The sequence below is a fragment of the Canis aureus genome, chromosome 8 (genome assembly GCF_053574225.1).
Source record: "Canis aureus isolate CA01 chromosome 8, VMU_Caureus_v.1.0, whole genome shotgun sequence".
In the NCBI taxonomy this organism is placed as follows: domain Eukaryota; kingdom Metazoa; phylum Chordata; class Mammalia; order Carnivora; family Canidae; genus Canis; species Canis aureus.
In genome coordinates, this window is record NC_135618.1 from 51,841,105 (window position 1) to 51,897,006 (window position 55,902).

General features: G+C 46.8%; 1 protein-coding gene and 2 long non-coding RNA genes across 3 annotated transcripts; 1 reads left to right on the forward strand and 2 right to left on the reverse strand.

The window, feature by feature from the left end:
- Nucleotides 1-22,965: 22,965 nt before the first annotated feature.
- Nucleotides 22,966-32,247, reverse strand: LOC144319062 (uncharacterized). The gene is made up of 3 exons (XR_013384982.1): nt 32,030-32,247; nt 29,406-29,533; nt 22,966-23,439 (listed from the first exon to the last, which is right to left on the reverse strand). It is a non-coding gene; the product is annotated as an uncharacterized LOC144319062 (long non-coding RNA).
- On the forward strand, nt 32,050-39,983 carry LOC144319063 (uncharacterized). Its single transcript, XR_013384983.1, has 3 exons — nt 32,050-32,244; nt 32,956-33,030; nt 39,482-39,983. It is a non-coding gene; the product is annotated as an uncharacterized LOC144319063 (long non-coding RNA).
- A 217-nt stretch (nt 39,984-40,200) lies between these two features.
- Nucleotides 40,201-46,459, reverse strand: ITPRIPL2 (ITPRIP like 2). Its single transcript, XM_077906774.1, has one exon. The coding sequence runs from the start codon at nt 46,386-46,388 to the stop codon at nt 44,784-44,786; it is 1,605 nt and encodes a 534-aa protein (XP_077762900.1). The 5' UTR covers nt 46,389-46,459; the 3' UTR covers nt 40,201-44,783.
- Nucleotides 46,460-55,902: the final 9,443 nt, after the last annotated feature.

A 55,902-nucleotide genomic window follows, 5' to 3' on the forward strand; every position in this document is an offset into this window, starting at 1 on the left:
GTGTTGGTAAGGGAGTTCAGACCCTCCTAATGCAGAATGGGGCACAGAGTTGATCAGGAGATAAGGCTTCAGTCACCTCCTAGGCTCACCTCAGTCCACAGCTTCTCGAAGGAACCTGGCCCCTCACCTTCTCCCCTCCAACCCCAGGTGGCAGACACATAATAATGGTTTTCTCTTCGGGATCCTTAAGAAGGTAGTTAGAAGTGGCAAACCACAGACCTCAGGATATCTATTATAATTTAAAAGTGCCAGAAGAGCAAAAAGCTGTCTCTGGCAACCATATGGGCAACACACATTCTGGTTAGGTGACTTTCTATTTCTGCCAAACAGGCTGACGGCACTTGTCTCCTAAGTCAGTTTTAATTATACAGCTTCCCGAACATGCCATTCAGATCCTGTTTTAGCTGTGCCCATAACCCACAGGCAGTGTTTCTGAACTCTGGGGAAGTAAGAAGGCTCTGGGCTAATTAAATAGCTGGTGTGGCAATAAGAAGGGCAGCCACCTGTTAAGTATGATCCCTAGGGCTGATGTGATAAGTAAACCCACATAGGAGTCAGACCCCTTTCTTCTCTGGGCAGTGTGGCTGGATGATAGCAAGAGATCTGGGTTCCAGTCCAGCCTTGCCTACAGAATGGCTTTGTGGCCTCAGGCAGGCTGCTTCATCCCCGGGAGCCTCAGGTTTCCTCACCAGCAGAATGGGTATAATGCTTCCCTCTGAGGGCTGGGGTGAAGTTAGGTAAGTGAGAACAATGCATGTGAAACTCTAGTGGGTGTTCACAATTAGTGGTTCTCTGTTTCTTTCTCCCATAACAGACACGGAATCTGGGGCCGTGGCTCCTCTTATTCTATTCTATAGGTGGAAGGAAATGTGTTAGGGAGGAGGAAGGGACAAAGTAGAGGTTCAAATCCTGGCCTTGGGCATCAGCCAAGCCTGGATCTAAATCCTGCTGCCTGCCACTTAGCAGCTATGTGACTTCAGACACATCTCTCTGCCTCAGTTGCCTCTTCGTTGAATGGGATGCTAGCAGCCACTATTTCATGGAGGTGAGGATTTCATAGGCCAATCATATTCATCCCTTGGCACAGTGCCTGCCACTGAGGAGCTGCTCAAGAAATGCTATCATTATTTTTTATTTTCAAAATGGAAACAGACCAAAGTTGCTTTTATTACTAATACCCATAGTAAGTGCTTTATCTACCCTGACCAGTTTCTCTTTTTTGTGGGTGGCCAACCTTAGGAAGAGAGAGAGCCATATCACACACTAGCACAGTCATTCTCAAACTGGAGTGTGCACAGAAATGAGGGGATGCCATCTTGTTAAAATCCCTATTCTCAGACTCCTCATCCAGAGATTTCGATGCAATAAGTATAAAGGTGGGGTCTGGAGGTCTGCATTTCCTTACAAGCTTCCCAAGAGAGGCTGATGCAGGTGGTCCAAGTTTGACCTTGACCTTGGCATACTAGGACATCATCTTTGTGATGTCCACACACTTCCTACCCAGGAGGATCATCACCACTGGTCTTGATCCATTGGCTGGAATGAGTCAGGGTGGGAGATTGCCCTGGGGCAGGAGTGAACCCGATGGTGCCCATAATCCCTGAAGACGTTTGGCTCACCTGTGACATGTCACCTCCAGCTGATCTCTGCATGACACCAGACATGTCATCTTGTATGCTGTCTGCTGGCATCACTTCTAAGGATCTTGCTGAGATGAAGGAGTCCCATGGTCTAGCTTTTGAAGCCCCCACCCAATCTTATCTCTAGCCTCCCTGCTGGTTTAAGAATTTCCACCACATCTGCCCCTGTCTGAGGCTGGTAGCTACAGTCAGCCAAACCTTCTCCACTCTGTGATTCAGAAAAGGGTAGCTAATTATTTAGTCTTCAAGAAGGAAAATCTGAGGGCGATTTAATAATGGGCTGCACACATCTGAAGAGCTATTAGCGGGGCACTGGTGACCACCTGTTCCCTCTCTCTGCTACAGCTAGGAGAAACAGATGAGATTTAACTGCACAAATAGAACGGAGAGCCAAGGTAGGCACCAGTGTGACCACACAGATGTGGTTTTAAGGGACAGCACAGAAAATCTACCTTCCTAGGACTTATGACAAGGAAAGAGCTTTGGGTCTGATGTGTCATGTTCCCCCAGAGGCCAGAACAGGGTCTGATGCTCTGAACAGCTTCAAGGGAAGGATTTTGTCTTCCTCATCCCTGCACCCTGGCACCAGGCACACTGTAAACCAGTGGTTCTCAAACCATGGTCCCTTGAGCAGCAGCAGCAGCATCTCTGGGACATTGTTAGAAATGCGAATCTCAGTCCTCCCCCTGAACCTACTGAATCAGAAAATTCTGGGGGTTGGGGAATTGCGACTGGCAAACTGGGTCAACAAACACTGAGTAATTCTGATGCTGGCTGCAGGGTGAGAACCACCGAGGTTCCAATTTTACTGGGCATTCCATTCACCTAGGGGTCTTGTTAAATGCAGTCTCTGATGCGCTAGGTCGGGGCGGGGTGGGGGGGGGTGTCCTGAGATTGTGCATTTCTAACAAGCTTCAAGGGTGATCCACAGACCACAGTTGGAGGATCGAGGGTCTAGAACAAACGCCAGCTCATGTCATCCCTTTGCCGGAAACTCTCCAGTGACTCATCTCACTTAAGGTAAGAGTCAAATATGTCCCACATAACCTGGCCCCTCATTACCTCCTCCGCTGTCCCCATCTCTGCTCCCCTGCCCCTTGCACATTCCACTCCACACGCACCTCCTCACTGTTTCCTGAACACTCCAGGGCCTCTGCACTTATTTCTTCTGCCTCTTACACTCCTCCCTCTGAGCTCCCCCATGGCTTACTCCTTCACCTGTATGACAGGCAGCATACGAGATGGCCCATAATGATTCTGCCTCCTGTTGACGCCCTCACGTCATCTCCTCCCGTTGAGTATTGGCAGAACTTATCACAAGTGATGAGATGTCACTTCGGTGGTTAGGTTATGTAAAGCAGTAATTTCTGCCTTGGTAGCTGCCTCTTTCTCCATGACCCAAGTTCCCATGTTGGAGAGATCCACATGGCAAGGAGATGAGGGTACCCTGCTAGAAATTGAGACCCCAGTCCGATACCCCTAGAGGAGCTAAAATTCTGACAACAGCCATGTGAGCTCAGAAGTGGATCCTTCCTTGGTTGAACCTTCGGGTGAGACCCCAACCCGCCGACCCCTTGATTAAAGACTTGAGAGAGACCCTGAAGCAGAGGATCCAAATAAGCCATGCCCAGACTCCTGACCCACAGAAACTGTGAGATGATAAATACGTGTTATTTTGAGTAGCTAAGCATGTAGAAATTCATTAGATAGCTTTAGATAATACAACCTCCTTTAGGTTTTGCTCAAATGTCACCTTTGCAATCTGATCTTCGCAAACTTTCCTCTTCAAAATAGCAACCTTGGGGATCCCTGGGTGGCTCAGTGGTTTAGCGCCTGCCTTTGGCTTAGGGTGTGATCTCTGAGACCCGGGATCGAGACCCGCATCGGGCTTCCTGCATGGAACCTGCTTCTCCCTCTGCTTGTGTCTCTGCCTCTCTCTGTATGTCTCTCATTAATAAATAAATAAAATATTTTTAAAAAACAAAAACAAACAAACAAACAAAAACAAAATATCAACCTTTCCCCTCTCCCAGGAACTCTTGTTTGCCTTTCCTGCTTAATTTAATACATATCACCATGTGACTGACGTAGATTATATCTTCCCTATTTTTTATGGTCTGTGTCCCCACCTAGCTCTTTGAGCTTAGGGGTTTTGGGCGGGTTTTTGGTTTCTGTTTCTCCCACACCTGTATCCCTAATACCTAGAACAGTGCCTTGCATATAGAAGGCATTCAATAGTATTGTTGAATGCATGAGTGGATTTTGCTAAGTCTCCTTCCACGTAGAGGACAAGTGGCACTAGTGGGCACCAACTTTACATTTTCTCAGCATAGCCACCCCCGTGAGAAAAGAGATTTTTCCCAGACATCCATATGTATATCAATCCAGGGAGGAATTAATGGGCCCCACCTCATTAAGAGAGACATGGGGAAATCTCCTGTACAGGGACTGAGATTTTCTGACATCCCCTATAACGATTTTGCCTTCTCCAGGGTAGCAGATGAATTTTAACACTTTATCCATTATTCAAAACAAGGTTCACGAAGTCCCATGTACTCTTTCAAGAAAGAGCTTGTTTCTCTCTACTGAAGAAGAATTTAACATTATCGAAAGAGCCATTGCTCTGCAAGGAAACTTGTATGCCATCATTCACAGGAGCATTATTCATAATTGTTCCCAAAGTGGAAACAATCCACAAAGTGGAAACAATCCAAATGCCCATCAATGGGTGAATGCATAAACAAAATGTGGTACAGACATACAATACTTTACTGCAATGAAGAAATGAACGATCGGTACATGCCACAACATGGGTAACCTCAAAAACATTTTCTAAGTCAAAGAAGCCAGATAAGAAAGACCACATATGATATGACTACATTCATATGAGATGTCCAGAAAGGGCAAATCCTTAGAGAGAGAAAGGAGGTTAGTGGTTGCCAAGGGCTGGGAGTGGAGATGTGGAATGAATACAGATAGGCACAAGAGAGTTTGGTGGGGGGGGATATGGGGAGGGGAGCAGAATGTTCTACAACTGTTTTGTGGTGATGGTGGCATGACTGTGAATTACTGGAAATCATTGAATTGTACACTCAAAATGGGTGAGCTTTATGGTATGTAAATTACATGTCAACAAAGCTATTTTTAAAAAGAAAATAAAATGAAATCTCTTGCCAAAAGATGACGTAGCTTATATCTTTCCTATTTTTTACTATTGTTTTACTATCTTCCCTGTTATTTTTATTTTTTGTTATTGTTGTTCTATGTCTAAAGGCTCTCCTCTCAAATTCGCTTTGAGAATTAAGCTTCCTCACTTTTTAGTTATGTGTTTCTATGAAAGACCAATGAATGCACCCATTGGTGTCCCAGTTAATACAAATGAAGTTTATAAATAGTTCTCATTTCTGCCCTCAGTAAGACCCAAAAGGGTTCATAACACTCTGGCATTTTGAAGTGGTTTTCTGGTCGTGTTCAGAGACCCTTGGTTGTCTGACCTGGTCACTGAGTAAACTGCACCAGCTCCAGGGATCTGTGCCCATCGGAGCACCAGATAAATCCCACATTCACGCAGGAAGTAGGAACAGTACAAGTAAAATCTTACATTGTGATTATAGAGGACGGAAGACGTGTGAAATATTCTGATGAGTCTGTTTCCGGGTGACCGGTCATTTCCATCTCAATACCATTAGAGGACAGAGGTAGCTTCAGCTTTGGTGTCCCCTCTACTGCCACCAGTGGTCCAACGCAGAGGGGGAGGAAGATGGAGCACTGACTGGCCTAGCCCGGGTCACGTGCCCAGGCCAATGGTGGGAGACAGCACACCATCAGTGGCAGACCCACTGGAAACACATAGAAAAGTAAAGGGCAGTTTTCACAGAGGCAGTGAGAATGGTTGAAAGACAGAAGCACCAGACAGCCAGAAGATTACCCACCTCGTGCAGAAAAATCCTAACAGGGCAAGATGGTCCAATGGTCCAATGAGCCAGTGTGGACCTCAGAGTATTTCGGTGATGGTCTCAGGTCTCACAGGGCAGCAAGATTTTCCCTTCCTTTTTTTTTTTTTTTTTTTTTAAGATTTTCCCTTCTTAAAGACAGTGCATACCCATCTGCATCCTCTCTCGTCATTCAAGAGGATGTACAAGTGTCGAATGATTCTGGGAAAGCATATGACCCAAAGAGGATGGTCACTGGATGGTCCACGTGGGCAGGCAGCTCAGCATCTGCTGAGCCCCCTCTGCTCCTCATCCCTCCACTTATATGGGACCACATAAGTGCATAGTTTTCAGGATCAGTGCAAAATGAAAATGTGGGGCCCCTTGTTCCAAATTATTAACAATTTCAAGATGATAATGACAACAGATCTTCAAGCCGGGCTCGCGATCTTTCTGAGCACAGGATCTGGACCACTGCCAGTAAAGCCAGCCCTGTCCTCATGACATAAATCTCTTTTCCCTTGTCCCGCCAGGAGGACTCCAGTACTTCCTCCCCTTCTCTGAGTCACTCCTACACCCCTTCCTCCTTCACCCCCACCTCTACTCTTACCTAGTATTGAAAGCTAAAAACCACCTTCCCCTGCAAGCTTAAATCCAAATATCTCTTGAGGCTGGAGAGCTCTGTGAAGAGAAAGGGATTTTTATTTTAGGAGTTTTATTCTTTAAAAAAAAAAAAAAAAAAGTTTTATCCTTAAAGTGAGTCTCATGAAGTTTATTCTCAGCCTTGCCCAGAAATAGCCCCAGTATCTTTCACAGGCCTTGGATCGAAAATGTCAGGTATCTTTCTGAACAGAATCCTAATCACTAGGGCTTTTGCCACTGGGGGGGAGGGGGGGGTTACTCAATAACTACTCTGTTTATTGAGCCTTTACCTTGTGACCAAGCACTGCCCTAAACACTTGAGTACCTGTCTTCCTTACCATCCTCACAACAGCTCTGTAAGCCAGACACAGAGGTGGTGCTCACTTTTCAAGAGAAAATTGAAACCAAGAGATATTTAGCAAATAGTCTCAGGCGAGAGAGCTACTAAGTGGTAGGGCTGGGATCTGAGTGACCTGCCAGTGAGCAGAATTCTTGCTCTTTCTATTATACCAAATAACCCCTGATCATTCCATTTCTGACCCCACAGAATCCTAGAGACTGACCATGGGACGAATGAGGGCATTATCTTAGGATACTAATGCCTTTTACTGTGCTCTAATTCCATTAAACCTGATCAACTTGGAAGGTTATCATGAAAAAAAAAGAAAAGAAATCAAAGCCACATCAATCACAGTGCTTTGGGGGAGGACCAATATCCAACCCTACTAGACTACCCCTTGTTCTAGGTATTTCTGGGTTCAGAGATAAGATCGGTGAAACCCGAGCTGCCAATCTGGCAGAAAAAAATCAAATGCACCATCAGTAGAAATAAGTACAAAGCATCCTACAGCGATAGGATAGGTCGGAGATTGCTTTAGGGCAGTGGAGAAGAGGCTGTGTTAAAATAGTGGAAACTTACCCAGTTCTTAGAACACAGCATAGATCATGGGTCTACCAAGTGGATTGAGCACACATTTCTACAAACCAGGCATTGTCTGGGGTGAGGGTGCAGGAAACACTAGCCACGCCAGTGGTCAGCTCGGAAGCCCGCTGAGGTACCCACTCCCTGCAGGATAAATGCCAACGCCCTCCCAGGCGTGCAAGGCCTTCCCTAACCTGACTTCCTCCTGTCTGGCAGAGGGAAGGCATCCAGCACTGGGAAAACAGGACGAGGGGAGGGATCCTACAAGGAGAGCTGAATATAAAAGGAGAGGGGGCAGCCCGGGTGGCTCAGCGGTTTAGCACCACCTTCAGCCCAGGGCCTGATCCTGGAGACCTGGAATCGAACCCTGCATGGAGCCTGCTTCTGCCTCTGCCTGTGTCTCTGCCTCTCTCTCTTTCTCTCTGTCTCTGTCTCTCATGGATAAATAAATAAAAATCTTAGAAAAAATAAATAAAAGGAGAGGTCAGGCATTAGGAAGAGGAAGTATCTCCTGCCTCTCACACCCAGGTTAAACTAGTGGATCTTCTTTGTGGCCGGTTGACTTCACTCCCAGGACCACATTTTTGCCTCCCTGACCACCAGAGCCATGGATTTCCCCGAGAAGGGAATCAGGTGCCCCACCAAAGTCTTGGAACAAATGGGATCTGACACCCAAACTTGTGCCCCCTTGTAATGGGGGCGGGGGATAGGTTCAACGGATCAGTCTAGGCTTTTCCCTGGATCTGGCATGACCCAGAGTGTCCCTGCCCATTGGGCCCCCTCCCTCTCCAAAGTAAATCTGCAGGGTGAGTAACAAAGTAATTACTGGGTGGGACTGGTCTGTTCAATTCCAGACCTGCCCCACTCTAGGTTCAGCCAGTTTCCCAGAGAGGCGCATTGACCCACCCATCGCCTGGCCTCATCAGTCTTAACGGGATCTCCATAACATGCCTCAGCCTCCTACCCAGCCAAGTTCTTAAAAGGTTCAAACCCTTTCTTGTCTCAGACAAACCTTCATTTGGTTAAAAAAATAATAATAAAAGACTTTTGATGCAACCTCTGTGAAATACCCCGTAGCAAACTTGACACCATGATTCAGTTGTGCAAAACCATTCTTCTATCTGGATCTGACATTCCCCTCCTGGTTCTGGACACTCACCCGTTAATGATAACTCAGTCTCTTCTGATCCCAAACAGTCTTCTTCGAGGACACAGGGTGAATAGAACTCTCCATCAGCTCATGGGGTGTCCCCAGCTCTGAACCTTTTCCATGATGGATGCAGGGTGCATGTCAGGCTCCTAGCAGCAGTGTGGGAGAACTGGTAAGTCTGTGGGGCCCCAGCGTAGGGGGGCTTCATCTCTCTCGTCTTTGTGCGGGGACTGGGTCTAGGGTGAGTGCTGACCCTGCAATAGCATTTTGTGTCCTGGGTACCTCTCTCGCCTGACCTTAGTCCTGACCCTGCTTTGCACATGGGTTTCTATTCTTGCTGCTTTCTGCTGAGAAGTGGCAGGTCTGTGCTGGTCCGGATTGTGTTGGTTCCTGGTTTTCATGCTGGAATCCATTTCCCATGACCATGGGTCCTGCTTGTATCCCTATGATTGCTTTTGCTTTTTTTTTTTTTTTTTTTATATATTTATTTATTTGTTCATGAGACACACAGAGAGAGGCAGAGACAGAGGAAGAGGGAGAAGCAGGCTATATGCAGGGAGCCTGATGTGAGACTCGATCCCAGATTCTGGGATCACGACCTGAGCGGAAGGTAGATGCCCAACTGCTGAGCCACCCAGGTGTCCCATTGCTTTTGCTTCTTCCCAACCCCAGACTTCTAACGATCCACCTTTGTGCCCCCAGGAGGGGGGTGGGGATTGTTGTAGTCTCTGAGGGATTTCTCAGCAGCTGTCAGGACTCTGGGAGTCTGCCTTCAAGGCCACCCTTACCCCAGATCTTGGTTGATCCACCATTCTCATGCCACCTTGGTTAATCCACCATTCTCATGCCACACTGATGTGGCGCCATGCCAAAGTATGTTTCCCCAAGGGACCTGCAATCTCTCTGGGCCGTGTGATGCTAAACCGAATACCATGTCCAATCCTCAGGTTCCCCAAAACTGTGCTGAAGGTTTCTAAAACTCACCAGCCTTTGCTACTTCCTCCAGCAAGTAGGAGCGAGGACTTTTAAATCTAATCTCTTACCTCACTTCCCCTCTCTCTCCCCTCCTCCTCCCAGCCCAGATGGGGAGGTTTTACTTCCCCATCCTGTCTGGTAGGAATCCCTGCTCACCATTACCTCATCACTGTTTTCTTCCTGCTCAGCAGTTCCCAAAAAGTGGCCCCAAGACCAGCACATCAACATCACCCGGGGAACTTGTAAAAAATGCAAACTCTTAGGGCCTAACCCAAATCTGCTAAATTGGAAAGTCTGAGGGGTAAGGCCCAGCAATTTCTAGTTTGATAAACTCTCCAGGGGGTTCTGAATCAGAGAACCACTGCTTTAGGGTCTGAATCAATGGTTCTGAATCCTGGCTGCATTAGGGTCACTTGGGAGCTTTTAAGATGTATTGATTGCTAAGCCGCATCACAGACCAATTAAATTTGAGGCCCGTGAAGAGACACAGTCTCTACCCAACCCTGTCTAGATCAGCAAACTTCCCAGATGACCCAGAGACACGGAAGCATGATTGTTGTTTTAGGTGACTAAGTTTTGGGGGTGGTTTATTATGCAGCAGTAGCTAACTGCTACACAGCACACATATGAACATCTGCTGAGATGGTAACTGACCTCCTTCCTTTCCTCAAACCCAGCCCTCCCTCCTGTTCCATGCCTGTTCTCCGAGCTGCTCCAGCTCCAGAAGCAGACCCTGGCTGAGGTCCCCAGATCAGGACTCCCTACTTCTCTGCCATAGCCTCAGCAAGGGAACCTGACCTGTGGCTCCCAGCAAGTGCTGGCCAATAGAAATACAATGTAAGCCACATATTTAATTTAAAATTTTCTACTAGCCACATTTTTGAAAAGGTGAAAAGAAACAGTGAAATTAATTTTAACAATACACTGTATTTTGTTACCCGTTTTTCCTTATATATTTTACATGATTTCTCTAACCCAGGATATCCAACATACTGTTGTTTCAACACGTGGCACTAGGTACCTTGTCCGTGTTGACTAGCCACATGGGGCTAATGACGACCATGTTGGATAGAGCAGCTCCATGCAGATCCCTACACATGCCCCTTTCAGAGCAAGGATGACAGCAGAAGAAAGAAGCAGAAGGAGCAGAAAGGGCTGAGCCTCTGGGAACCCCATGTCATACCAAGTCTTGACACAAGAACAATCACACCCAGCATGCGGCCAGTTGTAAGACATCTGCTCAGGCTGTCCCCTGCCCTATGCTTCTTCCCATTCTGCTTGACTCAGCTGAAATGTCACCCCTTCCACAAAGCCTTCCTTGAATGCCCATAGCACTAACTTCAGAATAGCTCTTAAGAGCCCCCCCAAGGACAGCTACCATTTGTTGAGCATTTCCAATAGGCTGAGTGCTTCAACTGAATTATACCGTCTGATACGGACACAATACCACAAGGTAGGCATTATTGGCCTTGTTATACAGACGAAAAACTGAGGTTCAGAGAGGCGAAGAAGCTTCTCCAAGCTCACTCAGCTAGTAAGTGGCTCCAGAGCCCATGCTTTCATGCTGTCAGCACCTGGTCCCTTGCCAATCAAAATGTGGACCTGAAGCAGCAGCAGCATCTGGAGCTTGTGAGAAACACAGATCTCAGGATCTGTCTCAAATCTGCTCAGAATCTGCATTTTAAGAAGCTCTCAGGTGGTCTGTGGGCACTTTAAAATCTGACCAACCCTGGCTGAGACTAGCCCATATTCTAGCGGCTTCTTATGTGTCTGTCTCATCCTGAGGCCACCCGCCTCTTGAGGGCAAGGACCTCACCGGTTCACCTCTCTGTTTCCTGAACACCTGCTCTAGAAAGCTGCCAGAAATAGCTGTTGAATCAAGCTCTTCTGAACCTACCCACTGCGGTGTCCTTGTTTGTTTGCTTATTTTTAAGTTTTAAAAATTTGCTTTAAGGAGCGCCTGGGTGGCTCAGTCGGTTAAGCATCTGCCTTCAGCTCAGGTCATGATCCTGGGGTCCTGGGATCCTGCCCTGAACCAGGCTCCTTGCTCAGCAGGGAGTCTGCTTCTCTCTCTTCCCTTCCCCCTGCTTGTGCTCTCTCTCTGCTCTCTCTCTCAAATAAATAAATAAAACCTTTTTTAAAAAAATTGCTTTAAATCCTGCCTGGGGGGAAAAAGCAAGAATACAGTGTGCATGGCCAATTTAAAAACATCTGTCCATGTCCTCCACAATCGCCTGTTCCACTCTAAAAGCACAAGGTATGGCAATGTCCGGGAGTTCCTGGTGCCTAAGATAAATGGCACCAGTCATAGAGCTAATGCCCAAAAGCTGTTGGAAGCCAGGCCAGGACTCATTGTGCCATTTTAATGTTTGCTTTTCAAGAAAGTATTCTCTCTGAATGGAACCCATCATGCTATCTTAGAAAGTGTAAATCTTTAGGGGCTCCTCAGCAGAGGGAGCCCCAGAATTTTTATAGGAGGAAAGGCTTGGGTCTCAGGAAGAAAGGAGTTGTTGAAGAGGAAGATGTTTAATACCACATCAAATTAAGTCTATGTTGGGGCCTGGGTGGCTAAGTCAGTGAAGCCTCTGCTCACTGAGCCTCTTCAGCTCAGGTCATGATGCTGGGATCAAGCCCGGTGTCAGGCTCCCCTCTCTCTCTCTGCCCTGCCCACCCCCACTCATGCTCTCTCTCTCAAATAAATAAATAAATTCTTTTTTTTTTTTTTAAAGGCAATATCAGCTGCCCATATTAAAGACTGGGCTGATGGAAATTGAAAGATGGGGAAGGATAAAATTCTCCAATGCTTGGAGCCACACGGCTATTTAGGCCTCAGGAAAGGAAACCACAAGCCACTGGGAGGATGGGAATTTGGGGTTCAGCATCAGTCTCAACCAACATAGGAGAATTTTAGAACAGCAGAGCTGGCTGTGACATGGCGCAAAATGGGTGTTTCAGAAATAGTTGTTAAAAGTTTAGTAGGAATTGGCTTGAGTTGGGATTTTGCTCATCTTTTTGATACCATTGAACCGGGGATCCGGCAATGACTGAGACTTAGCACAGTCAATCTCCTTATTGCTCCCCTCCTACTCCATCCAGTTCTCAAATTTCCTTAGGGAGCCATATACAAGGAACAGGAGCTAGACTGGAACTCTTCATTATTAAGAGTTGAACTTGAACCTAATAATCACCAGTGTAGAAGTCCCTAACAAAAGTTAGATCTGAGCACTTAGTTTGAGTGCTAGACTAACATAGGCTTCCTAACTCTCTACCCCAATCCATGCCTATAAATCTTGAGGTCTTTTTTTTTTTTTTAAGAGTTTATTTATTCATGAGAGACACAGAGAGGCAGAGACACAGGCAGAGGGAGAAGCAGGCTCCCTGTGGGGAGCCTGATATGGGACTTGATCCCAGGTCCCCAGGATCACGACCTGAGCCAAAAGCAGATGCTCGACAACTGAGCCACCCAGGTGCCCCTAAATCTTGAGGTCTTACCAAACTTAATATAGAGCACAACCAAACGGCCATCAGTTTCCCAGTGGGAAAGCACAAGAGTTCAGGCGGGCACTAGATCAGAGCCCTGCCCAGCCTCTTGAAGTGGGAGAGGAGGCAGAGCAGAGCTGTGCCATGGCCACCCAGTGACTCCTCCCACTAGTGATGCATGGCCCAGAGAATGTCCTGGACTCTCAAGGAGCCAACCAGCACCTTCTCCTTGGAGAGGAGCTAAAAGGGTGATGGACAGTGGGTGGTTAGGCATGAGATCTGAAGAGTTCTCTTTGCCTGTGTAAATGAATAAATAAATAACCTCTCAGGTACCATCCAACCCCCTCCCCCCGCAACTTTCATGAGAAAACTGAAATCCCCAAAGAGGAAGTGGCTAGCCCACAATCATACAACAGGACCACTGGCACACCTGGAGGGAGAAAAAGGGTCTGTGATTTCTGATTTAGAGCTTAAGTGGATCCTCTTTCCAGCTGGACACACACAGCCTTCAAACTATGAACTCTGTGGAAGAATGACAGGGACTGTGGGGCACCTGGGTGGCTCAGTCAGTTGAGCGTCTATCTTCAGCTCAGGTCATGATCCTGGAGCCCCAGGATGAAGCCCCACATTGGGCTCCCTGCTCAACGAGGAGTCTGCTTCTCCCTCTGTCCCTCACAGCTTGTGCTCTCTTTCACTCTCTCTGTCTCTCAAATAAATAAATAAAATCTTAAAAAATAATAATAATAGGGACTCAAGTATAACCAAATATCCTAGAAACAGACGCAACACGCCCAATGGCCAGAACAGGATCAGATGGCTACCCCTAGGTGCAAAGGGGTCTGGGAAAGCAGGGAATGGGATTGCCCAATGATTGGCTTAGTGATCAACCATGATCCATAATCTAAGTCCATTGTTACCAAGAACAGATTCCCAGTATATAAAGAAGTAGGGGAGATGGGCAATTTGTAGGTAACATTGTCCAAGCCAGTAATAATATTATGTTCATATTACAAACAAAGCCCTCTACTAGAGAGCAGAAGTGATTTGCCTAAGATCACAGCTAAGTAATGATCAAGTCACATTTCTTCCTTGATCTTCAAGTCTGAACTCTTAGCTGTGATGGAATACCCACTTCCAGAAAGAAAACAAAAATGTGAGGCGCTTCAAAAAGTTGAGAATCATACTTTGCAAAGCTATGCTAATCTTCTTTAAATAATCTGTTGAAAGATTTTTGAAATTTATACACATTTTTTATTCAAAGCAACAAGAGATCATTTTTTTCTTCACAATAAATCTTATAGGATGGTTAAACCCCAACAGGTGCCATTCACATGGAGCCTACATTAACAACACCTTTAAGTTGTGCAGTGCACAACCTGCTCAGCCACAGATATTAAACCATGCTAAATTTAACCTGCATGGTCTCCAATTTCACCTGCAAATTGAGCTGGTGGTTCTAGGATGATTCTGAGGTCCCTGGTGAGAGCCTATGATACTGTGACAAACCACCGTGTATTCACACAGGAGAATAATAAATAGGCAGGAACACAAAGGTGTCTTTGCCTTCCCGGGACACCTTGCTATTGCTTTACCACAGTGCAGAAAAGAAATGGCTCCGAAATTTCCCATATTGACCATAATACGGCCTTTTTGAATGTAGAACACCCTTGTCAACAATCCAGAACTCTCTCAAGCTTAATTTATCAGAAACAAAGTATGTACTTAGAATCACACGAAAGTATTCCTTCCTCCTCCTCAGACTAACAGGGAATAGGGCACTGAGCCTTGAAGGACACTATTTATGGCTTTTATGCCTGCTATGAATTGGCATGACCTTTCTTCATCCTATCTGTTTAGTCTCCAGAGGGAGAGGCCCTCTTATTACATTTTCCCAGCCTGGAGTTTAGCTCCGCAGGCAACCTCCTGTCATTTGTTTGTCTGATGGGTATTCTTTCTTTCAAGAATCTAATTAGGATCTTTTAAAGGATTCAGCCTCAGAGTGCGGGAATTAAATATGACTCTGAATGTGTGCTTCCCAAAGCCAGGCGAAAAGTGAGATGATCATTCATTTGATTTATTCATACATTATTCAGCCTACAAACCCTTACAAGTCTGACAGTGCGGCTTTTCTTTTTTTTCTTTTTTCTTTTTCTTTCTTTCTTTCTTTCTTTCTTTCTTTCTTTCTTTCTTTCTTTCTTTCTTTCTTTCTTTCTTTCTTTCTTTTTTTGGTGCCAACCTATGCTGGGAGTTAGGCAAGTAGGTAGAAATGGACGATCTCTGTCCATTAGTTACATTTCACATGTAATGCTGCCATGTGCCCACCAAGTCCCCTTTCATTTCCTTCTTTTCTTAGGTCAAAGCAGATTACACTCCACGGCCCCTCTGCAGCTACGTGATGCCATGGAACTGATTCTAACCAAAGGGTGGTAGCAGAAGGGATGGATGTCTTTAAGAAGCAGGGTACAAGCTTCAGTTCTCTCTCATCCTACTTTGGGGACTAAGAATGCAGAGGTTGAAGTATATAAACATCTGTCAGCCTGAGTCTCTGAGTGATGCAGAGCCCCAGCCCTGCCCCTACTATCCTAACTTACATAGGCAGCAGGGATAAGAAATAAATCTTTGTTTGTTTTTAAAAATATTTTATTTATTTATTTGTTTGTTTGTTTGTTTGTTTGTTTATTTAAGAGAGAAAGCGTAAGTGGGGGGAGAGGCAGAGAAAGAGAAGCAGAGTCTCTGATGAGCGCAAAGCTAGATGCAGGGCTGGATCCCACAACCCCAAAATCACAACCCGAGCTGAAATCAAGAGTCAGCCACTCAACCAAGTGAGCTACACAGGTGCCCCTAAACTTTCCTTTTCTTAAGCCACTGAGATTCAGGGACTCCTTTGTTATAACATAACATCGATTCATCTGACTAGTTTTAAAATCTAGACTTTTAAACTGTTTAACTGGTGGTGATGGATTTGGGGAGAACAATTATATACCTCATTTACTTGGTAAATGTTTGCGGAGCACCGACTGTATTCCAGCTACAAAACTGTATTCCAGGGTTACAAAACTTGGTAAAAGATCATCTCTGCCCTCATGGGGCCCATGGCCTGACAACAATAATAACATCACAATATCTGGCACATAGCAATCCCTCAATAAATAATACTACTATGATTACAACTCAGATGCAAAAAAACATGTACACATGTAATGCACTCCTATCAGCACACCCAGATTGTTAACAAAACCAAAACTTGTTGGGTAGTAATCAGTGCCTTTGTTTTTCTTATGTGATACACACACACACACACACACACACACACACTGGAATACTATTCAGCCATCAAAAAATGAGATCTTGCCATTTGCAACACCATGGGTGGAACTAGAGGGTGTTATGCTAAGTGAAATAAGTCAGTCAGAGAAAGACAACTATTATATGATCTCACTCGTATGCAGAATTTAAGAAACAAAACAGAGGATCATAGGAGAAGAGAGGAAAAAATAAAACAAGATGAAATCAGAGGGAGACAAACCATAAGAGACTCTTAATCATGGGAAAGAAACTGAGGGTTTGCTGGAGGAGAGGTGGGTTGGAGGATGGAGTAACAGGGTGATGGGCATTAAGGAGGGTACAGGATAGAATGAGCACTGGGTGTTAAATAAGACTGATGAATCACTGAACTCTACCTCTGAAACTAATAATATACTATACACTATATGTTAATTAATTGGATTTAAATAAAAGTATTTTAAAACAAAACCAAAATTTGTTCTTTTTTGCTGTGGTTCTCCCACAAACATTTCACCAGCCCACGAATGCTTAAAATAGTTATTTGCAAAATCTCAGGAAGTTGCCCTTTTATAAGCAAAGGCAAATAGACACACCCAGCTTCACCTCCAAAATATGAAATGTTAAAAGAAAATCAGAGTTATTAAATGCAATGTGGTATGCTGGATTGGATCCTGGGACAGAGAAAGGACATCAGTGGAAAACTTGGAAAATTCCAAATAAAATCTGGAGTATAGTGAATACCAGTGCACCCAAGTGAATTTTTTAGTTTTGATGAATACACTACAGTTTTGTAAAATGTTAAAACAGGGGAACTACGTAAAGGGTATACTAGAACTCCCTATACTATCTTTGCAACTTTTCTGTAAATATAAAATCTTCCAAAATAAAAAGATTTTTTAAAAAATCAGCGTCAATGTTTTCCAGGTAATATACGTGAGGTGAGTCTATGTGCAAGGTTGCCACATAAAATACAAGATGCTCAGTTATATTTGAATGTCAGAAACACAACTTTTTTATAGTGTAAATATGTCCCAAATATTGCATGGGATATATTTATACTAAAAAATTTATCATTCATCTGAAATTCAAACTCACCTGGGTGTTTTGCATTTTTATTTGCTAAATCTGTCAAGCTTCTCCAGATGTACTATTGATAAAGAAGTATGAATAAATCTTATTTTAGAGGTACTTGGCTGGCTCGGCTGGTAGAGCATGTAACACTTGATCTTGGGGTTGTGAGTTTGGGTCCCACACTGGGTAGAGGGATTACTTAAAAATAAAATCTTAAAAAAAAAAAACACTCTTACTTTATAATTTAAAATGATACCGGGATCCCTGGGTGGCGCAGCGGTTTGGCGCCTGCCTTTGGCCCAGGGCGCGATCCTAGAGACCCAGGATTGAATCCCACGTCAGGCTCCCGGTGCATGGAGCCTGCTTCTCCCTCTGCCTGTGTCTCTGCCTGTGTCTCTGCCTCTCTCTCTCTGTGTGACTATCATAAATATATAAAAATTAAAAAAAATGATACCACATAGACTGTGTAGATTTTAACATGTGGTAATTAAAATGAAAAGCATCATTGCATATTTCACTTATTTGATATTAATTAATTATAATAGTGAGACATCCTGTATGAATGAGTGATTAAAGGAGTTCATGAAAAAAACAGGAGGAAGAAAGGAAGGAAAGAATGAATGGGTCAATAAATAAATGAGTGAGTGAATAAATGAGTGGTACATGCCCCCATATTCCAAAAGAGAAAAATGTATAATTATTAGAACTATGATAGGGCTCTCTAAAATATCTACAATCTAGGATGCTTGGGGGGCTCAGTCAGTTAAGCCTCCAATTCTTGGTTTTGGCTCAGGTTGTGATCTCAGGGGCATGCCGTGGAGAATTACAGAATTTACAGATTTTAAGATTTAAGATTTTAAGATTTTAAGATTCTCTCTCTCCCTCTGCCTTCCACTCCTGCCCTGCTAGGGCATGTGCTTGTGCACTCACTCTCTCTCTCTCTCTCTCAAAATATAAATAAATAAATAAATAAATAAATAAATAAATAAATACATAAATAAATAAATAAAATATAAAATAAAATACCTGCAATCCACTTTATAGATTGAGACAGATTGGAATAAATTGGGAGTCCCAGTTGTATCTGTTGAGGATGGCATCAATGTTGTAACTCTTTAATCAAGAAGGAAATGAAGGGCATTTGCCTGGCTCACCTGGTAAAGCCAGGGTCATGAGCTCAAGCCCCACATTGGGTATAGAGATTGCCAAAGATAATAAATAAATAAACTTGAAGAAGAAGAAGAAGAAGAAGAAGGAGGAGGAGGAGGAGGAGGAGGAGGAGGAGGAGGAGGAGGAGGAGGAAAAGAAACCCAGGAACACTGTGGAAACCATTCTGAAAATGGCACTTCAGGCTCACTCCCTTGTCCAGCCCTCCTACTACCTTATTTGAAAAACCTATGTATCCCCCTTTCCCCAAAAAGATAATCAGTGCTTTGCTCATGCTTTTTACCTCCAAAATTTAATATAAAAAACTTAAAACATACCAAGAAGTCTAAAGAATCTTGCAGTGATCACATAGGCTCTATTAATATTTTACTGTGCCTGCTTTATCATGAAGCTATCTGTTTCCATCTGTTGATCCATCTTGAGATTTGATCATTTCGAATGAAGTGCAGTTATTATTTTACTTCCTCCTAAATCATTCCCTAGAGTTCAGTATTTGTTTATAGGTGAAATTACACATAGGAATTTACAGATTTTAAGTAACATTATTCAATGGGTTTTGACAAAGGAGCATAGCTATGCAACCCAACCCCCCCTCAAGATACAAAATGTCACTAGCACCCCAGAAAGTGCCCGAGTTCATGCTTTGCTCACCACTCCTGACCTTCTACCTTAGTAAAAATATCTCCATGGGTAAAATTAAACACAAATGCATGTAACTCTAAATAACAACGCAAAGTCCCCAAGCTGTGAATGGTAAGCCAGGAGAGTGGGGGTTATGGATCACTGTGGGTGCCAGAAGTTCTGAGGGCTCTGGCTTTGAAAAACATCCTGCCATCCATCCTTTTTCTCATACTCAGGAGGATACAACTGAATCAAGTAATGGAGAGGGAGGTTACTTCCTGTATCCCTATCTTTGCAGACTTTGGTACTTGTTAAAAATAAGTAATACACTACTTGCCACATCATGGTCCCACAGTGGGGCCATTCACCCTCCCACCCAGGGTGTTAGGTAGGTCAGGTCCTTTCTCGAAACACACAGCCATTCAACAATCATTGATCCAGCAGCATCCCAGACTAAGTCTGGGAAGAAAGTGGACAGTGCATGACACGATCCCCAGCATCTGATATCTATACTCAGTCCAGTATGACAGACACTTTGGTCCCCAGGTACATCTGGGCTCCTGGCATGGTGCGTGGTGCTAAGTCAGAGCTCAGATACTGTTGATTGGTTGAGTGCATGCATGACCTCGTTCATTCGAGATCCGCTTAGAGAGCACCTACTGTAACCGAGGCACTGTGGATATAGCAGTGAACAAAACAGACCAAAAAATCCCTACCCCTGTTGTGTGCATATACCCGTGTGGGGGTAGGTGGCAATATACACACAAATAGGCAAATACACAGGTTTCCAGATGGTCCTAAGCGCTATGGAAAATGAAGCAGAGGAGGGAACCAGGGGATGAGGCAAGAGGAAATGGGGTTGCAATTTTAAAGAGAGTGGTCAGGAAACCTTGCTCAGTGACTGCAAAGCAGAGACCTACATGAGGCCAGATGCATGGGAAAGTGTGAGGAAGGGAGTGAGTGTGTTCTTCTGGCAGGGCTATTGCAACAAAATACCACAGACTGGGGGGCTTAAATGATTGAAATTTTTTTTTCTCAAAGTTCTAGAAGCCCAACATCAAGGTGCTGGCAGGGTGGATTTCTCCTAAGGTCCTCCTCCTGAGCTTGCAGGTGGCTACCTTCTCGCTGTGTCCTCACGCGGTGGCCTCTCTGCCTGGGCTGCCTGTGCCCTAACCTCTTCCGGTAAGGGCACCAGTTACACTGGATTAGGGCCCTCCCATAGGATTTCATTTTGAAAGCCCTATCTCTTTGAAAGCCCTATCTCTTTGAAAGCCCTATCTTAGGGCACCTTGGTGGCTCAGTCATTGAGGGGCTGCCTTCTCCTCAGGTCATGAACCCGGGGTCCTAGGATCCAGCTCTGCATCAGACTCCCTGCTCGGTGGGGAGCCTGCTTCTCCCTCTGCCTGTGCCCATCCCCTGCTTGTGCTCTCTCTCTCTCTCAAATAAATAAATAAATCTTAAAAAAAAAAAAAAGCCCTATCTCTAAATACAGTCACATTCTGATACACTGGGGGTTAGGACTTCAATATATGAATTAGAAGGGGTGACCACAATTCAGTGTATAACAGTGAGTAAATGAATGAATGAACAAATGAACCGGTCCTCTGCTTTGTTTCTGGGCAGGACCGTGAGGCTGGTCAGAGACACACAGAGACTGAGGGAACAGGGGACAAGGGACAAGTAGCCACATCAGGAGAAAAGCCAGGGATTTGAGGCGTGTTGGTTTTTCAAATCCCTCTTGGCCAATTCAAAATGTGCTTTTTTCTGGCTCTGACTCTTAACTATTTCCGGAAACGATTTTATTAACCGCTGGCCTGCAGCAATATGTGCTAGGGGAAAGCCCTGAACAGGGCCCCAGAAGAGCTGGGTTCTGTATCTTCTCTGCTGGGTGACCTTAAGGAAGTCACTTAACCTCTCTGGACCTTCTTTGCTTCATCTCTAAAATGGCAATGGGAACTCTGCCCCCTCACAGAACTGCCAGAGCGGTGAAGTGAGGCAGCAGGCAAACAGATGAGGGCATGTAGCAACAGGGCTTTTTAAACAGGAAATGTAATATAAATAAAAACAGAAGGTATTACTGCAAAGCTTGCCCTGAAAACCACTGCGGACAGCGCATAGCTGGGACCTCCGGGCCATTTCAAAGGGAGCTTATTTATTAAATTCCAGCCCCTGTCCTGGTTGTGTCTCCTCAACCCCCCTAGGGCAATCAGAGAGTGCGGGGTTGGGAACAGGAAAGGCTTATAAAAGGGGGCAGAGAGGTTGATTCCACCCGAAGCGGAGAGCTGGCCTTCCTGCCTCAGCAAGGCTTCTTTATAACATAGATGTATAGGGATCCAGATAGAGATAAATAGCAAATATGTAGAGCAAATAGCTAAGCTGGGGCTATTTAACGTATGAACTTGATGTGTTTGGAGATGAACACCCGTGAAACCATCAACACTACCAATGCCATAAACTTACCCATTGCCTCCAAAAGCTTCCTCCCACCCCTTTTGTCTTTTCCCTTCTATGGTAAGAACACCTAACGTAAGATCTAGCTCTTAGCAGATCGTTAAGGATATGATACAATATTGTTTCGCGTAGGCCCCATGCTGGACAACAGATCTCCAGAGCTTATTTATTTTGTATAACGGAAATTCTTACCCTTGCCCAACATCTCCTCATTTCTCCTTTCTCCCAGCCCCTGGCAAACACCATTTTACTCTCTGCTTCCATGGGTTTGACTACGTCAGATTCTACATGTAAATGAGATTGCTCAGTATTTGACTTTCTGTGTTTGGGTTATTTCAATTAGTATGAGGTCCTCCAGTTCTATACGTGTCATTGCACGTGGCAAGATTTCCTTCGTTTTTAAGGCTGAATAATATTACATCTGTGTGTGTGTGTGTGTGTGTGTATGCCATATTTTCTTTACCATCAAGGATTCTTGGCATTGAGAGCTGACTTTGATGGGTACCATCTTTGCCAGATTCTATGCTAAACCCTCCCCAGGAATCAATTTACTAAGTCCTCACAGTACTCTCTGAAGTTGGGGCCATTATCTCTCCATTTTTCAGATCAAGAAACTGAGGCCCCACGAGTTAAATTGCCCAGAGTCATATGGCTCTTAGAAGGCCGAATTCAGTTTAAGTCAGCTACTCTGTAAACTTCAGCCTCCTCCCGCCCTCACAATTATACCAAATGCCCTAAGGTGTACCTGGTACTTAGGTAGATATTTAAGGTGTCTAAATTCTCCTGTTTGCAACTCGGCCCCGGCATTGCCCAGCTGTGTGACCTTGAACAAGTTACTTTCCATCTCCAAGGACCATCCTGACCACCTATCAACTCCACTACTGTCCATGTGGCAGTTGGGGGTTCAGCCCCTTTCAGAACTTAGAATCAAGAAAATAATCATCTCGGGGACACCTGGGTGGCCCAGCGGTTGAGCATCTGCCTATGGCTCAGGTCATGATCACGGAGTCCCAGGATCAAGTCCCGCACCGGGCTCCCTGCGTGGAGCCTGCCCCTCCCTCTTCCTGTGTCTCTGCTTCTCTCTGTGTGTCTCTCGTGAATAAATAAATAAATTCTTTTAAAAAAGAAAAGAAGAGAAAAGAATTATCTCAGCTAATGATGTGCCATTTTCCTTTGATTAGAAAACAAAAAAATCGTGCGAAGCATCATGTTTCACTTTTTGCGTTGGCTACCGGAAAGCTCAGAGCTAAATTTAATTCTTATTGAGAGTAAGTGAACGAATCTGGGCTGTCTTCCTTAACGTCATGGGCATTTTAAATTTTCTGTTCTAGGGGATCCCTGGGTGGCTCAGCGGTTTGGCCCAGGGTGTGATCCTAGAGTCCCGGGATCGAGTCTCACGTCGGGCTCCTTGCATGGAGCTTGCTTCTCCCTCTGCCTGTGTCTCTGCCTCTCTCTCTCTCTCTGTCTCTCATGAATAAATAAATAAAATCTTTATAAATAAATAAATTAATTAATTAATTTTCTGTTCTATTGACTTTATTGTAACATTCAGAGTTAATATAAAAATAATTGTTCACACAGCCACTTGAAAAATAGGCGAGGTAAAAATGAGCAAAACAGATTATGTAGTTATGGTTTAAAACAATGCATTTGAAATCCAAGCATTAACTGTTACTTGGATTTTAGACAAAAATAAAAGACCCTGAGATACCAGAGATCAATTCCAAAGTAGAATTAGTTCAGATGAAGCATTTAGGGGGAAAAAATTGTAAATCATCCCAGAGCTGGTCAGTCCTGTTGGTAGGCAGAGGAGGGTCAGCTCTAGCCTGGGCTCCACCCTGGCTGGCACTCAGCTATTTGAGTCCCAGCTCACAGAGGAGCAGAGGCCTGTCCCATGTCTCTGTGCCTCGAGGGACTTCCTGTTTATCTTTCCAGATCATGTGTCCACTTGCACAAGATGTGAATCCTCAGCAGAAGCCAAGATGACAGGAGCTATTTCTGTAAGTCAGTTCGATGTTAAACATGTTGAGAGGGGGGAGGAAATTTACATTTAAATGAATCTTCCATTGCCCTCCCATTGTCTGGAGTCTCCAGAAAGAGAATCTGTGGGTGAAAGAGAGAATGTGTATGTGTTTACATCCTCATGCAGTATGCCGTCTACACAGACTGTTACAAGGGCTCTCATCTGGTGCTGATGTAGTGGCCAAAAGATTGGAAATGGTGTAAAGTTAATCGATGGGAACTGGTAACAGGATGTGCCCGCATCATGGAAAAGGATGCAGGCGTCACTAAAGAATGAGAACCCAACTGCTTTGGAAAATAGTTGGGCGGTTAATCTCAATATACACCTGATCCGGGTTTCTCATCCTCTCTCTTAAGATAAAATCCAAAGTCCTTAGCCTGGACGAAGCAACAGGCTTCCTCAACTTCAGCACAGCTGACATTTTGGGGCCAGATGATCTCTGTTGCGGGGAAGGGGGCTGTTTTATGAGTTGCAGGGTGCAGGGGGGCACGCCTGGACCCCATCCACTAGACGCCAGCAGTTCCCGCCTCTCCAAGTTGTGACAACCATGTCTCTAGACCTTGCTGGATGTTGCTACATGCAACAACGTGAATAAATCTCACAAACAGGGGCATCTGGGCGGCTCAGTCAGTTAAACATCTGCCTTAGGCTCAGGTCATGATCTTGGGGTCCTGAGTTCCAGCCCCACAATGGGCTCCCTGCTCAGTGCGGAGACTGCTTCTCCCTCTCCCTCTGCCTCGACCCCTCCCCCTGCCTATGCTCTCAAATAAATAAATAAATAAATAAATAAATAAATAAATAAAATCTTTTTAAAAAGACCTCATAAACATAATGTTTAGCTAAAAAAGCTAAACAAAAAGACAACAAGAGTACATATTATTGGGGCCTGGGTAGCTCGGTGGGCTAAGCATCTGACTCTTGATTTCAGCTCAGGCCATGATCCGGGGTCATGAGATTAAGCCCCGAGTCAGGCTCCACACAGGGCACTGAGCCTACTTAAGATTCTCTTTCTCCTCTCCCTCTGTCTCTCCTCCCCTAAAATAAAGGGGGTACATATTATTTATAAGCGCATTTTGGTTGGGAGAGGGGAGAAGCAGGCAGAGGGGCTTCTTTGATGAGAGTAACATTCTGTTTCTGGATTTAAGTAGTGGTTACATAGGTGTTTTTCACTCTGAAGATTCACTGTGCTGTGCACTTTTCTATAATTATGATATCATTCAACAAAATGGTTTTTTTTATGAGGCATATCTAGATGGGCTGATTTGGAAAGATCTCCAATATCCATGGCAAGGGGAAACAAAGCAAGGTAAAGAATGAGCATATCATGATTCTGCTTGTAAAGGGTATTCAACAGCCTGGGAAAAGCACACACACTCCCCATGGGAATGTAAATTGTGAATCACTGCAGAGCACCACTGACCCTCCGTAACACTAGGATTGCCCAGTGGGTAACTGGGTAACTCAGCACATCTGGACCTGGGAGATGTGCTCGAGAAACCCCTGCCCATGGCCTAAGGAGACATGGACAGGACTAGTCACCAGGGTGATGCTGGGATAGCTGACTGGAGCTCAGAGATGTTAGGTAACTTGCTGAAGATCACACAGCTTGTGAATCAGAGAGCCAGGATCGGATCCCAAGTGCCCAAGGGTTGCCCTGAGGGCTCTAACTCTCCAGCACTTTCTGCTCTCCTGCACGTGCATGGAGTGTCCCACCAGGGCTGACTAAGGGCTCTTGGGCCTGAGCTGCAGGTCAGGAGGCAGCCTTCAGAGTGGAAGCGAGTGCAGCACCCCTGAACATGCTGAGGGTGACCCCTGCCAGCCTATCCCCCCAGACCTCAGGATGCACAATGTGTGTCTGTCTCCTTCCCCCCTTTTATGTGGCCTTTCTTGGGAGGTACCAGCCTTGGATGGGGGCAAAGGGAAAAATTCCACTCTCCCCTGTGCTGTGGGCTAACCCGGAATCCCCCCTCCTCACTGCATTGGCTGCCTTGCCTCAGCCCCAGGCTGATGGAGGAGTGCTGGCAGACAGCCCAGGCATGGCAGGTCCCCAGACCTTGCAGGGGGATGCCAAAGAAGAAGCTGGAAAGTGCCTGAAGAAGATCATAGGCAGCCCCATCCTCTGTGAAAGCGATGAGCTGCTCACCCTTTAAAAGAGAGAGGGAGGAAATAACCATGGTAGCATTTGTCCCTGGTCCAGCAAGAAAAGTCACCCTCAGGCATGATCACACCAGAGAAACTCTTGCTGGAGCCTGGGCTGTGCCCGGCTTTCTCTTCTTTCGCTTTTGGATCATCCACCAAAAAAGTCAAATTCCTTCCAATATTGAAAAGAAAGGTAACAGTCCCAATAAGAGCATTATTATTAGTCACTGCTGTGACAGGTGGAGAGCACTTTGGAAAGCGCTTTACATCTAGTAACATATCTAAACTTCCCACTGCCCCAAAAGCCTAAGAGGTTCTACTGTTAGTCCAGTTTTGCTAATGGGGAAACTGAGGCTCTGAGACACAGGGTTCACAAACTCAAATGCCTACAGGAGCAGGGAGGCAATATAGATGGGGGCATTGGGAGGATTGTCCATTGTGATTAGTGAGGACTGTGTGAACTGGAGACAGGCACTCAAGCTGAGAATAAAGGCGACAGCCCCTCCTCGGTCCCAGCCCCAGGGTTGCCACTTGGGAATGTGGGCCCCAGTGTAGCCAGATCTTATTTTTTAAGTGAAAATAGCAATTTGCATTCGAATCTGAATGAGACATCTTCCCATTTTTGTAAGCAGCTGAATCAGCTAGGGTTAAGTTTTCCTGCTTACAACAAAATTTCAAAAGAACAAGTCTAAGATAAAAGTTTATTTCTGTCACACATAAGAAAGATTCTGGAGGGCAGCCCCGGTGGCTCAGCGGTTTAGCGCCGCCTTCAGCGCAGGGCCTGATCCTGGGGACTCAGGACCGAGTCCCATGTCCAGCTCCGTGCGCGTGGAGCCTGCTTCTCCCTCTGCCTGTGTCTCTGCCTCTCTCTCTGTGTCTCTCATGAATAAATAAATAAAATCTTGAAGAAAGAAAGAAAGAAAGAAAGAAAGAAAGAAAGAAAGAAAGAAAGAAAGAAAGAAAGAAAGAAAGGAAGGAAGGAAGGAAGGAAGGAAGAAAGAAAGAAAGGAAGGAAGGAAGAAAGAGAGAGAGAGAGAAAGAAAGAGAGAGAGAAAGAAAGAAAGAAAGAAAGATAGATAGATAGATAGATAGATAGATAGATAGATAGATAGATAGATTCTGGAGAATCATCAGCTCAGAAAGAACTGGGATGGAATCTCCAAGTGTCAGCAGGGATCCAGACTCTATTCCTGCTCAGCCATCCTCAGTTCATGACTTCCATCCTCAAGGTCACCTCATAGACCAAAACGGCTGCCCCTGCAAACTCCTTAAAGAAGGTGGAATTCATGTCTGGTCAGAGAAACTCTTGTGTTTTTTTTAAGTGAGTACAGGTATAATTGGTGGGATGTAATACGGATGGTTAATCTTTTTAAAGATTTATTAGAGAGAGAGAGAGAGAGCACAAACAGAGGAAGAGGGAGAGAGAATCTCAATCTCAAGCAGGACTCTATGCAGAGCGTGGAGCCTGAAGCAGGACCCAATCCCACAACCCAGAAATCATGACCTGGTCCCAAACCAAGACTCTTGACTGACAATGCCACCCAGGTGCTCCTGTGATTTACTTTAGTAGCTGTTTAATGTATTAGAAAAATACATATAACTAGCACATTAAAGCAACAATTTAAAAGATATTGTTGGGAATAAGGCTAGAGAAAGAAGTCAACGTTAATAAAAAAGATTAAACTCATAAGGTACACTGATGTAGCAAGCACCATGAAGGTTGTACCTCAAGGGCTGGAGTTAAGGAAACCTGATTCTAAGAGCCAGCTCTGGGGACACCTGGGTGGCTCTGCGGTTGAGCATCTGCCTTTGGCTCAGGTTGTGATCCTGGGGTCCTGGGATCAAGCCCCACATCGGACTCCCTGCAGGGAGCCTGCTTCTCCTTCTGCCTGTCTCTGCCCCTCTCTCTCTCTCTCTCTCTCTCTGTGTGTGTGTGTGTGTCTGTGTCTCTCATGAATAGATAAAATCTTTTAAAAAATCAAAATAAAAAAAAATAAGGACCAGCTCTGAAGGCAGGTGAACTTCTTTCCTGGCACTCTGCTCCTTAGCTGTATGACCCTGAGCAAGTCATTCCACCTCTCAGAGCCCTGATATCGTCATTTATCTGATGAGGATTCTAAACAGACCTGCCCCATACGGTTCTTCTGAGCATCACATCAGCTTCTTCTTCTTCTTCTTTTTTTTTTTTTTTTTTTTTATCACATCAGCTTCTTGATGCAGAGCACGTGGCTCTGGAACCAGTGCCCATCCTGACTCTGCTGCTTACCAGCTGTGTGACCTTGGGCAAGTTATCTGCCTCTCTGAGCCTGCTGCTTCTTCCATAAGAAGGTACCTAACTGCTAGGTGGGGACAAGGATTTTATGAGTTAATTCACCCTCTGACTGATGTCTGACACATTGTGAGTGTTCAATCAATATCATTATTATTAGTCACTCTGGGGACAGCTCTGGGTGCAAGCTGAAATGGTCCCTCACAGAGGCCTTGATCAGGGGAAAGTCCCAGCTCCAGGAGCCCTTTCCAATGAGGCTGATGTCAGAACTCTTTGGAACTCCATATCCTGCCATTGTCCCCAACATACCAGCTCCAAGGCGGGAGATGATGTCATGGGAACTGATGTTGTTTTTTTTCCTAAAGGGATGGGCAAGGGGCCGATGGGTGGGTGGATGGGGATTTGCTAGGGCAGCCCTTCTCTTCCACTCCTGGTGTCATGGGAGAAGCTTGGCCCTGAAGATCTTCACTTCTTTCTCACAGGATTCTGCATTATTTGAACTTTTTATTTTATTTATCTTTATGATATCTATGGTCACAAACAAGAAAGCTATTTTCATTTTGAAAAATGAATCCAAGGCCAGCATGCATCCTTCTAGATTCCCAGGGTCAGTTTCTGATTTATCTGGGTCACTTGCATCTTGGCCTGGCTCTCTGGCAAAAATAATTTAACAGAACCAGGGTATTTCTGTGGTTCCTTCAACTACAGACCATTCTGAGTCTACAGTGGAAATAAGAACACTAGCTACCTCCTAGGCCCAAATGAGTCAGAGACTGAAAAGTATTTAGCACACTTTGGGCACTGGATAAATGGCATGTTGTTATTATTCTATGAGCATCAATCATTTTCCGTGCCTACACCTTGCATGCTTTATTTTATGGGAGGTTTCCATTTTATAGATCAAGGAACTGAGGCTCAGGGGCACCTGGGTGGCTCAGGTGGTTAAACGTTTGCCTTTGGCTCAGGTCATGATCTCAGGTCCCTGGGATGGAGCCCTGAGTCAGGCTCCCTGCTCAGCAGGAGCCTGCTTCTCTCTCTCCCTCTGCCCCTGCCCTTGCTCCTGCTTCTGCTCTCTCACTCATGCACATGCTCCCTCTCTCTCAAATAAATAAATAAAATCTTTAAAAAAAAGAAAGAAAGAAAGAAAGAAAGAAAGAAAGAAAGAAAGAAAGAAAGAAAGAAAGAAAGAAAGAAACTGAGGCTCAGAGAGATAAAGGGACTTTACTCACAGTTCTGAAGTCAAATTGCATTGTTTCTTCTGTGATGTCTCTTCATTTGGGTGGCTTGCTTCATCTGCTCCTTTCCAGAGCAATCCCCCTGGTAGCTAATTCTCTCTGACCTTGCTCAAGGCTCTTTGCCTCCACCTTTACATTAGAATCACTGGGGGGAGCTTTTAAAAATCCTCAATTCCCCAGCTGCACATGGATCAATGACATCAGAATCTCTGGGGGTGTAACAGTCACTTGAGAGTGGGATGGAGTGTAATTCTGGGACCTGCTAAGGGTAGTTATTAATACTACCCAGGTGATTCTCATGTGCAGCTGGCATTGAGAACAGGTGTTTTAGAGTGATTTGTGGGTCTGTCTTCACTTTCTAATAAGAAGGGTCAAAATAGGGGCTCAGGGGTCAAGCATTTACCTTTGGCTCAGGTGGTGATGCCAGGGTCCTGGAATCAAGTCCTGCATCAGGCTCACCGTAGGGAGCCTGCTTCTCTTTCTGCCTACGTCTCTGCCTCTTTCTGTTTCTCTCCCATGAATAAACAAAATCTTTAAAAAAAAAAAAAAAAAAAAAGGAAGTGTCAAAATAGGGTGATGACCTGTCCAGTTTGCTCAGGATTGAGGAAGGCTCCTGGGACATGGGATTTTCTGTGCTGAACTTGGAAAACCTTGGACAAACTGAGACACATGGATCACCTTGGCCAAAGCCAGGTCCCACGGTCAGTAAGACCGAATGACTCCAGGTGCCAGGCCAGTAACTAAATGTGTGAAGCAGCTGGTGGAAGGTGAGAGAGGATGGTGTTTGAAAGCAGACAAATGAAGAGAGCATGTCCTGCTGGAGCCTTCACATTTCATCGAAATAAATATGCCAAAACAGCACTGCATTGGCAAACCCAGATCCACTTGTTTTAAACTTCCAACAGACAACCTTCAATTTCTACTCAAGAGCCACCAGAAGAACCTTCCACCTACAGTGGGATTTTGGTGGACCAGTGGTTTTTAAAAATATAACTTTTTTTTTAAAATTTTTTATGATAGTCACAGAGAGGGAGAGAGGCAGAAGGAGAAGCAGGCTCCATGCACCAGGAGCCCGATGTGGGATTCGATCCCGGGTCTCTAGGATCGCGACCTGGGCCAAAGGCAGGCGCCAAACCGCTGCACCACCCAGGGATCCCGAGGACCAGTGGTTTTTAAAGTCTCCATTAGAATCACTTGAGTATCTTAAAAAAAAAAAAAAAAAAAGAATCGTGACGCTCAGGCCCCAGCACAGACCAATTGAATGGGACTCAGGCAGCAATATTTTTTTTTTTTTTTAGCAATATTTTTTAAAATCTCCCCATGTCACTGTAATGCCTGGCTAGGTCTGAAGATGGCTGGGATAGATGGTGACCAAATGAGGGAGGAAAGATGGACATTTCTTTTCTACATCCTCACTGTCTGACATCCTTGGTGTGTGATTCATAAGGTTTGGGGAGCATTTCTGTTCTACCTGCTTTCTACAGTCACGAATAAAAATGAATACCGAAGCAACCAAGATGTCCTTCAGTAAAGTGACTGAATAAATGAGCTGTGGTGTATCCAGATGACTGGATATTATCCAGCACTAAAAAGAAACGAGCTCTCAAGCCATGAAAAGACATGGAGGAAACTTAAATGCATATTACTAAGTGGAAGAAGCCAGTCTGAAAAGGACCCCATACTGTAGGATTCTGACTATATGACCTTCTGGAAAAGGCAAAACTAGAGAGACATTAAAAAGATCAGTAGTTGGAGCTCCTGGCTGGTAGACCACGAGATGCTTGATTGTGGGGTAGTAGGTTCGAGTCCCACGTTGGGTGTAGAGATTACTTTTTAAAAATCTTTAAAAATAAATAAATAAAAAGATCAGTGGATCTCAGATGTTATGGGGAAAGGAGGAATGAATAGACCAGACGCACAGGGTTTTTAGGGGAGTGAAAATACTCTATATGATACTATAATGGTGGATACATGTCATTATACATCCATCCCAAACCATAAAATGTAAAACTCACAAATGAACCTGGAGGTAAAAGCCATGAACTTTGGGTGATTATGATGCATTGATGTAGGCTCATCACTTATAACATATGTACCACTTCGGTGGAGGATGTTGAAAGGGGAAGGCCATGCATGTACAGAGGCAGGGGGTATATGGTAAACCTCTGTACCTTCCAATCAACTTTGGTGAACCTAAAACTGCTTCTAAATGAGTCAGGTCTCTTAAAAACAATCATTACTGAACAAGCGCTCAGGACTCAGCCGTTCGTCGAGCACCACTGAGCCCCCAGCACCCAGCCCAGCTGAATGCCCGGAGGTTAGCCAGCTCAGCAGCTTCTGCTGTATGATCCCGGACAACGTCCTTAACTTCCCTGTTCCTCACATCTAACGTCAACAAAGGTGAGTGGGTCTCACGCCCTGTGGCCATTCTAAGTGGGGCTAGGGATCCAGGGTCCCGCCTATGGACCTCTTTGTATAGAGAGAGGCTTTGCACAATTGCAGGAAGGCAGGAGGGTTTTCTGGCCTCAGAATGACTTACTTGTTCAAAAAAGAGGAGGAAAAGGCTTCTGGATCCTTGAAGCAAATTACCGCGGTCGGTGGAGATGGATCAAGCTGTACATATGTGTGTTCATGCATGTGGATACGTGTGATTATGCATGTGGATGTGGAGGGTGTGTGTGTGAGTGTGTGTATGCCTGGAGTGTGTGCATGTGTGAGTATGCATGCATAGGTGAACGTTTATGTGCAAATATGCATGTGCATATATGTAACCTTGCATGAGCATGAGGACTTGGGGTCTACATGAAAATGTAAATATGTGACCATATCGCTGTATATATGGATGTGAACTATGAATGTGTGTGTGATGGATATATGTGTAGTGTGTGACTGCATATGCATGGGCATATTTGTGTGAATGAGTGTGTATGAGGTTGTGTGTGTCACTAGTTGGGTGTTGCTGGGCAGGTTATTTAACCATTCTGTGCCTCGGTGTCCCTGTGTCTAAAATGAAAAAAGGGTACTTACTCTGGTGGATTAAAGGTGGCTGCAAATTCTTTGCCAGTCTGGCCACTGATAGGCGGAGTCCTCGTCACTTCCCCATGAGCCTGGGCTGGGCGTGTGGTTTGTTCTGACCAGTAGAATCTGGGCCTTAGAAGATCTGCAGTTCTTCTGCATTTGCAAATGGGGAACACCACCTCTTGGAACCCAGCGGCCAAGCTAGGAGATGCCAGAGCCAGAAAGTAAGTCCCTGTGGAGGGAAACCAAGGCACAGTCGTTTGTCCTCGGTGCCAGCTGAGCTCACAGCCCACAGCAGCACCAACTGCCCCCTTTAGGAGTGAGCCCTCCTGTAAGGGACTGTGGTCCTAGCTGACATGACATGGAGCAGAACTGCCAGCAGAGCTCAGTTAACACACAGAATCATAAAATATAATAATGGTGGTGGCTGTTTCTAAGCCATTAAGTTTTAAGGTGATAAGCTCTGCAGCAGTTATACCTTGTAGAGTTTTTACTTAGAACAGGACCTGGGAAACTTTCCCTGTAAAGGGCCAGGTAGTAAATATTTCAGGTTTTGCAGGCCATGTGGTCGCTGTCGCAACCTGGGTGGCAAAAAGCAGCCGTGGATATTGCATTACTGAATGCGCATGGCTGGGTTCCAATAAAACTTTATTTACACAAACAGGTGGCAGGCTGGATCTGGCCCGCTGGCGATCAGCATCCATTTGCCTAGACCTAGAAAACTGCCTGGAATCCAGTGAGTGTCTTAAAGGGTTAGCTATGAGCGTGTGTGTTAGAGTGTAAGAGCAGGTATATCTGTGCACGCGTGTGTGTCCACGCACACCTACATGCTAAGCATGTGTCAGAATGAGTGTAAATGCATCTATATGTGGAATCAGTTCAGTCCTCCTGTAAGACAAGGCAATGGGCTCATATCTGCTAACACTTCCCTGCAGCTACCTAAAGGCCTTCCTGCTTCTATTCTGGGGAGAAAGGGAAACACAGCACGAAGCCAAGAGGAGAAAGAGCTGGTATGTACCTATCATTTGCATCTGGGTTAAGCTTGGAGGGAAGCCATCCCCTGTCAGTGGCCCGGCTACTGTAGGGCCAGCAGCCCACGCCTTCCTGTCTGCTGAAAGTAGAAGTCAGTCCTCTGGGGAGTGGGGGAGGGGACGCTGTAAAAATGAAAAAAGGAAACTGGAGCTTTTAAGGAGGGGCTTGGGAAGTGGGGAGAAAGCTGTTCCCCCCCCCCCCCCCCAATGGTGGGTGGCTTTTCCAGGCAACTTGCAAACATCTGCCTGCTGGTTTCATTTTGATCTTCCACTGTGGGCCTCATGAGGGGGGACTTCCTGCATGACTAGGCTCCTTGGCTCAGTTTGCAAGGGCCAGAAATGAGTGGGAGTGGTGTGGCCAAGCAGATGTGGATTCGAACCCCTGTCTGTACTTACTATGTGGGGCACGTGACCTCATTTTGCTGAGCCCCCGGTTTTCTCACCTGTAAAGTGGGACACCTCCTAGGACTGTTGCACTGGTCAAGTGAGGGCGGCGTGTGCCAAGCATCTGGCTCAGAGCTCTGCACACAGTTAAGTGTTCTGCAAGGGTGACACCTGGAGATAGACCCTCATGGTTAGGGTGCTGGGCTTCAAAATTTCAGGGAGGCCTTCTCTAATCCCCCTGGGCTGCTGTAACATCCCTTTTGATTTACAGAGTCGCAGGAACCTCCTTCCTGCAAAGCATTCACCTCCACTAGTTATTGGGCACTAATTGGCATGCTTGTTTGTCCAGCGCCTGTCTCATCCAGCACACTGAAGGCTGCGGGCAAAAATGCGATAGAGTGTGTTTTGCTAACCACTCAATCAATCCCCAGTGCCAGTGCGGGCCCTGGCACAAAGTGGCACTCGGTGATTATTTACTGCGTGAGTGAACAGAGATGGAGCATTTCATAAAGGAAGTCCCTGGGGTCCTTGAAGAGGGCATCTTCTCCCCATCTAGTACAAACACAGAATCTGAGGGGCTTGCAATGGGATTTCCCCAAAAGGGGTCATGATAGGAGCCCTCTTCCACATCCTGTGGCAGGACTACGTTTGGCTGGGCTTCTCTGCTGTCACCAAGAGTCCCAACGTTTCAGTTTGCAAGGCTAACATCACAAAGGCTTCTTTTGCTCTCGTGCAAAGGCCAGTATGAGTCAGATGACTGTCAAGGGCAGCTGTGCTCTTGGTACTGACTCAATTGCCATCTTGTGCTGCCACCATATTCACGTGTGACTTTTAGCACCTCTGCAGGACCCCTGCCCATTGCTGGGAACCAGTTGATCCTGCCTGACTGCATCGGGGCAGGAAATACAGTGTTACTCGGCTGGCAGGCGTACCTCCGCTGGACCTGGGAGGGCTCAGACTTCTCAGCTAGGACACGGGTCTGGGTTTAATGACAGGACAGCCAAATGTATTTTGGATACTTGGAAAATGGAGATGCCTACTAATTAGAGTGCTTTTGGAAACCAGGTATTTCTCAGAGGGGAAAATCATCAATCATCACAAATCCTTTGCTTAAGATAGAGAGCAGTGTTTTCAGCCTGTGGTTTTCTAACTGTGCAAAACCCCAAGGGCACCCCCATCTCCAAATGCCACACCATTGTTCTCCATGGTTGAAATATGTCTTAATGGTTTTATTTTGATAAGGATCGACAGTCACCCATCAGAGACCTAGCTCCTAATTCGAGGAGACCAATGATTAAATAAACCGTGAAGTTAGAGATCTTTTGATGAGATAACGTCATTAAAAGCTTTTAGTTTGAGTCTGGCATGCAGTAGGACTCCTAAATCTCCCCCCCCCCACACACACACACCCAGCTTTATTGGAAGATGCCTTGATGGACTTTAATTTTTTGTAAGTGCCAGCTCAAAGTCACTGCCCGGAAGATGGTAGTGGGGGGAGGAGGGAGGCTAAGACAAAGTGTGGGCAAAACCACTGAATATTCATGAAAGGAGACAGCATTTTGTAAAGACAGGCTGTATATGACGTGTGTCCTCTCTAGGCTAGAAGACAAAAAGAACAAGGCCAGTGTGCCTCTGAATAAAGAAGCTTTTTTTTTTTTTTTTTTTTGCTGAGAAATTCCAGGATGATTCTCCAATGCCTTTTAGAAATTAATTTTTTCATTTTGTTTCCATCTCCTTGGGGTTGGAGAAAAGAGGAACTGCCAGTGGGATTAAATTCTATGCCCGAGTAGTGATATTTTGCCCTGTGTCTCTCAGCTGAAGAATTCCATTCTGGACTCTTATCATTTCACCTCTACCACCACGTCTTCAGCTGTCTGTCTGCCACAAAGCATCCTTCACACATACCAGATGGTGGTTCTAGCTTCTCTGACCTCAGGGCCATCTGACTAAGGCCCTGTGGTTCACGACCCTGGGTGCATTCTAGAATCATCCAGGGAGCTGTAAAAAGCACCCATACCTGGACTTGGACTGTACTCCCTGAGTTTCTTTCTTTCTTTCTTTCTTTCTTTCTTTCTTTCTTTCTTTCTTTCTTTCTTTCTTTCTTTCTTCTTTCTTTTTTTTTTTTTTAAGATTTAATTTATTTATTCATGAGAGACACAGAGAGAGGCAGAGACACTGGCAGAGGGAGAAGCAGGCTCCATGCGGGGAACCCAACGTGGGACCTGATCCCGGGTCCCCAGGATCATGCCATGGGCCAAAGGTAGGCGCTAAACTGCTGAGCCACCCAGGGATCCCACTCCCTGAATTTCTGACCTCACTGGGCCAGGATGGAGTCCTGAGTGTGGATAATTTATTTTATTTATTTATTTTTTTTTTTAAGAAAGAGAGAGAGAGGCAAGTGTGGGGTGGGGTGGGAGGGAGAGAGAATACCAAGGAGGCTCCACACCCAACACAGAGCCTGATGCAGGGCTTGATCTCAGGACCCTGAGATCATGACCTGAGCCAAAATCAAGAGTCAGACACCTAACCAACTGAGCCACCCAGGTGCCCCGCCATGTGTGGATAATTTTACAAAGCTCCTCATGGATTGTTTTAGAGGGATGAGAACCACGAGCTTAAACTTTCCACCCAGGACCCAAGCAACGGAAATGAAATATCATTTGAGAAATGAAATAAAGAGAAAGCTTGTAAGAAAATGATATAATTTGGAAGAAAGAGATATGGGGGATGGTGGATCCTCTGTCTAGATGTCCCCTCTCTTGGGAACAAATATTCACAACTACTGCTCACTCACAGACCTGAAGGACAGGAAGCTTGGTGGTGGGGAGGTGCTAGGCAGAGTGCTCAAGGGTGACCCCTCCTTAAGAAACGGATTCACCTTGGGTGGCTTTATGGGTTGAGTGCTTGACTCTTGGTTTTAGCTTGAGTCCTGACCTCAGGATCGTGGGATCGAGCCCCATATGGGGCTCCATTCAGAGTCTGCTTGTTTCTTTCCCTCCCCCTGCCCCTCCCCCACACCTCAAATAGACAAATAAATAAAATCTTTCAAAAAGAGGAAAAAAATGGATTCACTTTCCTACTGTTCCAAAGATGATGGAGCACCACTTCGGGGACAACCGCTAAAATTTGGGTAGCATTTCTCAATTTCACACACTTTACCCTTTGATGTTCCCAACAAGCTTATAAAGGACAGGATTACCCACCCCACCCCTATTTGGCAAATGAGGAAATTAGTGTCCAGAAAACTGACTTGCCCCAAAAGATTACAACCACTGAATGGTGGAGCTGGGACTTCAGTTCTAACATTTACTGAGCATTTATTATGCAAGGACTAAGGCAAGTATAAATCATAGGATTATGAAATTATATATTCCCTAATTACTTCTTTGACACCATCTTCTGCTATTCCCTAATTCACCCCTGAACTGCTGGCTGCCCACCTCTCGGCTCTGGCTGACGCGGCAAAGTAAGCCCCTATTTGTTTGGGGTTTTCTTGTAAGATTTTATTTATTTATTCATGAGAGACACACAGAGAGAAGCAGAGACACAGGCAGAGGGAGAAGCAGACTCCCTGCAGGGAGCCCGATGCGGAACTTGATCCCAGAGCCCGGAGATCATGCCCTGAGCCAAAGGCACATGCTCAACCACTGAGCCACCCAGACATCCCAAACTCTTGTTTGCTTAAGTCACTACATGTTAGGTTTCTGTAAGTTGGCACCAAATGTATTCCTAACAGATACCGTTTCCTACACGCCCTTCATCACTGTTGTTCTTTTCCTTAACAATTGAACGCACCACCCAGCAGTTCAACAGGAGCTGGCATGTGATCGCAGCTGAAGCTCGGCCACTCTGGGCACATGGAATCCACGTCTCCGTTGGATTACCTTAGAGACCTGTGGCATTTTATCACTTGAATCAGCACTCTCGTTTTCCCAGCCTCCGTTTATTTTTACAAGAGAAGGGCAAGTGCAGGAACATAGTCTAACAACTGTGTCAACACATGGCATCAAGATGGTGACACCAGCCCAACTGAACCACTGAGTGGTGGGCCAGCCCCCCACTGCATCAGCTCATGAGGGAAATCCAGATTCCTGGGGCCAAGTGGTTTGGGGTGTCAGTCAAGTACTTGTATCAAAGTCTGGGCGTTTGAAAGTCAAATGTATAGAAGTCAAGGGCAGCCTGTATGGACTTCAGTGGCCGCACTCATATGCCTGATTGTTTTTAAGCCTCCAAACCAGTAAGATATCACTGAGCCACGACTAACTCAGTGGCTTAAAACAATGTCTATTATTTCTTGGAGGCTACAGGCCAGCTGAGTCCTTCTCCTAATCTGGGCCAAGTGTGACTGGTCTTGGCTGGATTTGTTCAAGGGTTTCAGTTTGTTGTCAGGTCATTCTGGGATGGCTTCATGAGTGTGTCCCACAGGTGGCTGGTGATGAGATTGGGTGACAGGACTGATTAGATCCCATGAGCTTGCATCCTCCAGCAGGCTAGTTATTCCCACAGTGGCAGCAGGCCTGCAAGAGAACAATCAGAGGCAGACCAGGCCAGCAACCAGCACATCCCTTCCGCCACATGCTATTGACTAGAGAAAAGTCACAAAGTCATTTCAGTTTCACGGGTGAGTGAAAAAGGCTCCCCTTCTTGATGGGAGAGACCGCAAAGGCATTGGTATGTGAAGAGAAGGAAGACGGGGGCCGGTTTTTGTAACCAGACCACCAGAGTTCCCAGAGTGGGAGCTTTTCATTGAGTGGATTGCCGTGGACATCAAGGAAAGAGATGAACAAAACTGGAGGAGCTGGAGAGATGGTTGAGTGGATAAAAGGGAAACACCCCCTCCAGTGGAGAGAGAATGAGCAGCAAAAGGAACAGAGGGAAGAGTTTAGAGAAGCAGACTAAATCAAACTACTATTCCAATAATTATGTCTCAAAAAAAAAAAAAAAACAATAATTATGTCTCTACTGACTGCCCATTTCCAGTGGTTAAAAACGTTAAACACAATCTCACTAAATCCTCACTCACTGCTATGAAGGAGTTTCTACTATTAATCCCATTTTATAGATGAGGGAATCAAGGTTCCAAGAGGATCGGGTAATTTGTAGAGAGACACACAGATGAGGAATGCAGGACCCAGGACTTGAAGACAAATCTCTTGGTGTCAAAAGCCCCGGCCCTAGCCAGGACACTATTGTGTCTTTCGGGCCACTTGTTTCTGTCCCCACCTCGGGCCCCCTGCCCAGGCCTGGATTGCTGCGACATCTGAAGACATCCCAGTCTGATTACTTCATCTGGAGATGTCCTAGTCTGATTACTTCCAACCAATTTTTTTCTGTAAAGAACCAGAGAGTAAATATTTTCAGGATCCTGTTGCAATTATTCAGCTCTGCCAACGTAGGTTGACTTCAGCCAGGGATTGTATATAAACGAAGGGGCATGGCTGTAAAATTTTATTTATAAAAAAATAAATAAATTGCCTCCCCCCGCCCTTTAATCCCTTCTCCACCTCGAAGCCAGAGTGAGCCAAACTGAAATGCTGAAACGTGACCCTGCCATTCCTTGCCGAAAGCGGCTCACCAGTATCTCCGGGATCGTCCAAGCCTTTATCGTGGTGTACGACCCTGTGATCAAAGTGTGGCCCCGGGGCCAGCGGCGTCACCGTCACGTGGGGGCTCGTTAGGAGAGCAGGATCTCAGGTGCCAGCTCAGACCTGAATTAGAATTTGCACTCCAGCCAGACTCCCCCGTGATTTGTACACTCCAGTGTGAGAAGCTCTGGCTTCAAGACCCCTGTATCCTGGCGCCTTCCTCCCCCTCCCACTTACCTTTTGCCACTGGAGCCACCCCCCTCCCGCCCCCCAACCACCTTCCAGCCAAACTGAAATGCTCTGCTCTTCTCTGTCCTTGATACCTTGGTCTCCTGCCCACCTCCCTTCACTGAGAAAATTCCTCCCTACCTCTAGATCTCAGCTTCGATGTCCCTTCTTCCAAGCAGCCCTCCGTGAAACCCCTGAAATGCACGAGGTACCCCTCTTCTGTGTTTCCACAGCCCTTCCTCACCACTACCCACCACACTGCATGGAAACAACGGAACTGCCCACCTCTCACTAGTGGTTTGCGAGCTCCTGGGAGAGAGACCCCACCTGCCTGGGGTCATTTCTATATGCATCCTAATACTGGGGACAGGAACCACTCAACAACTACAGTTGGAAACTGTACCAAACACACCTACTGCATCTCCCCTGGGCAAGTATCCCCCACAACTACTGTTTAATCAGCCTGTGGCTGCAGGTTCTCGAAACGTTCACCTGGCTCCAAGACTTTGAGGAGTCTTAGCATCTCCAAGATTCCATCTTTCACTAAGCCTGGTGGTTTTTCACGATTAGCAAATGTTTACCATTTGGAGAGGGCCCAAGGGCCTAAGAGATTTCGCAGCAAAATTCTTGAGCAATAAATTAGCCACAGGCCATGACTTGAATTGTGTTATGGGGTGTGTGTGTGTGGGAGCCAGGCAGAAGGTTCTAGGCAAAGAAAAAGACTTGAAGGCCGGACCCCCAGGCTGCAAACCTACAGAGCTAGGAACTAACATTCTTGCCCACCTGTGTACCGTGCCAGCTGTGTGCAATCATTCCAGTGTCGCTGAGCAAGAAAAGACTCATACACCCAGATGCTGGAAGCTGGTGAGCTTGTGTCAGGAATCATAAGCCAGTGTGTCCACAGGTGCCCTTCAAGAAGAGGGGACCCTCCCCAAATCTGACATTCAGTCCATAGATTTCTACAAGTTCCTTTATTAACAAAGCAAAGTATCAAAGAACAAGGCCTCCCCAAAGACCCAAAAGATTAAAAGTGCAAATTTACTCCAACCTGAAATAGAAAACAATATCTGGCCTCAACTGTGCGGGCCATGGAAATTTGGTGTGATCTAAAACTCCTTGTAATCACACGACTGTAGCAGCGGGATCATATCTGATTAACCCTTTGGTCTCTGTTATTGGAACAAACCATATACTATGACTGCAGCCGACAGACTGCTTCATAATACACAGCTGGGGGTCAGAGTACACATTTAAAATAACAATAAAATAAGAGGAATGTTTTAAAGTCAAGTCACTGAGTCAAGGCACATTTTTTTTTAAAGCAAAAGGTGCTAAAAATATTCCTGAATATCTGACACTTTAAAAACCAGATTACACATAAGTTTTTTAGTCTATTAACACTGTATAGATGATTACATATTATCTTCGCCCTCTCCCACCTTATACTTGCTAAATTCCCATCAAATCATGTGCTATGTAGGTATAAAAGAAAATAAACAGTAGTGTCTAAGTAATAGACGTGAGATTTAAAAAAAAAAAATTAACAAACACCAAGATGATAACACTGAACTTCCTTCCCTCTCAAGGCTCACTGGAAATGTTAATGGGGGTAAAAGAGATGCTATGGAAGCAGGTTAGGTTAATTCCTTCGGAACGCTAGGATGTCAGTTTTGGTGGGAGCCATCCCAGAAAGGGGTGGAAACATCTGATCAAAACAGTGTTCTTGGCAGTGGGAATGGTAGCAAACCCAAGAAGGTTGGCCTGAAGACCCAGCACTGGTTTCCTGGGGTCCACGGCCACTAACTATCACCGCTAAGCCACAGCTTGGGATACTACTAAAAAAAATAATAATAATTTAAAAATAAGAACAAATAATACAAATAAAAAAGAAACAAGTTATTCTGCAATCCTTCCTGATTACTCATCTGTGAACTCGGACAGAGCCAGAGGAGTTGAGCCTCAACTCACCAGGAAGGAAATGCCAAGAATCAGCCCCCAGTGGTTTGCTTGGAGGATGTAGCTGGACAAGAACAGCTCCAGAATCGAGGGTCCTTCTGGGAATTGTGAGTTAAGTGTTATCTGTGGCCTTGTTATTTTTTTTTTTTTTTTTGGTTTGTTTCTACAATAAAGCTTAGCTCTGAGCAATAAGGACTTGAAATATCACACCCCCAACTATGTATAACAATATCACCATAACAATAAATATAACTTTAGACATACTTGGAGGGTCAACTGTATATGGCAGGGGTCGCAAACTGGTGGCGCCAGGCTCAAGCAACTGTTCTATTTGGCCCATGTGGCGTTTGGGACAATTTAACATTAGTTTGTTTAAAAATGAGTAAGTTTCATTAAAAAAAAAAAAAGAAGAAAGAAAGAAATCCTGATTTCTGGTCCCTGTCTCCCTCTCCTTTTCCAGCACAGAGCTGAACACTGAATGGCTGCCCCACTTAAGAATGGGCACAGTCCCCACCACCCACCCACCCCTTCCCATAAGGATCTCCCTGCCTTGCTTCTGCAGGCTGCTGAGTTTGCGACCCCTGCTTTGAAATAGCACATACCTAAAAATGCCTTTCCTACCCAAACCTCTTGCACCCACATGTGATTTCCACTCCTGGGCTCTCCTTTCCTTTATCTCTTCCCTCGCTTCCCTCTGAAGGTCTCCCTCCTGAATTTTTCAGATTTCTTTTGGTTCCCTTGTTCCTAATCTCCCTTCTTATAGCTTCTTCCATCTCCTGTTGCAAAAAAACATCTTTTCTCAGCCCACTAGCCTTCCAAGATGACTCCCAAGACTGGTTGGTCAGTGGGAATAATGGAAGGGTGTCTTGGGGCAAAAGGGCTGAGTTGTCCTCCCCAAAACTTTTCTTCGGGCACTGGCTGGACAATTAATCTTTTTTTTTTTTTTTTAACGAGCAATTTTGCAGTTTCTTGAATAAGAATATTTGCATACATGAATCTCTAGTACCAAGTATACACCAAAAATGTGTACATTTCAGATCAAGGATGTGATGGAGCCCTGATAAAATACAGAATTTAGCTTAGTTTAAGTGCCTCGGGGCAGCCATCACACCTGGCTAATACGCCTTATTATTTCATTTGTACACAGTACATGTTTGGGATCGCTAAACATTGATCAAAATTGATCGAAATCTCTGAGTTTTGGTTGCCATGTACAGAGAACAATCGCTCAGCATGGCCCTTAAATAAGACATTAATATTTAAAAAATTCACAAACACAATGCCCCACTAATTAAAACATAATAATAAAATTTTAAATTCTTGAGGATGGATGAGGCTTTGGGTAATTAACCTGAAAAAACATAACGAAACCACTACAAGAACAGAATGTTACCAGATTTAAACTTCAAAAGATGAGTAAGATTAAAAAAAAAAAAAAAAAAAGGAACCTATCAGCTGAGCTGGAGACATTTGGAAAGTTCAGCTTTTAAAGCTTTATAATTCCTCCAATAGCCTTGCTGCTCCCACTTCAGTAGACTTAATGACTACAGGGGGAACTGTGGCTGATATGGAAACATTATAAATATATATTTATATATGTATATATATGTATATAAAGATCTACTTACTCTTCTCATCTGTTTTAAAAAGTAATTTTAAGAAACACCATGCAGTTTATATCTTTGCAGAAGCTGGTAGACCGATCCCTTTGCTTGAACTCTGTACCTTATGACCTACCGCTGACCTTAAAGGCTGGGAATGACCTTTATGATATCAAGAGGAACTGTCCTCAGAACAACCTCAAAGAGAAGGCATGACATTTGCAACGGTTTCTCTTACAGTCCAAGGTTGCAAAGGATGTAAGAAGTCTCTGCAGCCCTCGTAAGGATTCCCTGCAAATCATTTATTCCCAATGGTTTCCTGCAGTGGCCAGATAGATCCCCGAAAGAAAGTTTAAAGAATTCCCTCAAAATAACTCAGAAGTTAAACCATGGCCCTATCCAGGTGGCTACTTCTGTCTTCCAAGTTTTACCTTTAAGAGTCTAAGGAAATACATGCCTTTGCCAAAAAAGATTTTTTTAAAGTCTCAAAGTCTAACACTGGGTGGGAGTGGTTGCATTTTCTATTAGGCAAGCAGATGATGGACTACTCTGAACCTAAACCTAAGCTGAGTTGGGGATATGTATGTCCAAAGAGAAAAAACCAGCACACTGCTGGCAAGAGCTGTCACCGCCCCCCTCCTCCCCCTCACTCGCTCTCCTTGACTGACTGCTGACCGGATGGTCAGAGAGCATGGAGCCCAAGATCCTGAGTTCTATGGGAAATGCCTTACAAGACCTGGGCTGAATCAATCGCTCCTCCGAGCTGGCCTTAGGATCGCTTACAGGCTGCCAATGGCAATGGGAGAGAAACGTGGTAACCACTCACCATCACTGAGCAGTGGCCGAGAGAGCTAACTCCATGCTAGGCACTACAGCAGGCATTTCCTCATTATCTCATGAAGCGCAGAAATTTCCATGCAGAAGAGTTTGTTCAAAAGGCTTCAAACAACACCGTATCTGTCTCCAGCCAGCAGCAAGCTCTGATGAGTCACCTTGATAGGCAAACACTGATATGCATCTTCCTCAAAACCCAACATGTTTTGAGTCCTGGCCAGTGTTGTCCTCTAAACATGTTCTCTTTTGCTACTTTGCACCCTACCTGGCTCCCCGTGGGCTCTTCTGCTACGAATGGGTGTTGACTGGTACATATCCCAGTGTGTGCCTGCAGGCAGGTTAAGCAAGCCTGCTTTTTAAGACTGCACATTTCTTAATAACAAAAGTAACTGGTCTCCCTTTGGGATGCAACACTTGGCCCTGGCAATTACCACAAAATGAAAGGACTGATCAAAATAAAGTGCTATCTGCTCTGGAAGTTTCTCTAACCAACTCTTCACTGCCTCTCAACACCTGTGACTTAATTCTTTGCAATCCTGTCAAGCAGCCCTGATTGCACCATTTAAGAAACACATTAATATCAATGTGAATAGTGGAAACTGTTCCTCACAATATGAGCCCCTAGAATAGAACTTAAATTCCAGTTGTAGACAAAGATTCAGATTTTTTAAAAGACAATCAGGAACCCAAAATATAGCAGGCAGTTAGAACAACAACAACAAAAAAACCCATTAGCTTCTTTCAGTGAGGGGAGGAAGGGCGGCAGAGATCTGGGTCTCGAAACCTGACAAAGGAACTTTCTCTGTAGCTAGTTCTTGCTTCCTTTATTGGGCTTCCCTAGAAGCTGGATCCTTCTACGGAATCATTCCACACAAACCAACATTTTGAACCAACTCTTCCCTGCTGGTGTTTGAGGTCTTTCTGTAGCTTGCTCAGGACACGCTGGTGGGTGTGAAGAAGACACCATAACTAGACTGGATTGCAGAGCCCGGGGTGACATTTAAGCCCCCAAATGTCACCCTCCGAATTTTCCAACACCCTTGGCACCTCATTTCCTTGCATTAAACTGGCTTCATCGCCCTCCCCACCCTACGGGGTGGGAGAGGCTATAGGAGCATTAGGCCTGGCGGCGCACTGTCCAGGTTTAGGGCTGATCTTCAGGGAACCCCTGCGTGCGCTGACTCCCGGGTTGAGGGCACATGTCCAGGTAGCGAGGACCCCCGTAGACCCGGAGAAGCTGGGGCAGCCTTCGCCATGTGGACAGCAATCGCGCCGCCGCAAGTTCCCGGGCGTGCCTGTCGAACGCTGCCAGGAGGTCGACTGGGGCAGCTTCCCGCAGCACCTTGGGCAGCGGGCCGACCTCGGCAGCTGCCCCTCCAGGGCCCAGGACGCAGTGGAAGAGTGTGTGGCGCCGCAGCAGGCAGTCCCGGAGGAACTGTACTAATTCTCCCAACCGCTCGCACAGGTGTGCCTCGTCCCAGCCTTGACCCGGAGCCCCCTCACGCAGCAGCACCGCCAGCAGCGCCGTCTTGAGCACATACGAGGACAGGATGCGTCCCCACTGGGTGGCGGCCGTCGGGTCCAGCCCGCGGGCGCCCAGGTCTCGCAGGGCTTTAAGCAGCTGCAGGCACTTGAGGTAGCAGGCACCTGGAGGGGCCCGTTCCTGCAGCCAGCTCAGCAGCTTCTGCTCCTGGCGAGCGGTGTTCACGCCCCACATCGCGTCCGTGCGCAGGCCTCCCGGGAGCTCCGGCAGGGGCCCGACGAGCGAGGGGGACGGTGACGGTGGTGGCGCCACCAGGAAAACGCCATCGCCCACGTGCACAGCGGGGATGAGACGCACTGCCATGGAGAGGCGGCAGCAGCCGTAGTCGGTGCGGCAAGGCAGGATGTGCAGGGTGGGAGGCTGCTCCAGGCCGCCGGGGGTCAGGCTGACCCGACAACGCCCCTCCAGGCTGTAGCGCACAGTGGCCAGGGAGCGCTGCAGGTGCGCCTGGAACCAGCGCAGCACCAGCGAGGCGGAGAGGTGCCGCCGCCCGAGCACGTCCACGCAGAAGCCGTCGGCGAAGGGCCTGCAGTCCCGGAGCCACCGGCTCGCGGGGGCCCCCGGCGGCGCCTTGAGCGCGCACACGAAGCAGCCGAGAAAGGCCGGGGCGAGCGCCGCCTCCGCGCCCAGGCTCCGCGGCTCCAGCGCCACCGGCGGCGGCAGACGCAGCGGCACCAGCACGTCGAAACCGTCGGGCCGCCGGATTTTATGCTGCTCGTAGGCGCTGCCCACCTGGATGAAGTCTCCGCGGAAGGCCAGCGCCAGCGCCCCGCCGGGGATGGGGCCCGGGGACCCCCGGGCGCGGCCGGCGCGCACCAGCTCGCCCACGATTCGGCTCACGTGCGCCTTGCTGTGGCCCAGCACGTGCGGGGACAGGCGCACCTCGTGCTCGTAGTAGCTCTCCAGCAAGATGCCCAGGCTCGGCTCTCGGAAGTGCCTCGGCGAGAAGGTGGAGTGGCTCCCCAGGCGAGGAGCCCCTGGCAGGAAGCGCTGCCGGACGGCGTGGCGACAGCGCAGGAGGACGTAGCCGAGGAGGAGCAGCACGGCCACCTTGAGCAGCGGGAAGCCGCCGTCCGCGCCGTCGGGGGGCTGCGCGCGGGCGCCCCCGCTTCCCCGGAGGGCATGGTACAGGCACACCAGGGCCGTGCAGAGGCCGGTCACCAGGGGCCAGAAGACGCGCAGGTTGAGGGTGTAGTGCACCGACATCGCGGGCGCGCGGGGCAGCGGCGTCCGTGCGGCCCGGGCCGCGAGCCCCGGCGGCGCCCCCGGCCCAGCATGCGGGCAGCGCCCCGGCGGCCCCGCGGCCCCGGTCTCCGTCGCCTCCGCGGCGGCCGCCCCCTCGCACGGCCGGGGGAAGGCGCCCTCCAGCGCGGCCTCCTCTCCCAGCCCAGGCGTCCCCCGCAGCCGCGCGCGGCCCGCCCTGCGCTCCCGGGCCCCGGGCCGCGCCCTGCGCCGGCGGCGCGCTCCGTCCCGCGCGGCGGCCCTCGGCGCCCGGCTCCCCGCCCCGCCCGGCCCGGCCCGGCCCGGCCCGCCTCCTACCCCGGCCGGCGCTCCGGGGCTCCCCGGCGCGCTCTCCCCGCTGCTCGGCCCCCGGAGCCCCCTCTTCCGAGGGGAGGCGAGGCCGCGCCAGCGAGCGGGGAGGAAATGCCGGAGTCTGGCGGCGCGCGCCGAGCCGCCGGGCGGCGGGGCCCCCTCCCCGGCCTCCGCCTTACAGCGACGCGGGGCGGCGGGAGGGACTTCAGGGCGCGCTCGGAACTGGCTCCTCGCGGGCCGCCCCTCTCCCCTCCTCCCCGAGGGCAGGCCTCGGAAGGCCCCGATTCCGGGGCGGTGGCCGCGCCCGGGGAGTCCTGCTCGCAGAAAGTTACGCTGGGAAGTTGAAAAGGAAGAGGAGAGGAGCTCGCCCCAGGGCGTCCCTCCCCGCCCCCGCCCCCGCCCCTGCCCCCGCCCCCGCCCCCGCCCAGCGGGTCGTGGCGTTGGTGGCGTGGCAGGCGCGGCGCCGGGCCCTCGTCCACGCCCCGGATTGCCTAAGCACCTACTACGTGCCAGGCTGGGAGCTGGGGGCGCAGCAGCCCACGGGGTCAGCCGAGGTCTCTGCCTTGGGAGAGCCTCCAGCCTTTCTGAAAAAGGAAACCAAAAGAGAAAGGATCCAATGCTCTGCAAGAAACGATGATGCTGTGCTGGGCGGCGAGAAGGCTGAGAAGTGGGGGCTGCCCCCCTGGAAGCCCGAGGCTCCCTGAGGGCTGACGTGTGGCCTGAGGTCTGAATGCGGGGATGCGGGCCTTGGGAATAGCAATTTATTGTCCTAAATAACAAGTCTTCTTCCGGAGGACTTGCTGTGTGCAGGCACTGGGCTAATCACGTTACACATGCTCACTCCTCTTGTTAATCTTTTTTTTTTTTAAGATTTTATTTATTTATTCAAGAGAGAGAGAGAGAGAGAGAGGCAGAGACACAGACAGAGGGAGAAGCAGGCGCCATGTAGGGAGCTGGACGTGGGACTCGATCCCAGGTCTCCAGGATCACACCCTGGACCAAAGGTGGCACTAAACCGCTGAGCCACCCGGGCTGCCCCTCCTCATGTTAATCTTATAAAATGTACACTATTATCTTCCCCATTTTTCAGATAAGGAAACCCAGGCAGAGCCAGCTTGGGCCGCTTGCCCAGGGTCACACAGCTTTGGCAGAGTTGGGCCTTGAATAGAGGCTTCTAGCTGCAGGGAAGCCAGGTGGCAGGACCACGGGGTCCCCTCCTCAACTGCTGGGAATTCATCCAGGCCTCTGGAAGCTTTGTTTTGTTTCATAACAGGAGTACACCCTGAAATAATCTGGAGTTGTTTAATTAAACTGGATTTACTTAAATAATCACCTTTATTTTTTATGTTCATTGCACCTTCCCCCCTCCCAACACCATTTAATGAGAGCAAAGGTGAAAGGCATTAAAAATGTCAGAACTCAGCTGCCATCTGAGACTCAGGACACAGGGGATGGCTCCTGAGTTAAGCATTGGGATGAATCCCAGGAAATCCTGGGTTGAGCTTCTCGGAGCTACGGAGACCTGCTTTCAGATCCCATCTCTACTACTATTAGCCATGGGCCCATTGCCTACTTGTCCGGGTTCTTTGGCTTGCGAGAGAAAGGAATACAGCTAAAAAAAATAATTTACTGTGTCAGTGTTAAGTGAGATGTCCAGGGAATCCTGGTACAGTTGGATCCAGGTACTCTCCATCCCCTTCTGAGCTCTGCTTTTTTCTGAGATGGGGGCACTAGGCTTTCTCCACATGCCCCTGGCTGCTCTAGCCTCACGTTATCCTCATATTAACCTCAGTGCAGGAGGAAAAGAGAGCTGTGCTTGCCTGAAAATTGTAGCAAATGCCACGCCTAGAGATAGGCTTGAGACGTATCCTAAAAGTGACCAAGCCTGGCTGGCTTGGTTGGTAGAGCAAGTGATTCTTGATCTTGGAATCGAGTTTGAGCCCCATGTTGGGGATAGAATTTACTTTAAAAAAAATTTTTTTTAAAAATAAATACATGAAAGTGGCCAAGTTAGACAATGCACTGATAAACCTGGGCTGGTGCTATGGACTGTTGTGTCCCCTCAAAATTCATATATTGAAACCCTAGGGATGCCTGGGCAGCTGAGCAGTTAAGCATCTGCCTTCAGCCCAGGGCGTGATCCCGGAGTCCCAGATTGAGTCCCCCATCGGGCTCCTTGCATGGAGCCTGCTTCTCCCTCTGCCTGTGTCTTTGCTTCTCTCTGTGTGTCTCTCATGAATAAAGAAATAAAATCTTAAAAAAAAAAAAGAAAAAGAAACCCTAACCCCCTGCTGTGACTGTATTTGGAAACAGCTTTTCGGTGGTCATTAAGGTTAACTAAGGTTATAAGGATGGGTCCTATTGCAACAGGACTGGTGTCATTAGAAGAAGAGGAAGGGGCACGTGGGTGGCTCAGTGGACAGAGCCTGACTTCTGGTTTCGGCTTAGATCATGTTGTCATGGGTCCTGGGATTGCAACCGAAGTGGGGCTCTGAGCTCAGTGGAGAGTCTGCTCAGATATTCTCTCCCTCTGTCCCTTCCCGGCAAGCTGCATTCGTACACATGCGCACTCTCTTGCTCTCTCTCTCAAATAAATAAACTAAAAAAAAAAAAAAAAAAGAAGAGGAAAATCTAGAGGTCTCTCTCCATACATACACACACACTAGGGAAAAACCTTGTGAGGACACAGCAAGAAAGTGACCATCTGTGGCCCAGGAGGAGAACTTGCACCAGAAACCAGACCCTCTGTACCTTGGACTCTCCAGCCTCCTCAATTGTGGGGAAAGTAAATTTCTGTTGGTTTAGTCATCCAGTCTATGGTATATGGAGTCCCAGCCGAACAACACAGTTGGGGGTGGGGTGAGCCCTGTCCTACCCCTGAGGACTGTGGGAGGGATATCCCCCCAAGAAAAGCCGCAGCGCCAGTGCTGGAAGAAGGGAAATGCTCTGGCATGCAAAAACAACAGGTGGCCACCAATTTTGGATATATCTCTTAATCTCACTTTGCTTCAATATCCCCTCCAATCTATGGAATGGGGGCAATATTAACAGGGTACTATGTTCTCCCAATCGGAAATGGTGGCGTGTGTCTTCAGCCATATCAGAAAGGGCAACTCTCGGGGCACCTGGGTAGCTCAGCGGCTGGGCATCTGCCTTCAGTTCCAATCATGATCCCGGGGTCCTGGGATCGAGTCCCACATCAGGCTCCCCGCAGGGAGCCTGCCTCTCCCTCTGCCTATGTCTCTGCCGCTCTTTCTGTTTCTCTCTCTCTCTTTTTTTTTTTTTTTTTTCTTTTGGAGATTTTATTTATCTATTCATGAAAGAAAGACACATGGACACCCTGGGCCAAAGGCAGACACTCAACTGCTGAGCCACCCAGGTGTCCCTCTCTCTAGTTTCTCCTGAATAAATAAATACAATCTATACAGAAAACAACAAAAACAAAAAAGGGCAACTCTCAGCCAACATTTTTTGTTGTTGTAAAAGACCAGAGAATAATTATTTTAGGTCCTATCGCTGCTCCGACTACTTGGGTCTGCTGTGATAGGCCAAAAGCAACTGGATTCATGTCCCAGGGCTGCTGTGACAGAGAATCAGTTTGTGATTCTCTGTCACAGGGGAGGGGGAGGCCTTGAAATAACAGAAATTTAATCTCTCACAGTTCTCAAAGGCAAAACTGGCTGGTGCTCCCTCTGAAAGCTTTAGGGGAGGACTCATCCTGTTGCTGGTGGCCCCAGGCCTCCCTTGGCTTGTAGCCCCATCACTCTGCTCTATTCCCTGCCTCTCTCTTCCTATAGGCTTCTCCTCTGCATCTGTATCTTTTCTTTTTCCATCTCTTGTAAGGACGCTTGTCACTGGATGTAAGCCTAGTGATCTCATCTGGAGATCTTTAACTTATTACACCTGCAAAGATTCTCTTCCCAAAGAAGGTCACAATCACAGGTTCCTAGGGTTAGGATGTGGACATAACTTTGGGGGCGGGGGGAGGTGTATTGGAAGAACCTCGGTTTTCTTTCTTGGGTGTCTCCTTTACTACTCACACTGTAGACCCTACTTCTGACACTTCAGTCCATCAAACCAGGCCCAGGTTTTCCTGCAGGACAAGCAATTCTTTGCCACGCCAGCTGGGTGTCCTACAACCTAACCCATTCTGACACTCTCTACCTGGAGATGGTATCAGATCCCACAGGTTAAGAGCTCATTCCCCTGAGCCTGTCCCCACACTTCAGATGCCAGTCATAAATAGTAGGTCCCCAGCTGACCCACTACTTCTGTCCCACTTGGCTACAAATTGGAGGCTCCCATAACCCCTTCCTTAGGTTTGATTAATTTGCTAGCAGAGCTCACAGAACTCAGGGAAGCATGTTTACCTATTTATTAAAGGATAGGATAAAGATCTTTCTGTCCCTGTGGGGTGGGGGTGTCACTCTTTAAAGGGTGCCATGTCACCCTCCCCGTGCATGCATGTGTTCACCAACCTGGAAGCTCCCCACACTGTGTATTATTGAGATTTTATGGAGGCTTTCTCACATGGGCATGATCAATTATTAACTCAATTTTAGCCCCTTTACCATCCCTGGAGAAGCGGTGGGGTTGCTGAAAATACCAAGCTGCTAATCATGCTTGGTCTTCTTGGTGACCAGACCCCATCCTGGAACCATCCAGGAGCCCACCCAGAGTCACCTCGTTGGAACTAAAGATGTTCTCTGTGCTGTTATCACCTAGGAAATTGCAAGGGTTTTAGGAGCTCTGTGCCAGGAACCAGGAGCAGAGACTAATACATATATTTTCTGTTATTTCACAGTGGGCCACGATTCACCCCACTACACTGCATAAATGATGTATCACTGTTACCTTTTTTCCTGCCTATAATCGGTTTCCATAGCTCATTTCCTCCAAAGAGTTCAAGGTACAAGTAAGCCTCAGAACCTTGCCCTTGGAAAATCTACTGTATGTGTCAGGACAGACACAAAATCACTTATTATTAATTTATTACACACCTCTGTGGGTTCTCACCTTGTAGCAGGCAGGAATGCAAAGGAAAACAATCAAGATGCTCCATTCACACAGTGTGGGTGGATTCTGAAAACTGCCACCCTTTCAGTGGCTTTCAATAATTATTTCCTTAAAAAAACCTTTAATGTTTACTAGCTGACAAAGGCCACTCCTGTTTTTTATTAATAGATCAGCAAATATATACCAAAGTCCTTCCAGCATTTCTGATATGCCAGGGGTATGTTCCGTGGAGGAAGAATGCCAACACTGATGAGAGGAAAAGAGAAGGCGGAGGTGACTCATTTCTCACGGGGAGGTTTGGGGAAGGCCCCCGGGGACGGGGACGAGACATATGATCAGGCTTTGAAGGATGGGAAAGGACATGATGTTTAATAAATATCATGTGCCTCCCAGACACAGCCCTTCCTGAGCAGCATCTCCTGAAATAGTCAGAACAAGCCCAGTGAGGCAGGTGCTGTTATTAATGCCCTCTTGCATATGGGAAAAGTGAGGCTAAGGGAAGGTAAGTAACTTATTCCAAGTTACACAGCTGGCAAATCCGACCCCAGAGCTGAGAGCCCAAACCTGGCGCTTTCCTCCCTTTCACACTGTAAAGGGTTTTACAGCACAGAAAGGGGGACTCTGGGGAGCAGGTTAATATATATATATATATTTAAGATTTTATTTATTTATTCATGAAAGACACACAGAGAGGCAGAGACAGAGGCAGAGGCAGAGGGAGAAGCAGGCTCCATGTAGGGAGCCCAACGTGGGACTTGATCCCGGGATCACGGGATCATGACCCGAGCCACAGGCAGATGCTCAACCGCTGAGCCACCCAGATGTCCCTTATTTATATTTCTATGTCCCTAACCAGATGATGAGGTTCTTGGAAGCAAGGACTTTGCCATATTCCACTTGGTATCGCCAGCACCCAATGCCATGCTTGGAACTTCAGAGGTTTGTTGAATGAATGAATACGATTTTGAGCAACAGAAACGCAGGGAGGCCATTTAGGGCAATGGCAACAGATGATGCAATGCACGGAGGTCCAGGAGCATGACAGTCGTGGGGAGCAGGACATCAGTCCTGTTGTTGTGAGAGTCTGGAGTGTGTGAACAGACACTGTGGCCTTCACTGGCCATGCACTCCAGCCTTCTCCAGCGAGACTTCTTCTGCATCGGGAGCTGGAAAATGGAACACAGTCCTGGATTCCCTGGCAAGACACCCACTTTGCTAGTATGGCTGGTGGCAAGGGTGGGGTGGTTCTGCTACCCATGCCTGGGACTTGATTCCATAGGCAGCTGTCTGGTGGGGACAGAGGCAGCAGCTCCCATGATGGCCAAGTTCTGCTGTGTGGCTTAGGAATCTTTTCTGGAAGCTGGGTTCAGAGTCTTTCCTGCAGCTTTCTCGGTGCCTTTCTAAACTGTATACAATAGATGAGTTATTACTATTCCTTTAAAAACTTCCTGTTGTGGGCAGCCCTGGTGGCGCAGCAGTTTAGCACCGCCTGCAGCCTGGGGTGTGATCCTGGAGACCCGGGATCACGTAAGGCTCCCTGCATGGAGCCTGCTTCTTCCTCTGCCTGTGACTCTGCCTCTCTCTCTCTCTCTCTCTCAATAAATAAAAAAATAAAATCTTAAAAAAAATAAAAATAAAAATTTCCTGTTGGTTCTCCTATGCATGACTATTACACAGCTGATATCACATGCAATTCAGAACACCCATGCTGGTCCATCCTCTATTCAGAGAGACAAGCCCATCAGTTACACTTTTATGGATGTCACAACAATGTCAAATTGATGTATATGCATATTTCTAAATATTTACTCTCAAGTCACTTCACCAGGGCAGCCAGCAACACAGGGGGCTGCCACACAGCTTTGCCAACAGAGCCACCCAATAATAGATGGTGACCAAATGGCTCAAACCTATCCCCTTGGGGATTCTGAATGGGACAGAGAAGTGAGATTCAGAATTAAGCAGAAGCCACAGAATATGCCAAGACCTCGAGGAAATTGATACCATGGCAGGTCAGGGGAGGGTAGGAACAAGCAGCTGACTCAAGTGTCCGAGTCACTGGGTATCTGAGTCACTGTCCGGGCGCTAAAGCTGCCATGTGCCTCGATGACATTCCAGACCTCATTTCTGTTTGAGTGAACAGCCGTGACCTTTTTTTCCTAAAATCCTTCTAATAATCCCCACTGGGGTCTGAGATCATGTAAGTGTGCCTCTTCCTGGTAACTCTGATGCAGTGGGTGGTGGAGGTGGCAAGAAGTGAAAAGCATTTTAGCTCCATTTCCTAGAAAACAGAATGTAGTTTGACTACATTGCACATGAATGTGATCCTGGGGATGCAAAATGAGCTGGAAGTAAAAAGACAAAGGAAGGGCAGGACAGGGAATTGCAACAATATACTGGCCATAACTTAGTCACCTGATGGGATTTTGTGATTTTAGAATAAGAACTATTTATATGGTCTTCACCCCCCCTCCTGGCACAGAGCAGGAATTTGGAATTTTGAAGTGATGAAAGCAATCAAGGTGTCCTTTGTTATGTTAATGAGGTGGCTTTTACCATCACCTAAGGATGGGGAGTGATTGCTGGGAGAACCAACCCCGTGATTAGGAGGTTAGAAATGTTCAGTCCCATCCCCTGACCTCCAGGGGTAGGAAGGAGGCTGGGGTTGAATCAATCAGCAATGGCCAATGAGTTAATCAATCATGCTTATGTACTGAGATTTCTATAAAAATCCAAAAGCTTGGGGTTTGGAGAGCTTCCAGTTGATGAACACTGGCTGATGGGGAAGAGCGGTGCCTGGAACACACCCCCCCCCCCCCCCCACACACACACACACAATGCCCTTTCCCAGTGTCTTGCCCTATACCTTCCATCTGGCTGTTCCAGAAGTTATATCCTTTTTTTTTTTTTTTAAGATTTTATTTATTTTTATTTATTTATTCATGAGAGAAACAGAGAGAAGGGCAGAGACATAGACAGAGGGAGAAACAGGCTCCCCGAGAGAGCCTGATGCGGGACCCAATCCTAGGACCCGGGGATCACACCCTGAGCTGAACCAGATGCTCAACCACTGAGCCACTCAGGGGTCCTAGAAATTATATCCTTTTGTAGTAAACCTGTAAACTACTAAGCAAAATGTTTCTCTCAGTTCTGTGAGCCACCCTAGCAAATGAATCAAACCCAAGGCCAGGAGGGTTGTGGGGGTTGGAACCTCTGACCTATAGAAGCTCCAGTTGGTCAGAAGCTAGGTGACAACCTAGCCTTGTGAATGGCACCTAAAGTGAGGTGGTGAGGGGGCGTCTTGTGGGACTAAGCCCCTAACCTGTGGAATCTGAGTCTGTTTCCTGATACGTAGTGTCAGAATTGAGCTGAATTGGAGGATATCCAGCTGGTGTTGGGGAATTGCTTGGTGGTGTGGGAAAACCCACTTCTACACAGGAATTTGTACCAGAATCATACGTGGCCATATAGGACAGGAAAGGAGGCTGGGAAATGTAGTCATTATCCTAGATAGCACATATCTTGCTAAAAATAAGTTTTTTAGGAGCACCTGGGTGGCTCAGTGGTTGAGGGTCTGCCTTTGGCTCAGGTCGTATCCTGATTTGAGTCCCGTGTCGGGCTCCCCACTCCCTCTGCCTATGTCTTGCTCTGCCTCTCTCTGTCTCTCATGAATAAATAAATAAAATCTTGGGGAAAAATGTGTTTTATTTTTATGGAAAAGAGAGGAAGTAAATTTAGGGGACAATTATCAGCCTTTGCTGGAGCAAGCGACCAACACTAAGTATCTGCTCCCAGGGCTGCTGTTGGATCAGTTCTATCCTAATTGTAATTCATTATTTGTATGATTACTAAATAAATGTTTGTATTTCTAAATATATTGTAAGAGTTCTTGCGAATTGGGAACATAACTGCCTTGTACAGACTCAATTGCTAATTGTTGAATGGCTGACTGGATGAAAGAATGAATCTTATTTCAGAAATCCCGCACAGTATCCCTGTATTGATAAAGAGCTTTCCACTAGAAAATGTCCTTCTCTGATCTCCATTTTCAAAGATACTGTTTATTTAAGAGTCCTGAATAATGAAACCAACATCAGTCAAAGGCAAGCTTTGGTCTGGCAGAGATGAAGGGCCAAGAGAGAGCTAATGAGTCTGTAATGCAATTTGGTGC

Coding starts and splice junctions, on each gene's coding strand:
- ITPRIPL2 (XM_077906774.1), bottom strand. CDS start 46,388: ATGTCGGTGCACTACACCCTCAACCTGCGCGTCTTCTGGCCCCTGGTG.